Source organism: Chenopodium album, chromosome 24 (assembly GCF_948465745.1).
Source record: "Chenopodium album chromosome 24, dcCheAlbu1.1, whole genome shotgun sequence".
Classification (NCBI taxonomy): domain Eukaryota; kingdom Viridiplantae; phylum Streptophyta; class Magnoliopsida; order Caryophyllales; family Amaranthaceae; genus Chenopodium; species Chenopodium album.
In genome coordinates this window covers 5,954,167-6,026,066 of record NC_137857.1, presented here as the reverse complement: position 1 = coordinate 6,026,066, position 71,900 = coordinate 5,954,167, and the positions used below count along the sequence as shown (strand labels likewise).

The window sequence follows — 71,900 nt, the reverse complement described above, 5'->3', positions numbered from 1 at the left end:
GAGACGGTTGACAAAAGCATAGCCCCTGGCTAGGCATGTCGAGGGGGTTGATAGAAGCATGGTCCTCGTCTAGGCATGATGAGAATATGATAGAAGCTTGCCAAGGAGAAGATAGAAGCATAGCTCTCAGCTAGGCATGTTGAGGTGTTGATAGAGGCATAATCCTCGGCTAGGCATGTCAAGGGGTTGATGGAGGCATTGCCCTCGGCTAGGTATGCCGAGGCGGTTGATAGAGGCATAGCCTTTGGCTAAGCATGCCGATGGGGTATGCTGGCAGGCCGAGGGGGTAGCCTGGCAGGCCGAGGTGGTAGCCAAGCAGGCCGAGGGGGTATCCTGGCAGGCCGAGAGGGTAGCCTGGCAGGCCGAGGGGCTGAGGGGGTATCCTGGCAGGCCGAGGGGGTATCCTAGCTAGCAGGCCGAGGGGGTAGCCAGGCAAGCTGAGGGGGTATCCTGGCAGGCCGAGGGGTAAGCCAGGCAGGCCGAGGGGGTATCCTGGCAAGCCGAGGGGGAATGCTTGACTCTTGGCGCTGAGGCCAGGAGGAGGCTTGATGGAGCTGGGATACGTGAGGTTGAGGGTTAAGCTGTGGAGCGTTCCCCATCCTACTTTGCCCCCCGCCCGGGTTGATAAGTGCCCCTAGGCTTTCCTCAAGGTTTTTGTTGATGTGGGCTGCCAACTGATCCAAGTCTCGGCGGGTGACCACCTGAGGGCTATTCACCTCCCCAACGGGATCGCTACGAGCATGGGGCATCTCCTCGACTATATGAGCATGCCTAGACAAGAGAATCGGAGATTATCTAATAGCATCTTGATATGTACTGCGGGGACGCCTAGTGTTCACCATGACTTTTTGTTACTTATCCCCACAGACGACGCCACCTGTTTCTGGAAAACAGAGTTGCTCCTGGGAGTCTTAGAGTATTCCTCGGGGTTACAGTAATAATGTCAAGATGTCTTAAGGCAAAAGTCCTAATAGTGTCCGAATTTCCCTCCTCTATGCCTTGCTGTCCGAGAGCTAGGCCTGCAAAAGAGAGAGAAGGTTAACTGCCCCGGGGGTGTGACCCGGGAAAGCCCCTCCGATGCTTAAGTCAGCGATCGTACTTTAGAGAGAGAAAGTAGAGAGAGAAAGTAGAGAATTAGGAAAAAGTTCCCATTGCTAATGATTGGAGAGCTATTTATAGATGTACTTTCAGGTGACAGAAGTTGTACTTAGTTGGATAGATTAGGGGTAAATCCGTACTTGGTACTGACTAATGATGGGCTGGATAACGGAGGGGTATTTTCGTAATTCCAGGTCAATGGGCTTAGGACAATGGACTTAGCCCAAACAAAAATCAAGTGTTATACTGACAACACTTCAATCAAGTTATAATACGCTTGATATATATGCTTTATGATTTTAGATTTCTTTTACATACATTATTTTGGTGTACCTAACAATAAGTACACTAATGACAAACAAAGTTAAATGTACAAACTATAATACTTTGTACGCCGTATGTATATTATTAACAATTCATAAGTTAATTACCGTTAATACATGATGCAGTAAACCGTGTATGATGTAATCAAAAGTAGTTTTCCCTAATAATCCAATAGGGTAGGACATACATGTTATAAGCTCTGATCTATTTGGTTCACATAAATAACATGGTTGTTAGTTTTATCAACCATTGATTAGAAAATGAATACAGCAACCACATTAAAAGGTCGAGCTTGGATATAATTCTCCCTTACGTAATTGCTACCTTCCACACCAATAAAAAAAAGGGTTCAATTAAACTCAACAGCGTAACTCATTATTTACAATGAAGTCAAAGTACCACGTTTCTATGTTGGATTATTGCCATGTCAATGTTTGTTACAAAATATCTCAATTGCGGTTTCAAAAGAAAAAAAAAAAATCTCAATTGCACCCTTGTGATGAGTTGTGACCCTTCACCAATATGATTGTTATGGAGTATTAAATTTTTTTTTATAATTTGCTGCACTTTATTCACCAGAGTTTAGATCCGATTACATTCAGATCAGATTTACTTACAGTAACTATTTTATTACTACTCTCGGATTCTTTTTTATTCTTTTTATTTTCATTTTCTTGTAGTACAAAAAGAAATCTCAAATGTAAGAAACAAAAGGATCCAATGGATCATTGAAATTCAGCTCATTAACATCACCTTCAAGAATAACTATAGCCACCAACAATATTTCGCTCACTACTTGTATAAAGTTTTAATCAACAAACAATATATATGTTACTCGTGTGATATATATAAACAACTATTTGAATCAATTTTTTTTAAAAAAATTCTAATCAGTCAATCATTTTCAGTTTTTTATTTTTATTTTATTTTATTTTTTTATTTATATTATTATTATTTTATTTTTTTTAAAACATCATTTTCAGTTTTAATCAAGCAATTATACTAAATTCAAATCAACACTGAATAATAATTATTTGAGTTTGGAAAAAATTACATACCAAAGGTCCTGGTAACAATGTCTAAAAAAAAGCTTCCAAAACAATTATTGATATTAGTTGGTCATATACTCATATGATATATTACTAATTTACTATTTATCACTTTCATTTGGTATAGAACCATTGGGGCACAATTCCCACAAACTAACTAAAAAAAAAAAAAAAAAAAAAAAAAAAAAAAAAACTTAATATTTTAATGTGACATAACAAGATAATTTGTTAATTAGCTTCTCATTAAAGTTGCTATGATTTAGCGGTTTGACTTCATGATTTGTGGATGAAAAAAATGAATAAAAATTTACATCATTCTCTATTTTTGTTCTTATTTTACCAGGTTCGTACTAATTGGATTACTGGGCTTCAGGCCCAAATTCCTTTTAATGGGCCAAGTGATGTACGCCATTTTTAAAGTAAAAGGAAAATGAAAATGGTGACACGTGAAATGGTGTGAAAGATACACGTGTTACAAAACCATCATAAGAGTTAAACCTGTCAACCGCCTAAACCTTGCTCACAAAACCCTCAACACAAAATAGCTCAAAAACAAACTCAACAAAAAAAACATAATTGAATCTGAAATAGTGGTTCATTATTATCAAAATTAGGGAGTACAAAATCAAACAATTGATTAGAAATGGAAGGAAGGAAAGATTTGGGAGTGCAAACAAAAAGGCTGTTGAAGCGTATTACCAATAATAAGAACAAGATTAAGAAGAAAAACAGAATCAGTAGTATTAATTTCACCAATATTATTCCAGATTTTGCTAATTATCTTAAATCTGATTCTTATTTTTACTCCCATTTCATCTCCTCTTCTCACCCAACTCATAATTCAACTCCATTTGATGCTTTACTCTCTTTTAGAGGTAACTTCTTTCATCTTTATTACTTCTTATTTCTTGTCACTTTTTTTTTTTTTTTTTTTTTTTTTTTTGGGTAATATATACATGTTTTATTGATTATATGTGCATTACATTCTTATTACCTTTTAAATTCTTCTGTGTTCGTTAGCTTTTGTCTTTTTTAATTAGTGTGGTTGTTATGTTACACTTGATGATTACACGGAATAATCAAATTTGATTCATGTAGCCGACCCCACTTATGAGATTAAGGCTTTGATTGATAAATTGATTGCTGTTATGTTACAGTGTAAATGTGTAAGGGTATAAGCAATTAAGCAAATTGTGTATGCCTAGGCCAAATTTCACTTATTTTCTCGTGCTTTTGTCGACCATTGTGATGGGTTGTGGCTTTGTACTATGAATCTATGGTGTATTTTATTTTGTGACTGGCCATGCCGTGCTTGCCTTATGCCGCGTTTTTTCGTGCATCGGCCTGCCCCATGGTTTCTTTTATTAGGTAGGTAGGGTGATAATGATAGTACTACGATAATATGTTTAGCAACTCCGAAATTGTTGCCAAATGATCAATTTGTCCATGGAAAGGTTTGGTACAAGGTGTATTGGATAAATTTAGGTGGCCCATAAAGTTATGGACCTTATGGTGAAACAAAATTGTGGTGGCACTTACAATTTTGCTTCAATTGATGATGTTGGTGTAATAGTATTACATCGTTACATGAATCGGTGTATGCTATAGTTGTATCTAAAGATGACTTTGGGTCGTGCCTCGTGCCAAGCCTAATAGCATTGTCATGTGCCAATGTGCCATGCAAGCAATTTTTGTGCTTGGCCATTGGCCTCGTTTGGTGCCATCTTTAGTTATACCTCTCGAAAAGTAATTTGTCATTGCTCGAAGGAAGGGATGGTTCACATGATTGCTTGTAGTAAAACTCTTATTGCTATAGAAATTTTAGGTTCCCAAATAGCTTATGGTTGGTATTTTGGACCTTATGGTGAAACTAATACTCTCCAATCAAAAGTCTATTTGAGAAAACCTTTGGAATACAATAACCCAAATCTATCACATTTTGCATGTTATGGAGTTAAGATGAGTCACTTGGCCTTTTGCTGATCCACTATGAATAAGTAGTCAAATTTAAGAAAATTCATGATACTTTTGTTTAGTCCATTCTACTTCTTTATATAGAAGAGGTGTATATCGACATTGATCATGCCCTGGAGGTTCCGGTGGTGTTTGCCTTTTGTATTTTGTAAATTGTGTGCTGTATCATGCCCTGGAGGTTCCGGTGGTGTTTGCCTTTTGTATTTTGTAAATTGTATGCTGTGCCCAAATTTTATTAAAAATTACAAACATATAAATGTAGGATATTCATTGAATATAACTAAATGGGTTTAATGTAGGATATTTGTTCTGTGTCTTATCAAGCTTGGTTTCTCTTTGTAACTTCTTGTTGGGTATGGATCATTTTGACTTGTCATGCTAGCTCTAATCCTCCTCTTACTCAAAAGGATAACGAGTGTAATGGAATTTGTTAATGATGGAGTACATTGTAATGTTCTGCGACAGTCCTATTTGGATAAGATTTTTCATTAAATATTTAATTATAGAGTACAAGACGGCTGGTTTATGGAAACACTTTTCTGTTTGTGTGTGTGATTAGATACAGTCCGTACTGGTGAACCTATTTTGGCAAATAAAGGGCAAATGAAGGAGAAGCTAGAGGAATACCTTAAATCTGATACGTATCTGTACACTCCTTTGGAAGGCACTCGACAGTGTGATAATATTGCGGAGAAATCTGTCACTTCTTCCACAAGAGGTACAGTTCCTTTTGCTTTAACTGGAAATGTATGTTTTTTCAACGTTACTTGATGGTGGATTCTGAGTGTTTCAAAGTTTTCCCAGAACTTTTTATACGGAGTATGACATTGGATTGTACTGGACCTTAAAGAACAATTTTAAGGTGGGGATTTCCTACTCTGCTTTGTCTCATACCCATACTAAGAGTCTATGCTTCAATAAGGAAAAACAATAGTATGGCATTTTACCTTGAATCCAATTTTTGTCTTTTATTTTGTGTTTCACATTTGTGGCGACTTTTCTTATTAGTTTATGCTATTGTTTAGGCTTGGTCACTTAATTAAGACATGAATTTCAGCCAATCGAAATTACGTGGGCATGAATTTGTATGTGCAACATATTTTAGGCTACAGCCTTTCATTCACTTATTGAGTCCAAGTTGATTATGGAATTTTATGGAAGCCTAGGACAGCTACCTCGAGGCTTTTTACCTGATGCTTACTTGGTCTTAATCTAAATACAACACTTTAAGTAGGGTTAGAGACTAAAGATCAATAGCATACCTATAGTATCTCAAGATCATTTTTATGTTTGGTTGATTTTAATATCTGATTGCAATGCGTACATGTATTGCTTGGTCCACCAATGATCAGTTTGATTTACAACACTTTCAAGTAAATCATTTGTTATGTTTGGTTAGGGAATGTTTGCGTATTCAAACTAATTTTATTCTCTGCTTGTTATGATCTCCTGTTGCTTGCAGGGCAGGAATTGCAGTTTACAAGAGTAACTAGTACAGTGTTATCGGAAAAGATTGCCTGGCAGACAAAAGAAATAGCTGAAAATTCTGTGGTTGAAAAGCATAGGGATCATGGCTCAAACGGTATTCCTCAAGATGCAAGTATCTTATTCCCCAAAACTCCAGGACTTCAGGAAGTAAAGAAGCAAGTAGCTCGCAGGAGCAGTCGATTATCAACAATCTCAGGTTCTTTTCTTTACAGTATGCTCTGCTAAAAAGAATAAGCACCTTTCATGATGTTTTTCAAATATGTTTCGGCATTTCTAGATGCACAGAAAGTTATACCTGTTAAGCAAGTTAGTATATATATGCATGAAATTCAATTGGTGTGTTGTAAATAAAGTGTGTTCAGCTGTGCAAAATCTTCATTAATAAGGGCTAGCTTATGAATGGGCTCTGGCTTCTGTGTGCTATGTATATGTTCTATGTTCACGATAAATGTTTTTGGTTCTATGTACGGGAAGTTGGGGGTGGGATCCCTACTAAGCTTATAATAATTCACAAGCCTTGCACAGAAGTTTTAAATAGGAGGATGCAAGAATCACTTAATTCCATGTGATGAATTATGAAATGTCGAAGAAATGGGCAAGCTACATGTGTAGATTATGGCCCTAGGCTATGCTGTATGGTCGTATGGATCCCTCTAATTGATTCCATGGTCTTTACAAATGCATCGTGGCATTTGGAAGACGATCCGAGAAAAGAATTTTTTGTAGCAAGTAAACTTACAAGTCGCTCTGATTGATTAGTACTACTGGATAGGTTATATTTCCATTATTGAATTGTTTTGGAGATATTTGATGGAAATAGGAAAAGGTTGAATTGTGTATGACATTAAAATTTGGTGCCACTATTCACTCGTGGAAAAGGAATTTTCTGTGTATTGTGGCTATTTTCCAACACAAGTCTATATAGTTGGTGTAAATAATATATAGGTTTAGTTGTGATTAAAGATACAAGCTTAAATGACGAGAGAAAGTATATGGTTATAATCTCCGAGATTTGTGAATAGTAGTATAGTACGTTCCAGTAACAATTTCACCCCAACTATAAAAAAAATGTCTCTACATTTAACACTTATCTAGATCCCCTCCCCTTGATCAAGTTAAGGTAATCACAAGAAAAGTAGCCATTGAGCTATTTACTAATCTCGGAACAAGATTGGCTATTTACTAATCATGTTAGCCGACCCCACTTTTGGGATTAAGGCTTTGATTGATTGATTGATTGATTGATTGGAACAAGATTGGCCTGGCCTATAATTTTTCAATTCAAATGATGATGTGGTCTTTAATTTCCCAAGATGCATAACTAGTTTAATATTCACATTCCACCTGTACTTAATACAGTTTTCCTGCATGCAATGTAATACAGAATACTATAGAAATTTTTTTTGTTATCAACCTTTAGTTACCTACATAACGGTGATTTGTTTTACGTATCTGTGCTCCAGTTTTGAGACTGAAGATTGTATATGTTCTTTGTGCAGGTTAAAGTACTGGAATAGTAACGTAAACAAGTCTTCAATGACTACATCGCCATAAGCAGCTAGGGCATAGAAACTTAGACAGATTTCATTTTGTACATGTGCTTAATACTCATACTGTACACCCTACAAGTAAATACTTTGGTTAGCTCTTGACATCTCAGGACAGTTTGTAGTGAGTAAGATGTTGAATGTTCTGTCGATGAAGTCTAGAATCATCGAAAAGAAAATTGCTTCTCGCCGAAGAGCAATATAGCTCTTAACTTTTGAGCATTTTCAATTTATAAACTTTTCCCATGTTCATTATGTTCATTTGGCAGTGTTATATTCCAAATGCTGAAATGTTAGTGGAAATCACAGTTTCATGGACACTGATTTTGATTTACAACACCAACCAGTAACAAACTAACCAGTTACCATTCAGGTATTACTAGATAGAAATCAAAGAGGTAACACTCTTATACATTTGAGGGTTGAGTCGATGAGTGAACTAAGTTCAGCTTGTCGTGGACGAAGACTTGTATACAACAGCCGGTTGAGTTGAGTGGACGTAGCTGTGTTTGGCTGGTCATGGAAAAGCCAGTAGTTACACTCTTACAGTCTTACACAGGGACGTATAGATTGTTAATTGAGTATAAAAACCTAGCCTAAATTTCAATCATGAGCTTAAGTTTTTGGTTGAATTGGTCCTCTATAAGTTCAAATTTTTTTCACCCTACTTTCAAGTGGAATAATTAGCACATACAGTATAATTTTATTTTAAAACGAAAGGTTAGTGGGGGAATTTAAACTCCGCCAAAACAGCAATACTCCAGAAAATTTTTGTGTTCAAACAAACTCATCTAGTAACATTAAGCCTAATTTTCATATTGGTATAAAAAGAAGACAAAAACAAATTGCTTAAGATTCGTTTGGCATCACTGTGTTTTTCAGTTTTTTGTTTTTCAAAATCATATGACATATGTCACATAATGAATAAAAAATTAGTCAACTTTATTAAACTGATGATAATTTTGAAAACTAAGAACAGAAAAGTGAAAACATCTTTTTCTTGTTTCCGGTTGTTTGGTTTTTTTGTTTTCTAAAAAACTGAAAACTGAAACCAAAAAGTAATGCCAAACAAGCCCTTAATGTACGTGGATACTGTTAGTCGGCAATATTTCATTACACGGACTACATGTATTTTCCCGTCATTTTTAATCTCCCCAATAGTTTTCTTTAGTGTCAATAAATCCTAAATTAAAGATGGTGTTAAGAAGTCATCATCTAAACCATAGCAAAACGAGTGGATGGCATTATTAGTGATACTAATTGACACAAAATGTAAGCAAGAAAAGAAGTGTACTAGATGAAGGGAGAAAGAGGGACTACACTCTCAAGAAAGGAAATGCACCCATGTGGTGACCATGTGGAAGATAAATAAGTTACTTCTTTGCTAAAGCCAATTTAAACCAACAATTTTTGGGCTTGCTCTTTTATTTTTCTGGTTTTTTGGTCCCACTTCTTCCCTTTTTTTCATCTTGCTTCCACAATCCCGCCAATTTTCCGTTGTTGACAACCTTTTTTTATGGGTGTGATAGTTATAAAATTAGTATGTTGCTATCAATATGTGCAATTTGATGTTGTATATGTATGTAGTTGGGTACAATTCTTGGGTAGTTGGGTTTTATATTTGTGCAAATCAATGTGCAAATCAAAGGTTTTTTTTTTTTGGCTTTTTATGGGCGTATTTAGAAACAGCTAACTTTTGAATCATTGTCATATTGTTATATATCCTTATTGAATTACCAAATTGAAATGTATAATGTATCCAAACCTAAATGCACAATTTCGACCTAAGTGAGATTGATTCGAATCATTCCAACTTGAAATTTAATAAGAATATATTGATCTATGTTTCATAAAGAGCCAATTTATAGTGGGCCAGATTGACTTGACTCGAATGACTCATCACCCAAATATGACCTATTAATCACCTTTAATTTTAAATTGATCGGAAAAGTATTTTAGTTCAAAAGAGTGTTTGATGAATATATATGTCCTCAAATTTGAACAAACGTAGTGGTAAAGTTTCAAAAGCTATTTTGAATGTGTTGGCAATGACGTAAGTTAGTGTTTGATGAAAGGTATCATCTCACTCACATTTATAAATGATTATGAAACTTTTCTCGACCTCCCAAAATATCTAGTTGTTAACAATTTTACTATGTTTCATTTTTGTAAATCCCTTTTACTACTTTACAACTATTATCCCACAAAATTGACCTTTCCGCACAATCTCTTTCGCTTTATCCACGTTTTTTTCACACTCACACTCTTCTTAAAACTCTCTTTTGCTTAACCACGTGTTTCTTAAATTTACCCACCCACTCAACTATATTCTTAATATTGGTGCAAATACTCCGTTGTAAATGTTAAGATCGAATAAACAAAGGTAATAGTTAGAAAGATTGTACTATGATGATTTTTTTTTTTAAAAAAAAAAAGGTATTATGAAGCTTTCTACTCTATTACCTTACATAATTTCAATAGAAATTAAAATATTTAAATTTAAAATAATAAATAGCCTCACAGTCTCACACCTATATTATTAAAAATCAATGTATATTTAAGAAAACCTTAATATATTATACACCTAATATCCAGCCTTTATGTGCACTCACACACACATATTTATCAATGGTCAGTTATCTTTGAGTTAGCTTTTTGTATAGTACCTCAATTACATGTATACAACATGCATCTAATGTAGCAAAAAAGGGAGGAAAAATAGCATACTAAAAGTGGTTATTTAATGCATGGTAGTGACTTTTATGTGTGTCAATAATAAGACCAACAAGGTCTCTCTCACTTGTGTTCTCTATCAGTCGTCATAGTATGAGTTGTTGTGGTCAAATGATATTGATTTTCTTCTTCAACTTTCATCTTAACCACTTTCTTAATTTTTGATTATTGGCTTAATTATTGATTGATTAGATTCAATTTGCATCGTGCATTATCACTAATCTACGTAATATTTCTTAGCACTCACATGGTGTCTTTGCTATTATTGGATAAGAGATTTGAAGGACTTAGTTTAGTTGAGCAATTTGTACGGATAGTTGAGAAATTTTCCACAACTAATTGATTATTATATGCAACACAAGATCGATGATACTACCTCTGTTTTAATAAAATATAATATAGTATAGTCAAACTTTTTTTTTCTTTTTTGATGAGTAGTTTAGTCAAACTTGATACAATTGTCAATACATTGGTTTGATCTTAATATATGAAGTATATATATAAGTATATTAGTAGTATATCTCTTAAAAAAAAAAAAGAAAAAAAAAAGGGTAATATATCTTTTTCATAAAAATTGTTCTTGGTAAGAATATCGAAGTATTGTCTTTTGTATTGGCCTTGACATCATAAAAACCTGGCTTTGACAAAATTTCACCCTTTAATCATTTTTCTAATTTAATGTTTTTAAGGATAGATAGTCATCTAATTTGACTATTATGCATAGCAAGTAATGATTACTCTTTTGCATGTGATAAGTGTTCTTAATTCTTCTTACATATTATTCAAAAAAAAAATATTAAAAAATAAATAAATAAATAAATAAATAAATTCTTCTTACATATTGCATTAAACAACTTTCAATTATCCCCTCAAAAAAAAAAAACCAACTTTCAATTAAAAGTTTTGGTTGATTAAAAAAACTAAATCCGTACATAACATGCAACTTTTTATTTTTATTTATTTATTTTATTTATTTATTTATTTTTGACAAGAACTTGTTTTCTAAAATTACTGTAAAAATCATTTAAGCTTAATATACTCAAAGGTTAAAAAAAAAAAAAAAAAAGGTATGTGGTTATTTGGACTTATTCTATTATTGTAATGATTTTTTTTTTTTATCTTCTTATAAATAGCCAGGTTAAAGTCATTATAATATAACCTTTTTGCAGTTTTTTTTTATTATTTTAAGCTTTCAAAAATCTCAACCATCAGATACATAAAATACACAAGCAAACAAAAACATATACTCTCATACACACAATCCCTAAATTACACATTAGATTTTTTTTCGTTCCCAAACATTAAATTCTTTATAGACTCACACGTCAGACTATATAACCATCCCAAAAATAACTTTACCCACAAAATTTATTAGTTTACATACCAAATGAACATTCCACTTTAATTCTTATTATAAATGGGTTTGACAAAATTGTTACCAAGCATATAGGTATCAACCAAAATCAAGAAAAATGCCAATTCATGACATAAATGACGTTTATAATTGAATTAAAAAAATATAGAATGAAATTTTATTTGTTCTTGCAACAAGTAACAAAAGTTAGGATTGCACAACATTAGGGAAACCCCCCTTTATTCTTGATGACTAAATTTTGAAAAAAATTTGGCATGTCTTCCAGGGCTTGGGGTGGTGGGCCATAGCCCACCCATGTGCCTGCATGTGCTGTGTCTTTCTTATTCAAGGCCCACCATTTTCTCTTTCTTCCCTTTTTCTTCTTAACAAAATAAATGGTGTGTTTTCAACACCTTTCTTCTCCTTCTCATGTGTATCCTTTCTTCTTCTTTGTTTAATAATCAATTCTAGTGAAGAATTTTTATTCCAAGGTATGTATTTTCATCCATTTTATTTCTTCAACACCTTTTCCTCTTCTTTTTTCACCCCAAACATTTCATATATAAGAACAATAATAATGAAGAATTTTCGGTATGTATGATATGATATAATATGATATGTATATATTCAACTTGGTGCGTAGTTCTTACTTTTTTCATATGCTTGCTTCACATCATTATTTATGTGCATGTTCTCATCTTTGAGCTTCAACAACATTGCACATTTTTCAAAATTGAAACATTCAGTCATTTACAGTGAGTAGTTGTTAAACTGGTCGTACCTTATATTGAAAGAACCAAAGCAAAAAGTATATAGCCAATAAATTTTCACATGCATACATATGAAAGATTTAATATTGATTCCTCTTTCAAAAAAAAATTCAATGTTCTCTTTAATGTAATGGGTTGTTAACTTTTCTTCAATACATACATACTTGTACATAATTCTAGTCATGTATAAACACCATTGAACCATACTAACATGCACTTACAAGTTCCTTTTTAAGCAGAATGCATACTCATAAATCTCTCAAGAAAGAATTCTTCAAGAAATGGTTAACAAGCCTTCAAATATGCAGCTCCTCAAAAGAGAACAAGAACTTGTTGGAAAGGAAGAAAGCCATAAAACTATCAGCCGACCTAGCCATGGCTTCCACTCGAAATGGTAAACGATCTTGGAGTCGTGCCCTCATCATCAAGGCTTCTAAAGATAGAGATACCGGAAATTTAGCTAAGCAAATATTGGGTGACAAAACAACTCTCAAATGTTTTCCACAAGATGACCTCAATGCAACAACATTCTCAACAACAACAACAACAACAACAAAGCCTAAATCGCGAGCAATTTTTGTTCGAAGCAATAAGAAAAAGTCTACTACTTCAAGGAACATACACAAGTTTAGGAAATGTGATCCAAAGAAATGTGGTGTGTCAAATAGTAATAAGGTGAAAAAAGCTAGGGCAATGGCAAAGAGATTGGTTGAGAAAAGAACACAAATACTAAAAGGGTTAATTCCTGGAGGAGAATACATGGATGAATACTCTTTGGTCAAGGAAACACTTGACTATGTTGTCTCACTTCGAGCTCAAGTTGATGTTATGCAATATCTTGCTAATTCTCCTCAACTCTTTATTCATATTTAGTATTCATCAAAAAAAAATTATATATATAGCATAGATTTATATGTGTTTAGAGATTATATATTGAGTAATTTGGGGGTTAATTTTGTAGCTTATTGTTTGATTAGCCTACTATATATATGCTTAATTAAGGACTTAAAAGAATGAAAGATTTGTCTTGTATAAATGGTGAATCATATGGTAGTTCAATAGGAACTAATATAAAGGCTAGCTTTATTTATTGTCCAATTTTTCTTCTTCTAGCAATTTTATTTATACTTTCATGGACTCTACTAGTTGTAGGCATGAGTTTTATGCTTTTTATCAATATTTAACTCTCGTCAATGCATCAAATTTTTTTTCTTCTTTGGGATTGTCTTAAACATGTTTTGAAAACCCTTTACTAAATAATAGTTACCTAATAGTTATGCAATTGAATTCTTATCATCGAACATAATAACATTAAGGAAAACTTGCAATTTAAGAGGTAATGAAGGATATTACACATATAGTGATAGTGTAATTAACAAATTAAAGAAGGATCCAACACAATCGTTGGGTAGTACATGCACCCTTTTGAGAAGTGTTATATGACCAAATGGCTTATCCATTTTACATTTCATGCAAATTATGTATGGTTAGGATTTACATTTTAATTTGTAGATGATGGTTAGATGGTCTCAGGATCAAATGATCAAATCTTATTACAAGTATATCACTTTTTTTTTTTTTTTTGAAAGATACAAGTATATAACTTTTAGTTTTGTTGTCATTTTATTTTTTTTTACAAAATTCCTTAAAATATAGTAAACCTACCATGAAAATCAAGTGAAACATAAATACACATAACATGCAATGTTAAAACAAAATTACAAAGGTAATACATAGAGTTGTCTCATGTAAACACCACATTACAAAAATAAATTTATAAATACATCATCAAAGCAGACATATGTTAAGAACAATGTGTAATTGGAGTTTAAATTAGTACCCTATGTTGTAAATTAAGGGTATTTTCATAGGCTATAATAATAAGTAAACAATAAGATCGAAAAGATGATCTTATGTGTAACACCCCAATAATTCTCTCTTTAAACCTGTGAGGACCCTGAACAATATTCAAGAGAATTACTGACGTGCTACCGCCACGTGTTCAAACGTTAAGGCTTTATCAGAAAATAGCAGCGGAAAAACTAAATCAGTTATAAATAAGTTTCAAAACCAACGAATGAAACCAAATTAAGTCATACAACTTGGAACCATTAAGGCCCTTATTCAAAACCCAATAAAAGTAGTAAGTGATTAAATTCAGTGTTCAAATAAATTCAAACCCAAAAGATTTAGTGTCGAATAAAATCGAATTAAAATAAATTCAAACTTGCAAAAGAAATAAAATGCAAACAACCAACTCTTTACTCAAGATCCCACAACCCTGATGAATGCTGCATATGTAAGAACCTGTGGTAATTCTGCTCCCCAATATTACAAGTGTAAAAATTGGATCGTCACAGGGTCATTGAAAGGCGAAGGCCATGACCAAAGAAAGACACACAAAGCACGCAATCAGCAAAGCTGAGTACATACAAGCTGCAAAATAAATTAAGAAATCCATAACATGCTACTAATAATCAATCATCATGCATCAATAAATTATAGACTCAACACACGACTCAACTATTTATAAAACTAAGACTTCATTAATTAATAATAGGTAAATCATTATTTTTATTCATTGGATTACGCAATAGACAAGGTTGTCCAACCCATGCTCCATTTGGAACATCAATAAAAGAAAAACCCCATGCCTCCTTTCGGAAACATCAAGAAACATCCAACGACCACGGGCGCGACTCCGTGACCGTAGTTAGTATGAGATCTCACCTAACTCCTAGTTTTGAAAAATATTTGAAATAAGAGACTCGTAGATCAGACGGCCTCGAGAAAAGTACACGGCTAATACCCCATGTACCCCAACCCCTGATTGTCATTACTCCAGAAGTGCACCAATCTAGAGTTTTATTGCTCATCCATCTTGCACTTTACGTGATTTACAGGTTTAGACTTGGTGATGACTCATATGCATAACAATACAATCAATCCAATATCAATTCAATCAAGTAAAACAACTTTTCAATTTCAATTCTTGATTTATTAGTGGCAAGCAGCATTTATTATTTATTCCTTTACTACCTCGGTGTATAAACACCTTGAGTGCATAAGGCACCCCAAAACCTCAACCTCGTCTTAGAAGACTTAAATTCTTCCTTTACTCATCCTGTTTGCATAATCATGAATGAGTAATAAATTAATCATTACACCAATCATATACCTTTGCCTCTAAGCGCACCTTGCATAATTAGAGCACAAATAATACTTGCAATATGAAATAGTGCACGTCATACGAAATTCACAATGTATAACCAAACAATTTAACTCAGTCATCCCTATACATGATACTAAGTTCTCGATCCGTCGTCCTTAAACATGCACCTAAAAGAAAGGTTTCGTAACTTGTACGTACCTTGAGCAAACGAATTGGTATGCCACTTTACTAACTAGAAATCACCGTCAATAAACTCCTCTCCTAAGCCAAATAATAACATCTCAATCAATACCCAATCAATCAAATTTACAGCAATACTAACTTACTTTAAAACCTTCAAAATCCAAATCGAACAACACTTTAAAACCTTCCCTTTAGTTAAAATTAAAGGCTTATATATAGGTCTTTAAATTTTTCTTCATAAAAACCTTAAAATACACTCTTATACATGAAATTACAGCAAGTTCAAAGTCTAATAAAAATCTAAAAATTATATAAAAACCCCTAAAAATCTCCCTTTTAATAGGTAATCACACCCTTTTATTAAAATCACAATTATACTACTTTAAATAAAAATCCAGCATTTTAAACTAATCGAAAACCACTTCAAAACTTCATCAAAATACATCTTTATACTTAAGTTATCCATAGAAAAATTAAATTATCTCTTACCATTTAAACTCAAGGATAAAATAAAAAAAACTTCGTTAAAAATCAAAAACTGCTCGAAAATCATATTTAGAGGCTGGCCACGAGAGGGTGGTGCTCACTACCAAAGGTAGTGAGTCTTTCTTAAAACGTTGTTTCCACATGGAAAACACTACTTTTTTGTCAAAATCGGACGAGTTCAGAATCTGATCGGGATTAAAACGGGATTAATATTAACGAACGAAAATCTAAAAATTAAAACACGAATCTATATGCTCAAAATAATCTGGAATTAAGTTAAACTAATCAGTAGTTATAATCACCAAAATTTCAAAACATCATTACTATAAAAGCCCTAAATCAATTGTTCATAAAAACCTTAAAATCATGATTTTCAATAAATTGAAACCCTAGGTTTATAATTCATAAAATATGAAATTTATAACATAAATATAATCTGAAATTTATAATCTTTATACCATTAAAATATAATTTGATATCAAAAATATAATCTTTATACTAAAATCAAAACCTAAAACAATTAAATTAACATTAAGCAAAATAATGAAACAAAGGAGGATGAAAATAAGACTAACCTTTTTGTGTGGGAAATTTTTGGAGATTCATGAGGTATTTATAGGAGAGAATTATTGTAGGGTAAAAAGAAAGATTGGGCCTCATAAAAATAATGGGTCGATTAAGTAAACAAATGGGTTAGGCTTGTGTGATTGGACATAAATTGTAGAATAAAGGTGCATAAAATAATTTGTTCAAATAATTTTCGACCCAGATTAATAATTTGAAACTTTTGAAATTAAATTATGAAAAATAACAAATAAATATTATAAATAAAATAAATTTTCATTTATAAAATATTTAAAAATACGGGGGATTACATTATGACAATGAAAGAGTACGGTGTGTCGTGATGCAATTCACTGACTTGTAAACGAAATTCCGGCGCAACCGAGGTGCACAATTGTATTTGCCGGCACGTTCCCTAAGGTTAACACACCACTTCCACACAAAGGCACTTTTGGGTGGAAGGTTGGAGCCAAGTAACTTATGCCCAATATAGAGTAAGTGTTTAGCTAATTTTTTGTATGATGTATATTAACAATTAATAATAACCAAGCTAATCTTATAGGCAAGGATGGAGTTTCAAGAGGATGAATCTAGACATCAAAAGGGATGATTGAATCATAAAGAAGTTGATTAAATCACCATAAACAACCACTTTAATGGGAGGTTACAAGGGAATCCAAGAGATGAAAGAAGAATGCCAAAAGATGAATGAATGTAGACATCAAAAAGACCACTCCACAACCCACTTGTGGTCAATCGTTGTTGGCCACAAACCGCTTGTGGAGTAGGCTGATTTTCTTATAAAGAAGACATAAAAAACCTACTCCACAACCCAATTGTGGGCAAACGTTGTAAGCCACAACTTTCTTGTGGAGTGAACTGATTAACAATCAAAAAGTATGGTTTTTCTCTCTTTAATCCAACACCCTATAATAATTACCAATGTCACAAGAAAAGAAAATTTCAAAATCTATAAAACCTAGAATTCTCCCATTCTACCAAATGAATAGAAACATATCTATATGTAATTAATCAATTGTGGTGGAGTTGATTAATTAGTTGAGTAAATGATCATCCTAATAATCTCTTTTAATATAAATTTTGGCCTGGACCAATTATTAGACTCCTTTCTATCATTTTGAAAAACCTAGCTATACTAATATACTTACCTTAAATATCATATAAAAAAAATTGTATTCTATAAAGTATCTAATACTAATAGAGTATAAAACATGCATATTCCTGAACCTCAACATTTAACTTAAGTTTTTGGTTTTGATCGAGTTGGACTACTAATAAGGTATTAGAGCCAACGTGACACAAAAGGCCACAAGTTCAAAGTAAAATTTTTAATAATTACGAATTAAGTAGAAAATTGTGATTTTTCGAAGTGTACAAAAATATAACAAAATGGGTGTCTACTTATAGATAAAAATAAATTATGAACATTGATAATTTTTATTTTTGTTTTTAAATATGTTAAATTGGTCAAAATAGCTATTTTTAGATTTAATTAGTGGGTACACAAGTTACTGTAGTATTACAAAAATGCCATGGCCTTGGGCATTTTGATTTTCCTCATGGGCATTTATTTTTTTGCCCATGAGTGGGATACATGTTTTTGGATTTTTGCCTTGAAATTCTCCTCATGGGCATATTTTTGACCATGAGTGAGAGTGCTCTAAGGTTGCAAATTAGAATTTGAGATGGAAAACAATACAATGTTCTATGTATGTATCAATGTATTTGCCTCTTTTTTTTTTCTTCTCAAGATGCAGTGGGCTAAAATAATGGACCACAAATCTATGGGCCTTATAAATCAAGGAGTGCAACGATGCAAGTGATATCCTTAGACCTTACACATACATTAGTCGGCAGTCCATCTAAGTTCTAAGGCTACAAATTTATTCGTTATGCTGGGCAAATTTTAAGATGCACCATGGTGCACCTATTTCTAGGTACACCACACCTATACTTTTGAACAATCAGTAAAATAATCTGAACAATTGCATATTTTGAACATGTAGTAAAAAAAAAAACTGAACATCGCAAATTTTGAACATTTAGTTAAAAAATCTGAACAATTGCAATGCATCATGCCTATACTTTTGAACATTTAGTAAAAGAAATCTGAACAATCAAGAATTTTGAACATTCAGTTAAAAAATCTGAACATCACAATTTTGAACATTTAGTAAAAAAATATGAACAATCGCAATGCACCACGCCTATAATTTTGAACTTTTAGTAAAAAAAATATGAACAATAAAATTTTTTGAACATTTAGTAAAAAAATCTGAACAATCGCAAATTTTAAATTATTACGAGTCAGACAAATTTTGAACTGACTCGTAATAATTCAATAGTTTTGTAATATAAACTGAACATTTAATGTATACAAAATGAACATTTCTTAATAAAATATGAACATAAAAATTGCATGTTTATGTTCAATTTTTGTGACGTGTTCATATTCTAAATGTTCATTTTTTGTAAAATGATCAATTTTTTTTACTAAATGTTCAAAAGTATAGTCGTGGTGCACCTATTTCTAGGTGCACCACGGTGCACATAATACTAATTGCGTTTATGTGATGCTTCTTATATATTTGTACTTCGTAATTTTGTATTAAATTCAAGAAGTTCATTTGCAAATCAATAGTTAGATTATATTAGTCCTTAAATTTTATTTTACTTTATCCTTTACTGAATTTAGTGAGAGCCTTTCGAAAATAATTATAAGGAAATTTTAACAATGATTAACCATAATGTTACAATACAAATATAAGTTATATCAATAAGAGTTTAAGAAGCAAATACGTATAGTACATGTCGAAAAAAAATACGTATAATATATTGATATAGAAGACCTACAATATATATAATTTCGTAATTTACAATATTTGAAAACCATTCTCACATATATAATGACTCTTTTTGCATCAAAAAAAATATATATAATGACTCTTTACAATTTTACCCTTCCCTTCCTCCCCCCACCCCCAAACACAATGCACCACACTTGTTGAATCACTAGTCTTTAATTGATGGCTAAATTCATCCTTTTGTTGCTTGTTGGTTTGTTGCCCGACTTGCCTTAAATTTTGTATAAATAGTAACCGTGAAGAATCTTAGCAAACTAAGGTAATCATACAATAGTACGAGTAAATACTAACAAATTTCTAATTGAGTATACGCGTATTGACTACTCTATACAGAAACATCAATTATATAAAAAAAAACGATTTTTTTTTACAAGATGGAAAAGAATGATTAATTTATTAGAGGGTGCAAAAACGAAAAAAATAAAATAAAATAAAATAAAATAAAAAAATCCTTAAGCAACACTAGAGCTTCACATCCAACTAGTATAGCATACTTACGAGGCACTCCTAATACATTTGAAAATTTTCTATTTCGAAGAACATATACTCTCACAAATGGAAAATTTTTAGGTGGATAATCTCAAGAAGTGATAATATTTTATTAAATATTCATTAATATAAAATAGATAAAGGATTATGTAAATTTGTGATTTGTGAAGCCTTACAATACACAAGTAGCAAATAATCTTAATTAAATTAGATTTAACTAATCGGAGAAAATAATAATGTACAAGTTGATAATTGTGTTCTTCATGTGCTATTACAAGTGGTCCTACTTGTCACACACGCCCACAATTACTCTAAAAAAAGCACTAATTAAATTAATTAACAAAAGTTATAAACTTTAATTTGATCTTCACGAGTGTAATCATCACTCCATTAATTACACCTAAGTTTTTTGAGAAAGAATGTCATCAAAAGAACCTACCAAAAGCAGCTTCCATGATCCTTCTTAATTGGAATTAAGGGGTGTAATTAAAGGCTAATCCTAGGAAAAGTTAAGGCTGCCTTACTCTTAATTAAAGAAAAAAAATTAAGCTCATGATCAATATAACTAATCATAAGACTTTTAAAGGACGGTTGAGTTAATCACAATAATTCATGTCGACTAATTTTCTCTTTATCCAAATACATGCATGGCTAGCTATCATGTTTTCTAATTAAGTATCTTCCTTGTTACTTCGTATTAAGCTTCTTGTTTTTGGAACAAGATATTCATGATTGAGGATTTTCAGGGTGTTTTAGTGATGTGACTAGTTAGCTAGGTGTCGTTATAACGGATTCCTCTAAGATGGGTCCAAGCGTCCATACACCTGACTACCAATGCAACATAATTCCGAAATAGCCACACATGAACCAAACTCAGTTTAGAATTTTATACATCTATTAATACTTTAATAGTCTTGTTATGGTTCCAAACATGAATTATACTAGCTACCTCATTTTCATTTGATTTGCAACGATGCGACATTCACCAACATCTAGGTAAATTTATTATAAATAAAGAGAGAAAAATAAAGCATGTGATAAGGAGAGATAGAAAGAAGTGAAAATTAAAAAAAGGAAAGAAAATATTTGTTGCAAATAATTTGTAATTTTCATTCCATTAAAGGTAAATGTTGCAAATAAAAGGCATTGTGCTATAGTACAATCCCGTACTTCGTAGACTTTTAGCATCAAAGGTATATTGCTACATTTACATAGCAAATTAGGGTATGTTCTCATTGACTGAACTCAGCTAAACTGAACTGAACTGAACTGAAATGAATATTTTATAAGAGAAGGAAATTAGGAGCTGAGCTGAACTGAACTAAACTGAATTTCAACGTAAGAGAACAGGACCTTACAGATGTTTTAGGAAATTTGGTGGTGGGAAGGGACGCATTGAAACGACATAGGGCAAAATTCCAACGGATCATGGTAGGAAGGCAACTCTGGCAACCGATTCAACTTAGGTAGGATTTGGTGCTCATGTTCTAGGTCTAAATTGGCCTTTATCCTCTCTAATTGTTACTAGTAATTGTTTTACACTTATAGTTGTAGTATTGTACAATTGCTATATAAGCAATACTTTTTGGGATGAAAAACTAAATTTCCATGAAATTTTAAATAATGTAATTAATACTATTGTAAATATGGGGTTTACTTAAGATGGGATTGTTTCTTTATATCTAGTTATGATATAGTGATCAAACAATACATTGACTTTTTCTTGTAAGACTTTAGGTACTATTGATCTAAGACTATAACCAAAAGACTATAACTAGTTATTTGTACAATCACGTAGGTTCACAAGACACATAATATATCTTCCTAAAAAAAGACACATTATACTTATCATTTTAAATTAAAATACATGTCATAATCAATCTCTAATAAAAGCCATGCATTATAATTACCCATGTCAAATGACACAAAATCAATCTGCTAGATGTAAAATACCTCGATACACATAATATAAACTTTCTACAAACCAAATAAAAATTAAACTCACATGACACAACTTAAAAAAAACTACCTATGGACTGACTTCATTCTTTGATCCAAGTGATAACTACATACTTGAATGCATTACTTTATGATCAATCAATTGACCATATATATATAAGTTACATACATAGCAAATTGAGCCAAATTATACTTGTACATGATGATTGAATCAAGAAATATATTTGAAGAAATTGGCATACGTAAGCAAAAAGTGTTATTAAGAGCAACACACACCCACCTGGCCCTTGGCAACCGGGCTTGGGAAGGGGGCTGAACATGCCAAGTGGGTCCTTTTAAACCAACCATAATACCAAAATCCCAAAAAGACCCCTCCTCATTACACTTTCCAACTATACAAATCTCTAATCCCAATATTATTTTCTTTCCTTTTGAGGGAATTTTTGTGTTTTAATAATACTTATATATGTGCAATGACAAGAACACAATGCACGAACCATTGGTTTAGCCTTTCTCAGAGATCTCTCCCATACATGATACTAGTTTTTGATACATTCATCATCCCCATTTTCTAAGTGGTCACCTATAATTGAGAATTGTGCAATGTATGTTATCAATAAACCTAAGAAAGAAAGGATATATACATATATTATATACAGTATATTTTTTTTTTTTCTTTGAAAGATATACATATATTATGTCATCACTTCTTGAGAGTTTTTTTTTAGTACTATTCTTGTGGAAGTATATGATTATGGATTTGATGCTTACATGATCAATCCATTACATTATATTTGCTTAAAATATGAAATTTCTATTGTTTATTTATGAAGTTTTTATTGTTTGTTATAATTGATCATTGCTTATAGATTGTCTATGTTAAGCTGCTAAAGTATTCAGGGTGACACGTAAAATTGGTCACTTATGGATTATATTGAATTGACACAAAATTCTCTGGATAAGAGTAAGACAGACTAACTTACTTTATTTTTAACCAATTAACATAATATCTAAAAATTATTAAGGAGTCTGTTGTATACATCTAGAATGACACAACTCACCTTAGCATATATTGTGGCACATGGATCAACTGTGTATGGGTCTTGCTTCTAAAAGGTTAGAATGAGTTTAATACAACATACATTTTCCTTGACCGCTCAATTTAAGCGCGACTACTTGAGCACGAGACATGTGAGCATCACATAAAGTCTTACACAGCTTGGCCCATCTTTAATATGTAGGCAAGAGTCCGAGCATTAAATTGTGTTTATATTAACTAATTCAATTCGAGAGAACTGAGATGGTGCTAACCTTCATTTTTGTTAGCCTGGCTAATAGGTAAGGTCTTTTTCGCATGAAAGAATGCTATATTAATTACTTTTGAAACTTTGACACACAAAAGAAAAAGTGTTGAAGTTGATGTGTAAGATATTTTGTAATATCGTATATATACATAGCGAACAGGATAACGAATAAGATAAATACGGAATATATTTATACTTTTTTGGTACACTATGTGAAAAAGTGATTAGAAATAGACGGATTAAGCTTATTTCAAATTGTAACAACTAAACACTTTCATTCTTATAGGTAGTAAGATTATTTCAATTAATTTGTCCGTTTACGTAGTTTAATATTTTTTTAAAAAAATATGATCAAGTGGCATGTTACAAGTAAATGAAAATAGCATGGGAAAGTATCAATTTTTACTAAAGGTGTAGAGAATAGTTTGAACATTAAAATTTCTCCTATTTTCATTTGAATGATTGAATCTTTTATGTACAAAAATACAATACTCGAGTACTAAACATTTTTGTGCAACATAATCTTGGAAGAATCAAGCTAACTCATCTTTACATAATTACATATACAACAATTGTGATAAGAAGTGATTGGTTATTCTAACATGGAAATATCATATTCATGATTGGATGATTTTTTTAAAAAAGAAAGGGCATTATTAATGAGCCACAGCAAGTTAATGATAATACTACCCATTTATTTAAAAGAACAAGCTAAGTTTGAATTCTTTCTAGTTGGCACTCAACTAGACTTCTAACTCCTGGTTAGGAGTTGCACACCATGCTTGATTTATAGCTATGTTATATGAGTGGTTTTATTCCACTTTAATGCTAGTAATTATATAAACCTTTTGCATTCTTAGTATATATCAATGTAAATTTTAATATGGTTTTTAAAAAAAAAAAATGTAAATTTTTATATACTACCCAAATCTGTTAAGAGAAAACTAGCAATGACATCAAACATAATTTGGATTCAAGGATAATATGGTAGTCCAAATATAATGTAATAATGTTGGATATGCTCAATGAAATGTCGCCATAAATTCTACGGAGATGTTTTGGTAAATTTTGTATTTTTAGCAAAGGCAAGGCAAGGCAAGGATATATAAAGGGAGGGGGTAGACTTTTATATGTAGTTGGACAAATGATGATATCAAGAAAATTATTATAACGATATGTCATTGAGCACACTCAATCTAAAGTCAATGTTAGCCAATACTCTAGCTTTCTATATTCTATGGTGTTTTTCCAAATTTTGGCTCGGATTGAATTGAGTTAGCATATTAGACCCATATTGATCGATGTTAGACTTACCAACACTGTTAATTTTTGTAATTTAACCTACATTCTCCCTCCTATCCAAAAAACAAAAATGACTCGCTTTCAAGCCATCTCTCCTCCAATGCCCATCTTGCTAGATTCACTCACATGTAATCTTATTTAGCGCTAGGTGGTTAATTAATTATGTCATTTGACCTCACTCGATTAATCGGTAATTTCCCTTCCTCCTCATTCCCTATTCATTAAAAAGAGATTGAGAACAGAACTGCGGTGGTCCAAGTGATCCTAATGATATAGAAGACGAGGTCCTGCTCCCTTATGCACCAACTTTCCAAGCAAATAATGTAATAAAGCACCCAATTTAGCTACTTTCTAGATGTCTATAACAAAGAAATATACTGTATATTATATGGACCATATTGTTAGCTAAAATAAGGATATAATAACAACTAATGTAACGACATAATGTATTACATCAACTATGCAACCTTTATTCTAAGATATTATTTTATCGATGGTACTCATTCTAAGATACTCATCTGTTTTATTTTATTTTGTTGATTTTATTATAAGATTTTTAAAATAAATAGTAATTATTTTTTCTATATATATGGTCTTGTAAAGCTAACACAATTCCTCACTACAACGAACTCACACTACACACATCTAAGTTATTTTCGCAATAACAATAATAATAACAATGGATACAGATCATAGTCTCAGTATGTCAACACTTTCTGAAGCACATCCTGAGACTATGGACTTCCTTTCTAATGCTTGGTGCAACTTTGCTGTTCAAGCCTTACAACCCGAGTTATCATCGGATGCTGGATCCTCGATTCTTGTCCGAGATAACACCATGAAGTCATTTGATTTGGTAAGTCTCTACACTATATATGTCATATATATGCATCTATTCAAATTATACGTGTTATGTGATACTTGATACACAGACTGTTTAGACTCGTTCATCTTCGGCCTCAAGAGCCATATATATATGAAGCTTAGAAACTTAGACATGAATTATAATATTTTTTTTTTCTTTTTGGAATTGCAGAAGATGGAAAAGTGTAGTCCAAGAATGGAGGATGCAGATTATACGAACTCAGTACCTCAATGGAAATCAAATGATCTCAAGGTAATTAAATAATTGTTTTTATATAATGACACTAGAATACAAGTACGTTCCATAATTATTACTATGTACTTACTATTATTCCCATTCCTAAATAATTGTACCTTATGTATACGGATAAACAAAGAAATTGTTAGTTATTATGATGATATTTCAACCTCATATTGTATAAAATACAGTACATTATTGGTATTTTAAATTGACATTTAATGACATAATGAACTTTGAAGTCATAAATAATGTCGAATATGAAAAGTAGGTGTGTGATCCTATAATAGTCCGTATGCTTTTTTCTTATGAGTACATTAAAGATCAGATATGCATCCATGAAATTCTTCTTAGGAGTAAACATTATTTTTTTAGTTCTACTTACATACTATTCATTTAATTTAATTAACTAAAAAAACAATTTGACCGTCTATTGCTATCTATGTACAAATCAAAAATCATCATGAGTGATCTTGCTATATCTAATTGTTTCAGTGTATAGTATCCAAAGCTCAAATGTTCATTATTTTCCTTAGGACATGAGTAGAACAAAAAAATACAGAGGAATTGAAGTACATGTTTAATAATTTTATGGAAACCCAAATTTTCCAAAAAGGCTCTAATATGAGATGCATGTGGGGGCAAAATTTAAACTATCATGTCTCGAATCTCCTCTCTTCTAAACTTGTAGTTTTCAACAAATATATTGATATTTATAATTTTTGTTGTATTATACAAACGTGAAACATCATCATAATAATAATACTACCTCCGTTACATATTATTTGCAACGATTAGACATTTTTCCTCTCTACTTTATGTCAAATCGTTACAAATAATGTGTAACGGAGGTAGTAATAAAAAAATAAAGGTCAAATCACTGAATTAATTGGTATAAAAGGGAGGCTTAACTAACAAACTGATATCTAAATTAATGGGTATGTATAAAAAGGCAGGCTTAACAAACAAATTGCAAAAATAGTTGTAGCTTCTTATGGAGTACTCTTATTACTTAATATTTTCTATTTATATATAACATGAAAATCAGAGGTAATTAGGTATAATAAGACAAGTTCAGGTGATCAAACTTAAGGCCCGTTCTCTTCAGTTTATTTTCAGTTCAGTTCAGTTCAGCTCTAATAAGTTCAGTTCAGTTAAATTATTATCTTAATTTCCTTCTCTCATAAAATATTCAGTTCAATTCAATTCAGCTCTAATAAATTTAGTTCAGTTCAGTTCAGCTTAGCTCAGTCAATCAGAACAGGCCCTTACCCTTAAACTCTTGTGTAAACTATCCATTTGCTCCATGTTCCTGTTCTTTCTCCCTCTTGATGACATAACCTAAATATAGGAGTAAAGAGGCCAAGAGAGAAAAAAGATGAGGTTGTGTTACAATTATTTCATGCACAAAGTTTATGTTAAAGGATCCTTAAATTTTAACTAAATCGACTAAAAATTAGGCTAATATATTTCAGTCTTAAACAGTTCCTTATATATTTTCTTATTCCAATATGTTTTTTGGAAACTGTTTCTACTAATTTGATAAATATCCTTTTTTTTATATAAATGACGGCAATATTACAACAACAAAAACGGGATTTGGTCTTAAAAACCTTAGATAAATACTTAGGCAATAATTCGGGTCGGCCTCTGGGTCTCAATTGGGTAAAGCCTTACGGGTTGGGCCACTCATGAGGCTATGATTAACTATGTTAACAACTCATTGATACTGATCTGTTATGTTGTACCATTACTAATCTTTAAGATTTTCACATTAAAGCAACCAAATTATGAAAAAGGAAGTAAAAATTAAGTAATCCTAAAAAGCTATTTAGCAGCCACCATATGTAGTGATTACTGTCTCTGCTTTAGCTTCAAAAGTTGTTTAAAAAGACAAGTCTTTGCTGTAGTACAATTAGTACCTAATTAAGTTAATTATACTCTTTATATCCAACCACTTTTGATTATTTAAATTAACTTAATTATATGTTTTCTAACTGCTCTTTGATGTTTCTTTACATTTCAGTCTTGGATATGGATGCAACAAGCAATGCACCCAGAGTTGAACTACAATGGTTATAGGAAGAAATGGGTATATTTTCTAACTACAGTTTTTACAAATACTATTTTGAGGTTAAAAAAATAGAAAGAAAAGATAAGGTTTTTCACACACACATTTTTTTAGGGAAGATGAGAAAAACATTTACTCCTACGTCCGTCAAATTAAGCTTCAAAATATTTAACAAGTTCGATAAAAATAATTTTATAAACACAATTACAAAAAGACATTACAAATAAGTTCATTAGATTGGTAAGATGAATAAATTTAAATAAGCTATGTAAGTCAAATTCAGTTGACAAAGCACACCTAGTTATGATGAATTGAAACCATATAACAACAAATTTCATACGGAAGAATCAGTAGTCAATAATTTCCACCATTTATTAAAAAATTAAAAAATAAATTTTATAAATCACCATCATATCCTCTATCCTAAGTTATTTTTTATTTCCTCTATTTGCCTCTAAAAAAACCCAACAGTTTGAATGGAAGATGCCCTTTGGGAATAAGTCAATTAAGAAATGGGTAAAAGAGATGAAAGAAAAAAGGAAAGAAGGTAAGAGACTTCAGAGGGCAGAAGTGCATGCAGCTTTATCCATAGCTGGGCTTGCAACTGCGCTCGCAGCTATAGCCGAGGAGTCCTCCAAAGGACAACTCGAACACGAGTCGAGCCCAGCCAGGAAAGCGGCGCTAGCTTCAGCCGCAGCTGTAGTGGCTTCACAATGTGCCCAAGTAGCTGAATCAATGGGAGCCAAGAGGGAACAACTCAGCACTATAATTAGCTCAGCCATGAGTGGAACTAGCACAAGTGATATCTTCACTCTCACTGCTGCCGCTACTACATGTACGTTAATCATATGTGCTCCCTTTTTTTATTATTTACTTTGCATTTTTTATAATTCAAATCGAAATTTATAAAATTTGTTGACCGACATTTAAATTATTTAGTAGTTAAATAAAATTGTGTTTGTTATATTATAGCATTAAGAGGAGCAGCTACTCTGAAAGCAAGATCAGGATGCAAGAATAGGTTAAATGGAGAGCCAGTTTTGCCAATTGATGTGGATAGTTGTAAGCTTGATGAAGATCTTGATTATGTGAAATCCAGAGCTACTTTATCCAAGGGTGCTGAGCTAACTATCGAGACTGCTAATGGTACCAACATTTTACTTTCTCCCTTTTTTTTAACCCCGAAGAAAACAGTGTTTTAGTTTTATGTTTCTCAATAAATGCATCACTTTAAAAAAATAAAATCAATATCTTTATGCTAATTTTGATCATAAAACATGTACATTATTTCTAATAAAATATACATTGAGATTAATTGAATAACTATTAAAATAATACTACGTAAAATATAATTTTTAAATGAATGATGCTCTAGTTGTTACTTGTTAGAAACACCCCACCATAAGGTCCATAACTTAGGAATTGAGTGTAAGCTAAGGTTCTTAATTAATCTTAATAAACATATTGTTTTTATTGTAGTTTCCAAAAGTACTAAGTATTTACTAAATAAATCCAAATCAAACCTCTTTTTTTTGTATACCACTCAATTCAGTCTAATCAAAATTATTATACAGTGTTAATTATAAATCACAAAGAATATTCACATCAATCCAACATAATAAGAACTACTGAGAACAAAAAGCACGAAAGGGACCAGATATTGCTATCCTACAATTCCAATTTCCGACATTTAATCGGCATTATTAACCATAATTAGACGCATTTTTGTCTGTACACATTTTGTCTTTTAATAAAAAAAATAAAATCGGATAATATCATATCAAACAAAATCAAGCTAATATTTTTTTTTTTTTGAAACAAAAATCAAGCTAATATTATAAAAGTCACCACCAACAAAAAGTCGAATAGTATCTTGAACAAGTCACATATTTGAAAATAAAATTATACCTTGTAAAAAAATTATTTATCGGCAAATCTAATTTTGGTGATATGTACCCTATATTAGAATGAAATTGGAATAACAATAAGAGAGGGACCTTTTGGCACATATTAGTAGATTTTAGTACAATTAGGTACACTTTTTTGAAGCATATGTTTCCGACTAAAAGTTCTAACAGCTCGTTTGATAAATGACAATAAATACTTCGTATAATACAGAGTAACATAATTTATATATATTAACAGATCGAATAATTGAACACCTTACTTAAACATCACTAATAGATCAACAGTCCAACATGAATGAACCAGAGACTATATTTACACTTATTACTAAGAATTAACAAGTACTTTAGTTCAGAATTTCATAAGTTCTAAAATTCTCAATTGAGTTCTCTAATCTTCTATTATATGGGACGAATTAACAGGAAAGAGCATGGTGAGGATTGTCGCTATTAATCTAAGCAACGAGGCAAAGGTAAGAAACAGAACACTTCTCTTTGCTCTCAACTACTATCTCAGATTGGAGAGAAAACATTACAGAGCTTTTAAATCATGAAATAGCAGAGAACTGAATGCAGTTTTTGTTGTCACAGGTGATTCTGAGGATAATGAAACGCAACTTTTTGAATGTCATCACAAACAAGAAGGATTGTAAGCAACAACTTTTGATCACTAAACTGCACTTTAAGAAACTAGCTTCTTAATTCACACAACTAAATTAACACACTGTGGTAAAACATTTTTCAGGTCTAGTTCTTGATCTGCATGCTGAGCTTTACAAGGATGAAGGAGGAGAAGAATTTGATACTTGTTATCAAATCGTGCTAACAACAACAAGGGGGCCTATTAAGATAGACATGGCTGATGATTACCAGCGTTACAAGATGTGGGCGACAACCATCAATCGAATGTTGACAATGCCCCCAACACTTGCAAAATATGAACTTCAGTTCTGCAAATATTGAGATTTCATACTACATTTCTTTTTTATGCATTCCAGGTCTTTAGTCTATAACACGTTTCTGTAAAATTTATATGTACTCCAGTCTGTAGTCTGTAATATGCTTCTGTATAATTTTTATGTACTCCAGTCTGTAGTCTGTAGTATGTTTTTGTATAATAATTTAAAACTCTATATAAGAGTTTCTACCACAAAACAATGTCTTTTGTACTGCTATTTTCACTTCATTTCAACCAGTATCAATCATATAAAACTAAATCAGTTATACACTTACAATCTGTTAGGACTGTTACTACTGTACTATCTAGCACATTTACATAGTACTTTCGTCCTTCAGTAATAATAAATCCATCACATTTTTACCAAAAGTTGGGAGCTACACTTACAACCTTCCATAATATAAATTCTCTAAGCAAAGTTAGCATAGCTCTAAGCCAGAGAGCAATGTATAAAAAGGCTCGAGGCACAATGAGGAAAAGAAAGTCCTGCTGCGCCTAGGCCTCTTTGAAGTAAGGCGCAATTACAGAAAATTGTCTGTGTGCCTTAGAAGCACATCATGCGCCTTAAGTGCGCCTCTTTAAATGTGCCTCGCCTAGAGCAAAAAAGGCGCTGTACCCTAAGCGCCTATTTATGCACAATGATATTGAAACAGTTACAGATTTGAAGTTTTTATCAGTTTGCAAGTTAACCACATTAACTTCAAATCATGCTTATTTGATACTCTCACGCTTTTATCAATCTGAACTGGGAACAAAAATTTGTCATATTATAGTTAAAACTGCCAAACCATTCATGAACCTAATTCATATTATAAACAAAACTGTCAAACAATTCATGAACCTAATTCTTATTTCATCAACCTAGTTCTTAGTACTCTAAACAATTCTTACAATTGAATACTCAGAAAATCCAAAATATAAAACAAATCCTCCCCTAATATCCTTTAGGCTCCAGTTGTTTTAATGAAAAACAACTTTTTGGGAAATTGATTCTCCATGTAAAATATCTTTTAAGGAAAAACACTTGTAAAAATACTCTTCTCTTGTTTGTTTCCTTGCAAGAAAAATTATATTGGAAGAAAAAAGTTGGAGTGGATGGGAGAAGATGGATGGGAGGAGAGGTAAGAGATGTAAATAGTGGGGAGGAAAATGTGGTATACCTTCCTTTCTTAAGGAAAATAGTTTTTACTCTTGGGAGAACTACTTTTCACCTTTGGGAAAAATGTTTTCCATCACATTACTTAAATCTTTTTTTAAGGAAAAAGAAGACATCACTTTACTTAATCAAACAATAGAAAATGAGAAAATCATTTTTTAGGAAAATCTTTTCCGTCAAAACAAATGGAGCCTTAATTCCACCCTCCACAATCAATTTCATGCTAATTGCACAAACACAGTAACCAGACACTCCACTTATTTGCGTGTATCTGTCAAACAATATATGATAAAGATACAACATAGAAAATTCACCATAAGAATCTCCTGAAAACAGTTGGCCAGTAGGTCCAATACAGAGGCTTCAAAATCTAAAACTTCATTTTCACCATTCACCACAACCAGCCAATTTAGAGAGTTGTTTGTATGTATATAGCCTATCATGAACTGTATATTCGACAATTTATAGTAGCACTAGCTATGGGAAAATCACACTTCTTGATATTAGTTCATACATATGAGACAAATAAGTAAGAGTCTAAGATTACGAAGCTGCAGAAGATAATAACCATATATTATCACATTTGTTCGTATGTATATGACCTTTCTACAACTTTTTATTTGATAATTTATACGGAGTAACAGGCTAGTAGCACAAGGTACGGGAAAAACACGCTTCTTGATATTTTAGCTCACACATATGATACAATAACTAAAATTAGAAGCTGCAGAAGAAAATAACAAAGGTCGATCTTCAATACTGACCTCAAGCCAAACACGCATGTACGAGTGGTAATCAGTGCTTTGAATAGATTTCACATTGTACACAGATAGTTATACATATAGCTTTAGTAAATAATAATTTGGTTGTATATGATTGAAATTTATTGTTGGCAGAGTGTGACCTCATTTGTGATTACGGTTATGTATGGTGTACAACTGTACATTCTATAGAATAGATCTAGTCCACAAGTTCGCCAAAAAAAAAATAAGGAATATGTCAACAAGATCTCTTAAGTTGGGACATCCAACTGACCTAAGATAATTCAAGGTACCATACAATTTAGGAAGATTATTTGGCAAGTGAGAAGACACATGAAAATACAAGCAACAATAATTGTTAAAGTAAAGAAGTTCTTATAACCCTCTACGCTCTACTTTTGACTTTTCACATTGTGCCCTCAATTTTTCGAAAGTTACTCACTGTGACCTTATAGTACAGTTAGTGAATCAATAGTAACCTTGCTATTATCCTACCGTTAACGGTTTCCGTCATGTTGATCCAATAACGGTGAAGGGGGCCACTCCATTTTTTTCTCAATATGCATGCTAACAATGTTTAGTCAAAGGTTTTTGGGTCATTTTGACTCTTAAGAATCCATATTGAGCTCAAATTTGACAAAAAAAATAACGCAAGTGTCTTTATTTGCATATCAAGTAATGTCTCAATTTGCGTATCATTAATTTTCAATCGCAAACATTGCCCGAGTAAGGTTTTAGGCACCTTTTAGCCCTTTTGAGTACAAATTGAGCTTGACCTCGAAATCAGCAAAAAAATAATGTAATAACCTTGTTTTACGTGTCATTTGCATTACTACTTGACACGCAAAATGCCGCATTTACATTATATTTTTCCCAATTTCGAGCTTAATTTGGAATTATAAAGCGCAAAAATAAACCCCAACACCTTACACGAGATCCCAAAAGTTCGTAATATCTACTATTTATACACAAATTAAGGAAATTAAAAAGAGAGACGATGTGATGAGAGTGTATAAGAAAAAGTGAGATACTATGTGTTCAAATTTAAAGGAAGGAAGAGAAAGTGTGATAAGATGTAAATATTGTGGGGTGTGAGAGGTAAAATACTTCCTCCGTTAACACTTATTTGCAACAAAAGGGGGTCAGCGCGGATTCCTAGGCAAAACTTCTTAAACATGATTATTGAAAGTTATGGGTACGTAATTAGCTATTAATCAAATAATAAAATAATAAAAAAGAAAACAATTACAATCAAAAAGAACATCTCAAAACAACCGCCACACCACACGCCACCCAGAACCCACGATCACGAAATAGCCACCCACAGACCACTAACACGGCAACACCTACCCATGAACCACAACTACCACCAAATCTACCAAACCCGCCCACAAGCCACCAATGCCCACCTACATCCACCTACGATCTGAGATGAGGAATGCCGATGAAGAAGATGATGAGAGATGAGAGACGAAGGAAGAAGATGAAAGATGAGAGGAGGAGATGATGATGAACTAAGAGATGAAGATGGAGGGAGATGGTGGGGAGATAAAATTAGGGATTAATCTGATTTTTTGAGGGGAAAACCTAGGAAGATTAAGTTAGATTGGGGTTATAATAATTTGTAATTATGTGTAATATTATGTGTTAAAAACTTTTAAATGAGGGTATGTTGGTCATTTTACCAAAAAAAAGTTACTATATTAGGAAAGAAATAGTTTTGTTGCAAATAATAGGTAGCACCCTTTATTGGTAAATGTTGCAAATAACTGTTACGCAGGTAGTAGTTTAAAGGGCTTGTCAAAAAAGAACGAAAATGAAATGTTTTTAAGAATTTTTTTTTAAAAAAAAATGGAGGTAGTAATATATATATATAGACATGGGATGTTTATATTTACTACCTCCGGTTCGCATTACTCACAACAAAGGAATATTTTAACTCTTACAAATAATACCCCTTTGTTACAAGTAATGCAAACCAAAGGTAGTATTTTAAAACTACATTAATTTAATAATAACATATTGTTTTTAGACTAGCTTTATTTAAAGTTATGAGCTTTGCTCTGACCTGGCAACAAGTAATACACTAATAAAAATACGAACTACTATGTAAGAAATCAATAGGCCATTAGTTTTTAACTAAACTGTGAGTTAGCATCTTAGCAAAAACTCGTATTTGAAGTTTTGAATTCAAGTCAAATTTAAGATTTATGAAATCAGTTCAAAAATGCTCATAAGAAACAATGTCCACTATAGAATCATTTTCACTTCAATGCTACCATACTTTCAATATAAGCTGAAGATACATCAGCAATCAACTTGAGTAGGCTATCTACCTATCTCAAATCCTACCTTTTACGAAAACGATCAAAGTTATACGGACTATATCCACACAAATGTTCAGGTAATATGGTTTAGGCAACCAAATCAGTCCTCATATGTTCTTTCATGGATATGATACAAAGTCAATGACGCTGATGCCTTTTACTTTTTATTTATTCCTAATCCCTATGCTATATGGCTACTACCAGCACTTAAGCCACTACTTCCATCAGGCATCAACTTGGTGACTAACGCAAATACACAGTTGTCACACTCCTCTAAATGGTACCGAAAAATGATTGCCAAATAGGCAAATAGCCATTGATAATGTTACATTATATACCCAAATTAAATTAAGAAAATGCCCCCAATCAATATATCAATCCAGCCAACGACATTTCATTGTCATCAGACTCATCACAAAACCAACTAGACCTTTAATAACAAGTGGAAACCACGGATCTTAAAAGAACATGATCTGACCTTGCAACAGCTTGGTATGAAAACTTTCAGGGTAGACTTTGGGTTTCTTTTATTCAGGAATTGAAGTTGGGCTCCTCAAACCCATCTTAGACAAAAGTCACAAAACATAAATACCTTAGATTTTAAAAACCAAGCTTCCTAAGATGTCATCATCAAAAATAATGTTCTTAGCCTCTTAAGAGAAAATCTTTCAGCATCAATGACACAGCATATAATTTGTCTCGGGATTAAATTAAGCACCAAGTCTCCCATTTCAGTTCGATCACTTGTTTACTTCAATCAATCAATCTCACCTTTCCCTTTTGAACATTCCCTTATCTCTTAAACCAGGAGAAATTGTTCACTGTTCTTTTGGTTTCACTAGAAAAACTCCAAACCTCTTGATCTCAATAAGAGATAAGTTTATGCAACCATCAACAATGAAGTGTTATTTAGCTTTTTATTATTATTATTTAGTTACAAATGCAAGGTACTCGGAAGGTCACTACAAGACTCTTAGAAACTGCTAAGCTTAATGGAAGCTTTAACAGTTTAACCCTTCTTAAGTAGGCTTTCACCTTTCTCGATCCAAAAATCAAGCTCCTTAACTTGCAATAAATTTTACAGTTTAACCTTTAAGCACACAAATTACTGAATTCAGATTATGAAGAATAGTCAAACCAGAAAAACTAGATTACACACTCATAAAATGGCATACCACAATATCAATATTATAGTTATATGATATGTGATGAATGACAGATCAAGCTCTAAACAAGAGGTTACTTTCCTCTTTAAAAGTAGCAACAATGAGTAAACGATGAATTAAATATCCAACTTTCCAAAGATTTACTCACCCAGCCCTGATTAATGTCATAAATTTACAATTAAATTAAAGAACAACTTATAATAAAGCTTCGAATAAAAAATGAACTGCCAAGAAGGATTAAAAGCCCTCAATGAAGAGATAGAATACAACTGAGAGAAATAATAACTTAAAACCCTTGAAACTGAGCAGACACCGACGGGAAACCAAGAGTGATGGTGACAACTTGCCAGCTACCAGAGGCAGTTGATAAAGCCACACTGGTGGCGCCATTCCTAAGAGGAGGTCAATGTTTAAGGCAAGGAGGGCTAGGACAGAGAACAGAGAGAGGGGTGGGAACGGACAGGATTAGTGTAATACATAATAAAGTGAAAAAAAATGGGAATTTAGTACAGTTAAATCCGAATTAAAGCTGGTAGATAAATACATTTATTTTGATGTAAATTTGTCTCAAAGCAAGTTGACAGTTTGAACTCGTTTTTTAAATTCAGCCTAAATACTTTCATTATCTCCAATAAAAGATGAAGTCTTCTCTTTTAGCTTGATTTAGTATCCTAGAGTCATAGATTCCACATATTTCACAACTAGGTTAAACATAAACAGTATTTTGGTTCTTCAATGCACTTTGGAGAAAAGAAAGGCCCTCATATCTACCATGAACTGGAACCATCTTTTTCCCAAAAAAGAAAGCTTATCCTTGACAATTCTATCCTTACTGCCCTAGCTTCTCTTGTCTTAGCTACATTTAAACACCCTGGTCGATTTAAAAAGAAAAAACATTGACAATAATTGTCGGGTTCTGGTGGTCTAAGTTGATGTAAATCTAAGTAGACCCAACAAAAGTAATAATGATAATACTCAATTTTTAGTTAGTCGCAGTTCTGTGTGTGGTTTAACTCCCTAAACCTATGGTAGCAAAAGTTCATCAAAAAAAATTAGTTCAATCAAGCTGTAAAATATAACCCTACTATAATCTATAATATTCTACTAGGAAAAAAATATGAAAACACCTAGATAAAATAAATCCTAAATGAATTAAAATAACCCCATAAAACCCAATACAAACTTGGATTGTAATACAATCCAAACCCAAACAATAGAAAGTCCAACAAGATATTACTAATGAATATATCCTTTGCTCCCCAATCATCCTTCCCTTCTTTTAAAAAATTTGGACCTCAAATTTTGCCAATTCTCAAGATCAAAAGCCTATGGGAATCAGCTTCTACTTATTCTTAGTGATATAATATACTCACATCAGCATGTCTTATAGAACCCAAAACTTGGATTCCATGAAGTATAAAAAGAAAAATTAAAAAATTCCCAATAAATTGGCAAAATAAAATAATAAATACATCTGTAAGGTCTACCCTTCCCTTTTCTTTTACTATTTCTTGATAAAACAAATAGTATTTTAAATAGTATTTCTCAAAAAAAAAAAAAAAAAAAAAAAACTGCAAGGAAATTATAAAAATTTTTAACTGACTTCATCTAATAAAAGCCAGGAATAATAACCAAACCACACTACAAATTGATCAATTTAAAATTTAAATCACGCTAACTTTATATCTTTACTAGACTGTAATGTAAAGTAACAAATTAAGAAAAGTGAGCCTAATCAGCCAATTGATCTGCAATAAATATACTTTATGAATTCTGCAAATAATAATGATCCAAGAATTACTATACAGCAATCAAAGATTTACAGAGACTGCATATACTTTATAGCAATAAAAAAATATAAAAAAATTAAAAACTAAAGCTATACAGTTAAACCACATAATTACTACCTGTCCTTTCAGATATACACAAGAAAAATGAATTGTGAAAAAGACATCGGCATAAGAAGGTAACCTGGCTTTGATGTTTATAAGTTGTAAGAGTTTGGTAAACCAAACCAAAGAATGACTCTTCTTGGCCTGTTCGCAAATCTAGCCTGCCATGCTGGTTCATCACTTTCATAGGTGAAACCACTCTTCATATACAGCTTTTTGGCCGATTCATTGTCAACCGCAACATGAACATATAAGTCAGTTATGCCTGAGAGAATAAATCAAAACAGTATGTTAATTGAGATGAAAACACGTGCTGCACTTCTTCAAAATTAGAAGTACAGTTTCAATTTTAAATCACTTGGCTACCACTCTACTAGCTTTCCAGCCCTACCCCTTCCTCTAGGACCTCTACCATGTCTTTTAAGTTTTAACTTCCAGCCTCCTTGAAAACTAAAAACAAAAGGAGGAACAAAAGGACAAAGCTTCAGATATCAGGAGATGAGGATCAAAGGAAAGGATGGCAAGCTAATGTAAGAGAAGAGAGTAGGAGCTGGGGCTGTAAATTTAAATTTGTGATGGGGTGCATAGGAAAAAAAATGCCCAGCCGTCCCAGTTCCCAAGGTGTCCCCATTTTCACATGCGTCATACCCATTTAATACACCACCCGTACCTGTCTCTGAAGGGAAAGCATACCCATGCTCATAAGCCTAACTTAGTCAAAAATTATACATCAACAAGCTATATATCAATAAAATAGAGAACCTTACACCTATATATCAATAAACTTAGTTACATACTATTTATCAAACTATCAATCAATACCCGTGCTTCATACACCTATTGGATGGCATACCCATGCTTCATAGACCTAACTTAATCACATAACATAAATCAAAAGGCTAGACCTCTTCTGGTTTATCTAGGATTAAGAAAAGAATGCTAGAAACTGAAATAGTGATTACTGTAGCAGTGTAGCCAGCAGAAGAGAGTATTAATATTAACTTTGTTAGGCGCTATTACAAATTTCCAAGTAAACCACTACATAGAATCCAAAACCATTATGTTCAAGTCTCTACCAGCATTTTTAGAAAAGGTAGTCTGAAATAATACATGAATTAGAAAGTATCTGTCAGATACTTCCATAACAGGAGAAAAAAATCCTTTTATGTCTTCTGAGTTCTAAGCAGTAGCACAATGCTCCACCCTACCCAATGACTCAATGTCTATTACCCAGCAAGCCCAAGAAAACTTGATCCTGTGAAGCCAATGCTCCACCCTTAAGGTCTTAAGCCATTTATAAAAAAGTAACAAGGATACTATCCCAGTCACTGCATGGAGGAGATAGCCTCCAAGTCTCATATCATATGAACAAAGAGCTGTATGGTACAGTAATAACTTAAACAGAATACTGCCATGTAGTAAGTGCAAGAGATTCCAAACATAAAAGCTCCATCACACCCAGATAACCCAAAAGTAAAATTCTTCAGCTGCACTGCTGCAGATAGGCCAGACACAAAACAGAAATAAATCAACAGGTAATAAAGGTTTTCTTTTCTCATCCCTCTCTTTTTCCCTTGATTCTTTTTGGTGATTTGAGGTAGCCATGTAAGGAAGCAAAGTGGTATCTCAGCAACTAATATCAATTAAACAAACAATAATATATGACCTTTTTGCCAAACACCCATTAAGTCTAAAACTTGAGCCATCAGTTACAGAGACAGTACCCCATTCTTCAGCAGCACACTTTGCTTTAGAGACGAGAGCATAACCCAATCCATTCCTGTGCAGTTCCTTGGCTACACAAACATTGCTCAAATAAGCCCTCAAAAAATCAGCTCCAATACCCTGGCAAGTGCAAAGTTGGATTAGGTTTCACAAAGTTTGCTATCAAATAACTCAATAAAAAACATACACACCAATTGACATTAGGATCCACTTGGCACTTTGGCTGTTTGGCAGCCACAGTTGTATATATGAGTCAATGTGACCATGCCACAGAAAAGAGACCAATTAGAAATTTTAATTTCGAAATGTTCCAATTACAATGAGCTTTAACCATGTTATGAGTCATGTCAAAATTTTCCATTGTTATTTGATGAAAAAATATAGTTTCAAAATTCCCCAAATCCAAAATGTATGAAACAAAAAAATTCTCATATCAAAAATTGAATAACATCCACAAGTGTAAAGAAATCAGGAAGCAAAATTTAGGCTCTATCCTTTTTCACCTTAAACAAAAATTTCATGAAGAATAAGTTCATATACAATTGGGAAAGCTAAGATAAGGGCTACAAAATCCAGTCACAACTAAAATTAAGTAAAGGTGAGGTAAAAAAGTTCAGACTTCAGATATGGGATGATCAGGAAGAACCTTAAATTGCCTTTATTTGACAACTTTTTGTCCAAAACTGCCATATAAAATTTTTGTCCACAACAACCTCAAAAGGAGTTCTCATTGTTGATTACTACCTAAAAAAAATTTTCAGACGTTGACTTTAATTTTTCAGGTCACTTAAAGACATGTGCAGGGCAAATGTTTCATTTATTTATGCTTTTGTTAATATTTTTTCCCCAGTCCCCCCCCCCCCCTTTTCTCTCTCTTCCACAAATCAGATTCTCCATCCCTCTCAAATCTCAACTCATGAATTTAATTGAATTTCCACTAAAAACCCACACTACCTCAATTAATTTTTTTTGAATTTTTTTTTTTTTAGTCAATCACATGCATACATCATCCCCCTAAAACCTCAATTGTTGTAACTCATTTTCGTTGTTGTTACCCACACTACCTCAATTATTTAGGTTTGAATTGTTACTTAAATTTAGTAAAGACGACGGACGAAGTGTTCGAATGTGGTGGAGACACTCACACGTACCACAACCATGGTGGAGGAGACAGAATTATAACATGGGTTTGACGGGGACAAATCAGGAGATATGTGAAATTGTTTTTTGCACTACACTCTGAATGTCGAACCCATCATTTATTGCTCACTAGTGTAATTTCATGGTGCTTGCTAAGCTCTGAATTTTAGAGGTATGATAGTACAGAAAAGAAAGTGAAAGAGATGGGTAAAATAAGAAGAGTGAGAAACTGGGGAAAAATCAACAACATCAAAAAAAAAAAACATGTGCCCTGCACATGACTTTAAGTATTTGAAAATTAAGGTCAACGTCTGAAAAATAAAAATTAGGTAGTGGTCAACAATGAATTCTCCTTTTGAAGGTAGTTGTGGACCAAAAAAAAATTATGAGGCAGTTATGGACAAAAGTTGACCAATAAAGGTAGTTTTGGACAAAAAATCCAAAAACATAAGAAAAAATTTAGTCTTGTGAAAACTTGTTGCAATTGTCTCAATGAATAGCCTATTAATATTCAGTTGTTATAGTTTTTACTTATTGATAATTAAATATTATTGGCATGCAGGCCAGGGAAAAACGTTTCACTTAAAAAAAACGAAGGGAGAATTTATGCACATTTTTAAAAATCCTATTTGATCTACACACAAAAGGGAAACAATTAAGATTTTTTTCATAACATTATATAAATGTATATAAACCTAGATATTATATAAACTGTGTTCATTTCATATAGTAAATTGATACATTTAATAGCAGTAACTTAGGCACAAGATAAAAAATTTACAATACAAAGTTTTGATCATCAAATGAGATGAGGCTTAATTACAATACAAGTACTAGTAATTCATTTTGGGTGATTTATTTCTAAGTATGCATCTATAATGAAAGCTAATTCTCATAACTTGATTTGATAATAGTTGCATAGTTCAAAACCTAGCATAATAGCTATTTGAAAGTCAAAATTACATAATTCCAAATTTTAGATCTCAATGTGTTCCATATACAACTCCGCCAGTGGGTTTCCCGCTGCCAGTCCCAAGCCTGGATAAAGGAGGAGGGTTACGGTAGGCCAGTGACAGCCAGTATAAAACTTCGTCACATCCCATGACATGAGCCAAACAGATATTTTCGTGGGGGCGTTCCCTACTCAGCGACGCGCTGCACTTCCTAGACCCGGGTGTAGTGATAAGTATGCAAGGGTTGCTAGGTCGTCGCCCAGAAGCGACGCGCCACATTGCCCGAGTGTGGTGTCAAATGAGCAAGGGCGTGCCATTGGGGCGTTCCCTACTGAGCGACGCGCTGCACTTCCCAGACCCGGGTGCAGTGATAAGTATGTAAGGGTTGCTAGGTCGTCGCCCAGAAGCGACGCGCCATATTGCCCAATTGTGGTGTCAAATAATCAAGGACTTGGAGTTGGGATCAGGAGGGAGCGTGGGAGAAAAGAATTTAGTTTGCGGATTGGTTCTTGGAATGTGGGGTCTCTTACGGGAAAATCAGCAGAATTGGTAGAAGTAATGAAAAGACGACGCGTGAACATCATGTGCCTCCAAGAGACAAGATGGACAGGAGAAGGAGCTCGAGGCTTGGTTTTGGGGTATAAGGTATGGTATGTTGGGCAAGAAACGAGCCACAGAACAAGGAATGGTGGAGCTAGGAACGGAGTTGGTGTGGTTCTCGATGAGAGGTTGGCAAAAGAGGTGATCGAGGTCTATCGGAAGAACGATAGGTTGATAAGGCTGAAGTTGCTATGTGGCAAGGAGATTGTGAATGTTATCAGTGCTTATGCTCCCCAAGTGGGTTTAGATGCAGAAGAGAAACGACAATTTTGGGAGGACCTAGACGAGGTGGTGCAGGGTGTCCACCACTCAGAGAAGTTATATATTGGAGGGGATCTAAATGGGCACGTTGGGGCGAGCCGAGATGGCTATGAGAGTGTCCATGGAGGCTTTGGGTATGGGCAGAGGGACGCCGGTGGTGAAGCTATTATGGATTTTGCCCAATCATATGATTTAATTTTGGCTAATACTTGGTTTAAGAAGAGGGATTCACACTTGATAACTTTTCGGAATGGAGCAAATGCAACTCAAATAGACTTCCTGCTCACAAGGAGCATAGATAGACAAAGTTGCATAAACTGTAAGGTTATCCCAGGGGAGAGTGTGGTCACCCAACACCGGCTATTGGTAATGACTATTCGTCTGAAAGAGAAGGCGAAGAAAAAAGTTAGACAAGAAGAACCAAGGATAAGATGGTGGACCCTAAGGGATGCAAAAGCTAAGGTTTTTACAGAAAAGGTAATTGAAGAAGCGGATTGGGATGGAGAGGTGGATCCGGACATGACCTGGTTACGAATGAAGAACTGTTTCCTAAGAGTGGCCAAAGAGGTCTTAGGGGAAGTAAGGGGAAGAACTTCGGTACAGAGAGATACTTCGTGGTGGAATGAAGAGGTGAAAGCAGTAATTAAGCAAAAAAGGGAATGCTATCAAGCCTTAGGAAAATGTAGGAGTGATGAAACCTTTGCAGCGTATAAGGAGGCTAAGAGTAAGGCAAAGGCAGCTGTTCGCCAAGCAAAAGAAAAGGCATATCAGGAGGTTTATGAAAAGCTTGATTCCAAGGAGGGAGAAAGGATCATTTATAAGATGGCAAAGAGAAGACAAGAGGCAAGGAAGGATATTGGCATGGTGAAGTGTGTCAAAGATAAGAACCAAATGGTCCTAGTGCAAGAGGAGGGCATCAAGGACAGGTGGAAGGGGTACTTCGATGAATTATTTAATGGAAGTAATGGAGTTGTGATAGGAGATACCTCTATGAGTGATGAAGAAATCAACATGGAGTATGTGCGAAGGATTAGGAGAGTAGAGGTGGAGATTGCACTGAGGAAGATGAAACCTAAGAAGGCGGTTGGCCCTGATGGGGTACCGATAGAGGTGTGGAGGTGTTTGGGTAAGATTGGTATTGATTGGTTAACAAACCTTTTCAACAAGATATGGACGGCTACAAGGATCCCACAAGATTGGAGGAAGAGCACCTTGGTCCCGGTTTATAAAAACAAAGGAGACGCTCAAGATTGTTCTAACTATCGAGGAATTAAGCTTATGAGCCATACTATGAAGTTGTGGGAAAGGGTGATTGAACAAAGGTTGAGGGCATGCACAAGCATTTCAGATAACCAATTTGGTTTTATGCCTGGGAGATCTACTATGGAGGCAATCCATTTGATAAGACAAATGATGGAGTTTTATAGGGTAAAGAAGAAAGATCTTCATATGGTCTTTATTGATTTAGAGAAGGCATATGACAAGGTGCCAAGAGAGATACTTTGGTGGGCAATGTTGAAGAAAGGTATCCCACGAAGGTATGTAGACCTAGTTAAGGATATGTATCGGGATGTGTCAACAAATGTGAGGACATGCGGAGGGTTGACAAAAGATTTCCCTATTACAATCGGATTGCATCAAGGGTCTGCATTAAGCCCTTTTCTTTTTGCAACGGTTCTAGACGAATTAACTAGACCAATTCAAGATGAGGTTCCATGGTGTATGCTGTTCGCAGATGATATCGTTTTGGTGGATGAGACTAAGGATGGGGTTAATGTCAAGTTGGAGCAATGGAGGCAAAGGTTGGAATCTAGAGGGTTTAAGCTAAGTCGGAGTAAGACTGAATATTTGGTATGTCGTTTTGGCACTCAGAGGGGGACAAGCAATGAAGTGGTGAGTTTGGATGGAAAGGATTTGACCATGAGTGAATGTTTTAAGTACCTAGGGTCGATCATCCAGAAGAATGGTGACATTGATCAAGACGTGACCCACAGGATTAAGTCAGGGTGGCTTAAATGGAGAGCGGCCACGGGAGTGCTATGCGACCGCAGCATTCCCTTAAAGTTGAAGGGAAAATTCTACAGGACTGCCATAAGACCAGTGTTGCTCTATGGTACAGAATGTTGGGCTTCTAAGAAAGAGCATATTAAAAAGATGGAGGTTACGGAAATGCGCATGTTAAGGTGGATGTGTGGAAACACTTTAAGAGATAGAATCAGAAATGAGGTTATTCGCAAGAAAGTAGGTGTGGCGGGCATTGTAGATAAATTAAGGGAAAATCGTCTGCGTTGGTTTGGACATGTAAGACGGAGACCCGAGGGTGCACCGGTGCGAAGAGTGGAAGAGTGGGACCATGGAGGGATTAAACGAGGAAGAGGGAGACCAAAGATGACTTGGTTGGAAGGAGTGAGGAAGGATATGAAGTGCATGGATTTACGTGAGGATGAAGTTTTGGATCGTAAGGGATGGAGGAGAAAGATTTATGTTGATGACTACACGGAATAATCAAATTTGGTTCATGTTAGCCGACCCCACTTTTGGGATTAAGGCTTTGATTGATTGATTGATTGATTGATTGATTGATTGAATGTGTTCCATATACAATTCAATTTGTATTTTTAGAACTGAATAAAACACATTTTAATCTCCTTTTTGATGCCAAATATTCTTTCCCTTCAGCAAATCTGAACAAGATTAGTTCTTTCATTGCCATAGAATTTCATGTATCCAAAATGTGAAAAGACTTACATAAAAATAAAAATTTGCTTTCCCTTTAGCAAAACAAGATTCAATTTCTTTCATGTACTAGCCAGAGTCAAACAATTCCCAAAAATCAGCTTCTAAAATGAAAGAAGATTTACACTTTTACAGAAATCCAACCCCATAGAATAGAACACCACAAATTCAGCACACTTGAGGATAGCTTACCTGTAACCAACAAATGGATGTAAAAAACAACTAACCATAAAAAATAAGAAAATCACTTTCATCTTAGTAAATCACTGCTTTCTCAAAAGAAAATGTTGGAAACAGCAAGTCATACACAAGCATTGCTTATTCAGTTAAGCAGGAGATATATCTATCAGAATACAAAAGAGAATTACAAATTTAAGATACCTGTGGCTTCATCCCTGTCATCTCATCAGGTAGCCTCAAACATTGATTAAGATCAAGCGTCCCAACCACAATTCGAGATCCTCCATCATCAGAGAACTATTATCATTGACCACAAAATCAGATGAGAAATACATTTTTACATGTTATCCAAGAGAGAAAAGTAAGAAAGGGAAAACCATAAGCTAAACACTGCATGGCATGTGTGATCATAAGTGATAACCAACTGAAACTAATGGACCCAATATGATGTCTCATTTCACAATCTGAAGTATTTTTTTTCCATCCTTAAAGTTAGTAAAAAAAATTATTATTAGCTGTCCTAAAATATGGTTAATATTGCATTGGAATCAGGCATATTATATATATATAGGTTAAAATTTGAAAGACAAAGCGATACATACAAGTTCCCTTATTCCTTTGAATTTTCAACGTCTTACTAATTATAGGACAAGGGTGTAGCAAATAATAATTGTATTGGGTAATCTCTATATTACTGTAAGGGTAAGGCTACTAGCATCAATTCACCAAATGAGTAATGATGATGTCCAGGAATACGCAAATCCATGTTTGGTGAAGATGGAAAACATATAGGCATATAGCACATCACCCGGAGTAGTTCAAACCATATCATCCGCTCAACATGTTAATTGAATTAAATCCCCCAAGAACTAGCAGGAATTTACAGACAACAATGTTGTTAGATATGTGATCCAGATCGTTGGATTGTGCGACCTACCATCCAATTTTAAACAAACAATCGTACCGGATGCAAAATCGCAAAGCAAGCGGTATTGTTGTAGGATCAGTCAAGATCGGGTAGGATTGTCCAATCAGATAGGATACTATTTTTTTCACTTGGATTATTATTGGGTTGTAAGGATCATGTACAATCGGTCAAAATAGTATAGAATCAGTGAGGATTGTTTGATCCTACATTTTTACATATTAAATGAGCCCAAGCAATCTACCTTTTCTTTAAGCCTAGAAATTACTACCCAACTACTTAAACTATAATTTTAACATTTTTATTGCTTTTTTAAAAAAATTGTATCTAGTTATGTAGCAACCTTTTTATGACTCCATTTATCAATTGCGTAGGATCATACGATTCTACAAACCAATTTAGTGATTTGATCTTACTCCCCTCACCAATCCAATATGGGATCCCGATCCAGACAAGCAGATTTCATGCCATTCACAATTAGAAGGAAACAACATTGATCCTCCCCCCTACTCAATCATAAACTAAAACTAGAGAAGTATCCAAGGCCATCAATAAGCATCAGTCACCCCTGCAAGACGACTAAAGGCTTCAATTAACATATGAGGCAAAAGGATAGGTTTCGTATTTTTACAAAATCCAAAGAAGTCGAGACTCATATGAAATGGTGGCAAAGCAAACAATTCAAGCTCAAAAACAATCCTATGATCCTAAAGCAATTTAAGTTGACAAGCTCCAAACTCAACAACTCAATTCATAAAATGTAAGTCCTAACCACAGTGTCCACAATGCACACATGGAGATATTTCAACTAGACTAGGTAACTATCAGAGCTACAACATGAACACCGGCAATAAATTTCAAGGCATCTGTAATGATCAGTGCTTAACATGCATTTAGGAGGTAACATAACCTAATTTGTCAAAATTGAGATGATAGCTTAGCACTGGACTCTAAGGTACACTAGACATACCAGCTTTTGGTTCAATAGAAGTATCTGATAAAAAATTCCAAGATAGCAATGGAGACTATTAAACCTATCAGCTAGTAAGTCATGATTAAAATAAAAAAATAAAAAATAAAAATTGGTTCTCCAATTTGGTATTCAGGGTAACCAAGATGAGGTACACCTAGTATGTACCTTGAAGAAGTAATGAGCAACACATTGTTGCTTTGGATTAATAGGGAGAGTTCTAGGGTTTTTCATCCTGGAATATAGCTGTAGAAGAGCTAGGTCTTAGGGTAGTTGCCAGGTTCAACTTATTACTTGATATAGATAAAAAAATGTAATATCTGTGATGGAAGATTAGATCCAATAGAATATGAGAGGTGGTAATTGTGGACTTCTACAGTAGATTCTTGAGTGCTCTCCTATAATCATTTTCTCAAATTGCAATTATTTCACTTGCTAATAAACTAAAATGGAAGAAGCTAAGAAGAATGAGTATCAGGAGCCAACCATTTTATTACAATGTTATAACTTGTCCAAAGTGCCAACAAAATTGATACAAGTTACAAAAGGTTTGTAAGCCAATCACACCCCTCTTCTTGCACTTAATATTTCTATTTTAGCTAATTTATACATTATATATGCCTCCAAATAAGATGCTGGAACTTTTTAGTCACAAATGTTAAGACTGAGAGATACTGAAATTCCTCCTATGGCCTTTCTCAGTTTCTCGTACTTTATTTCATTCCTAACAAATAAAAATTAAATAAAATATACATGCACTAGGAAGTAGGACTATAGGAACCAAATATGTGTGTGGAGGGTCTAATTTCTTGACTATGACAATAATTCATATTATGCTAAGAAAAACTGCTACTATACAAAAAGAGAGGTAAGGCAAGTTCTGAAACAATTTTTGTGCAGAGACATAGTTCATTAATGTCTGTATACATAAAAAGTAATTAAAGTCAATTATATCAATCGAAAAATTGAAGTGAACATTAACTGTCATTTAAAATGTATCAATTGATTTACTGCCAGCCTTAAAAAAAATTATTACATTTCACAATGGACACTGGAAGTTCCATTGAGCCAGAAAAGAAAATCGTTACAGAGTAATATAATTAATTGAAACAGAAATCCAATCAGAGAAAAAGCTTACTGCTTACATACCTTACACAAAGTGCAAAGATCTCCGGACAAGGCCGATAGATGAGACAAAGGAAGAGTGGCATTTATGCAAGAAACCTTTCTGAATCCCTCCCTCTTGCCTGCAACACGTTCTTTTAATGCTTCGAACTCTCGCTCAGCCAGGTACCTCTTATGATCCTAAAGAACTTGACAAAGGAAACATCATATGAGCAATACATATTATCATTGACAAGAGAAAATGCAGGATCAGAATTAAATAACATAAATTCCGCGCAAAGTAGCATTAATATGAAGCTTGCTCAAAACCCATTGTCTAATTATAATTCCTATCAAGTAGCATTTTTACAACTTCAAGCTAATTTTACAGCTTCAACAAACAAATTTTATTTATTACAGAATTGCACAATTCAAACAAAACCTAAAACACAAAATTACAAACTCAACACCAAAACTTCAATTCAATTTCGAAAGTAAACACATCAAATTCTAATGAAATTCAAAGCCATAGTCTAACGCACCAAACAATTGACCAAAATTTGTAACCTAACACTAAATTCCACTTCCAAATTCAGTAGATTAGCTACAAAAACATGGAATACAGGACAATTGATCAATTTATATTACTTAACAATAAATTACAGTTCCAAATGCAGTAAATTAACGACGAAAACTCAATTGCAAATTACGCTAACCTCGACGCCAAAAGAATCCTCCTTATACTCGTTAAAAGTTCGAATGCGGAGACAAGCGGCAGCCCAAAGAGCATCCTCGGAGACGGCTTCTTCGACAAGGAGAGCAGATTGATCGATGATCAGCGGCTGTTGAGGAGCGTCGCAAATTTCTGACGACGAAACAGCAAGCTTGGAGAAGCGTCGAGAAGAGGAGAGAGAAAATGTGAGGTTGGATGAAGGTAGTGGTGGTGATGAGGTGAAGGAATTGAGGAGAGGAGAGAGAAAGTTGAGGGAAGAGGAAGAGAGTGGAAGTGTCGCCATTTTCATCCCTCTTTCTACGACCGAGCTTTTTGTCCTGTTGATTTAGATTGGGTTGGTGCACATGTTTATGAGTACCTCGTTTATAAGTACTCTCGGGCTTGTTCTCTAGAGCTAGGGCATGTTCACATATACTAAATTGAACTAAAATGATTGGAGCTGAACTGAATTGATTGGAGGTAAACTGAAATGGATTGAACTGAGTTGCAATGAATATTTTAAGAGAGAGGGAAATTAGGAGCTGAATTGAACTTATTAGAACTGAACTGAACTAATTGGAACTGAACTAAACTAAGAAATTAAGTAAATATGAACAAACCCCTACACTCTCTGCTCTACTGAAATCTGTTCTTTTGAGTCATGCTTTGATGACTGAATCTGCTCTGCTCTGCTCCACCTGGCTAAATGCTCAAAAGAACAAAGCCTAATTGGTATATCATGGAGTATTTTATCAAGCAAAGCTTAGTGAAATTGGTGGTTCACCTTTGTATCTTTGAGGTCACGAGTTCAAACCCTATTAACTATAAAAATTGGTGTTACATTTTTCCAATTACAGATGTAGTTTTGTAAGTTTTACATTTCTTTACGCAACTTAGAATACAGGTCTAATCATCCAATTCTTCTTTGAAAGATGCATACTTTGGTCACATTGATTAACCCACCAAGAGCATCAAAATTTTGCTTTATTAAAAAGATAAGATGAGCTTCCAAACCCTCTATAATTAGTTTTGGTTCAGGTCGTTCAGATTTGATACCCTAAAAAACATTAATTGATCATATCCTAACGTCGGGATCTCAAGGTTAATTTGCAACTAAAAAACAACCAAACCATCAATACTCAAATTATAAGGTCAAGTATTGTCCATTGGCCATTTTGGTACAAAGCTTAATCAAATTTGAACCTTAAAAATCACATGCTACGAAATGACATATTCTATATAATGTTAGTGAACTTAACACACAACAAATTAAATTGCAACTTTAAACAACATAAATTAACATACATTACACTAATAGATATTGTCAACTCAGGGGCGTGGGCTCCTTGGGGGAAGGGGGGGGGGGAAAGGTGCCTATGGCGCTCCCACAATGGAAGTTGAGGAGAACGAAGTTATTCTTATATAGTGGTTGATACCTCAATCTAGTATAGACCTTTTGGGTGGGACTTTTATCAGAGAAGACAATATATACTAGTGGGTTCATGTAAACCTGGGATGTTACAAAGATACACATGTAATTAAATTTGTAGGATGTTTGAATTAACTATGTTCAACTCTATTTATTTGGCGTTAACACAAGTGAATAGAATTTGCTTCCTCCTTCCTCCAACCCATCTTTAAGCTACTTTGACATTACTAGCACCACCGATTTCGACGGCATGACAAAATACATAATAAACACAGGGAGAAATAAAGGTATAGTTAACCTCTAAGTTTTCCTTCCTTCATTGATTTCTCCATTGAAGTTGAGATTGGTTTGGATTAAATAAACTTTTTTGCATGTTAATTAGATAGTTCGACATTGTTGGTAAATAGTTTGATTTATGCTTTTAAATGATGGTTTTTGAATTTGATAAATGGTTATTTTGGTTGGTGTGGCTAATCTTCTGATGTAATTTGCCAAAATTGCCTGAATAAGAGCCAACAACTAACACTAACAAATATTGGAAAAGCATTCAATTACATACAAATGAATTACAAATTTGGTGGTCGAAGGTCGAAGTTCATAGATCTTCTGCTTAGTTTTCATCTTGATAAAGTTTGATATGTAGACGTTAACGTCTTTTAACTCCTCACCTTGGTTTCCCTTTCACCCAAGGTTTATTGCCAGATGGATATGTAGTAATATATTAATGTTTGACACGGTATCCAACACAAGTTATTTATACAAGTTGCCACTTGTTTAACATTACATGATTCTCATGTGAGAAACTTGTATTTTATCCACTAACTTGGATATTTAGCTAGGCTTATTTTTTACCTTATTTGAATTGAAATTATTTTAATTAAACTTAAATTATTTCGTTGAATTGGAATTAATATTGATTGATTTTCTATTATATATATGTATATGTATATGTATATGTGTGTGTGTATATACATATATATATATATATTTTAAAAGGTATTGATTTTCATTGAAATGAAGTTTTTTTTTACTAAACTGAAATAATTTATAATACATATGCAATATTTTTTTTTTTTAAAGTGAAGTGAACCAATCATATTTTATTTACATATTTTGGCCAGATTATAGTGACGAGTACCCTAAATGTAAGAAAAAAAAACTCAATTTTAAAATTGTTTATTTTTAAATAACTTAGAATTTTTGTATTTTTTTTAAAGATTAAGAATCTGTAAATAAAAATTAAGAAGAGATGTATTAAATGTATAATTAATTTTTTTTTTTGAAGGAAAATTTATAATTTCATTTTTAAGTTCTTTCATAAAACAAATAAAATATTTAAGGTTAGTTTTCCTCAAAAAAAAAAAAAAACAAATAAAATATAATGCTTGCAAAAAAAAAAAAAACAAATAAAATATTTAAGGTTCGTTTTCCTCAAAAAAAAAAAAAAAAAAAAAAAAAAAAAAAAAAAAAATCATTTTAGGTTAGCTTCCTTAATCTTTGCCTTCGTTTTTTCTCAAAAAAATAATATCTTTGCCTTCGTTTAACCTACTTGAGCAGCCGCTAGGCAATACACACAACATACAGAAGAACGTTTCTTCTTCAGTGTGCTGTTGATTCTACCATTCACTCCAAGCTTTCTCCCCTCCATTGAAGCAACTTTTGAGGTAAGGTTTTTTTCTTCTTTATAATAATTGAATATCAATTTTACATTCTAGTACTGTTAATCGTTTATTTAATTAAATTTAAGGTGGATTGATTATTGAATCATTGGTTGTAATTACAGAAAGATTATAGCTTGAATTTCATCGCTATTCATATTATAATGCGAGAATAATTTAATTTGATAACTGAGTCAAATTTGGTTGCAATTATCTGTTTACATAATCCTTTAATACAATTTGAGCTATGAAAATGGAAATTTTCTTCTGAAATCTGATAAAAAAAGTTTAAAAGTGTTACATGGTTATAGTCTGAGTGATAAAACTATATTTTTTGTTCAATTTTTTGTCCCTCTTAAACCCTATATATTCAGGGTTTTAGGTAAAGTTTTAATTTCTGTGTTTGCAAGTAGATTATTTGTTCAAGTAAGGCTTTACTTTGTACTAATCCATTTTAATCTTGCCTATTTTTAATCTCATGGTTTTATTTGTGGGGTAATTGGATTTCAGAGCTCTTGATTTGTCAATAGTAGTGTGGAGGGTAAGGAGTAACCTTGAATTGAAATAGATTTTTCGATTTGCATGTATGTTCTGTTTAATTTTCTATTCTATAGTGAAAAGCCTTGAATGAAATGGATTTTCGATTTACATGCGTGTTCTGTTTAATTTTCTATTCTAAAGTCAAAAACCGGGAATGATCGGATTTTCGAGTTTCATGTGTGTTCTGTTTAATTTTCAATTTTGTAGTGAAAAACCTTGAATGAAATCTGATTTTCGATTTACATTTGTGTTTTGTTTAATTTTCTATTCTGTAGTGAAAAACTGGGAATGGTCGGATTTTCGAGTTTCATGTGTCTTCTGTTTAATGTTCTATTCTATAGTGAAAAACCTTGAATGAAATCGGATTTATGATTTACATGTGTCAATGTGTGTTCTACTAATCTGTTTGATTTTCTATTCTATAGTGAAAAACTAAGAATGATCGGTTTTTCGAGTTTCACGTGTGGTCTATTTAATTTTCTATTAAAAAGGTGAAAAACCTGGAATGTTTGGGTTTTTTCGTATTTCATGTTGTGTTCTGTTTATATTCTATTCTGTAGTGAGCATTTTGAAATTTTCAACCATCATTTGATTTTTTTTTTTTCTTCTCCTCAGGGTGATTAGAAGCTTGTAAAAATGGTGCAGTATAATCTCAAGAAAATTACTGTTGTTCCCAATGGGAAAGAAATGATAGATATTGTTCTTTCTAGAACTCAACGACAAACCCCAACAGTTGTTCACAAAGGTTATGCAATTAATCGTCTGAGGCAGTTTTACATGCGGAAAGTGAAATACACACAACAGAATTTCCAGGAAAAATTGTCTGCTATTATTGATGAGTTTCCTAGGCTGGACGATATCCATCCTTTTTATGGTGATCTCCTCCATGTTCTTTACAACAAGGATCATTACAAGCTTGCTCTTGGGCAAGTGAATACTGCTAGAAATCTGATTTCAAAGATCTCCAAGGATTATGTTAAGCTGTTGAAGTATGGTGATTCACTGTACAGATGTAAGTGCCTTAAAGTTGCTGCTCTTGGTCGAATGTGCACTGTGATGAAACGAATCAGCCAGAGTTTGGCTTATCTTGAGCAAGTTAGGCAGCACATGGCAAGGTTGCCTTCCATTGACCCAAACACAAGAACAATTCTAATTTGTGGTTACCCCAATGTGGGGAAGAGTTCATTCATGAACAAGATTACTAGGGCTGATGTAGATGTGCAGCCGTACGCATTTACAACAAAGTCACTCTTTGTGGGTCATACAGATTACAAGTATTTGAGGTATCAAGTGATTGATACCCCTGGGATTCTGGACCGGCCATTTGAAGATAGGAATATCATTGAGATGTGCAGTATCACTGCTCTTGCACATCTGCGAGCTGCGGTGCTCTTCTTTTTGGACATCTCCGGATCATGTGGATATACTATTGCACAGCAAGCTGCCCTCTTCCACAGTATCAAATCTCTTTTCATGAATAAGCCATTGATCATAGTGTGCAACAAGACAGATTTGCAGTCATTTGATAATATTCCTGAGGAAGACAAGAAGCTGGTCATGGAAATGAAAGCTGAGGCTCTAAAGACAGTGGTAGGCCAGGGAGGTGAGGCTACTGAAGAGGGTGTTCTTCTAACCATGAGTACGCTGACTGAAGAAGGGGTTATTGCAGTGAAGAATGCGGCCTGTGACAGGCTGTTGGATCAGAGAGTTGAACTGAAGATGAAGTCTAAGAAGATAAATGACTGCTTGAACCGTTTCCATGTGGCGGTTCCAAAGCCTCGAGACCAGAAGGAAAGACCACCTTGCATACCTCTTGGGGTTCTCGAAGCCAAGGCTAAGGAAGCAGCGGAAAAGGCAGAGAAAGAACAAAGGATAACTGAAAGGCAGTTGGAGGATGAGAATGGTGGTGCTGGTGTGTACTCTGCTAGCTTGAAGAAACATTATATCTTGGCAGATGATGAATGGAAAGAAGATATTATGCCAGAATTTCTTGATGGGCACAATGTTTATGATTTTGTTGATCCTGATATCCTGCATAGACTTGAAGAGTTGGAGAGAGAAGAAGGGATTCGTCTTGCTGATGAGGCTGAGGAAGACTTTGAGATGGATGGTGAAGAATTGACGGCAGAAGAGAAAGAGGCACTGGCAGAAATCAGGAGAAAGAAAAGCTTGCTCATTCAAGAACACAGGTTGAAAAAGAGCACTGCTGGGAGCAGACCTATTGTGCCGAGGAAGTTTGATAAGGATAGGAAGTTTACAACCCAGAGAATGGGTAGGCAATTATCAAAACTGGGCATCGACCCTTCTGCTGCAATCGACAGAGCTCGTAGCAAGTCAAGGGGTCGGAAGAGGCAGAGGTCACCAGATATGGGAGAAGGAGATGCCATGGATATGGATGCTGAGCAATCCTACAAGAAGCTGCGTTCTGCGTCTCAGTCCAGGTCTAGGTCGAGATCACGACCACCAATTGGCGAACTTGTACCAGGAGAAGGATTCAAGGACTCAATCCAGAAGGGCAAAGCTATTAATCTTGCCAAAAAATCTGCCAAGAAAAGGAACAAAGACGCTCGTAAGGGAGAAGGAGACAGAGTCATTCCTAATCTCAAGCCTAAACATCTTTTCTCTGGGAAGCGCTCCATTGGTAAAACTGATCGCCGTTAGGACTTTTCTGCCTCTTACAAAGTTGTTCCAAATTTTGTTTATTACTTGGTTTTCTGTTTTTGTGCTTGACTATTTTCGTTTGATTTGATTTCAATATGTATGACTATTTTTTGCTGCTGTTTGATCATACCCATTTTAATCTGCTCCTGTTCATTCAATCTCCAATTCTTTTGGGGTTTTGTAGCTTCAATTTTTCTCTTCATTCTATTGGACGAGGTCTGAGCTCCCTCTCTTGCTTTACAATTTATAATTTAAAGCTTCAGTTGTTTTCAACCTTAATTGTAATTGCTGGTTAGGTTTAGATATGCTCATAATGTGCAAATTGAGTATGGTCTATACACTTTAAGCTGGCTTAAGCTTCTGTGGTTTGTGAATAATGGAAGAGTTGACAGATGGGATGATCCTCGTCTGCCAACTATCCAAGGGATAGTGTGTAGAGGTCTTTTGAGATTGAGGCACTGACCCAATTCATGCAGTTAGAGAGAAAGGGTTACATCAGATGCGATGTTCCATTTGTGAAACATTCAATGCCAGTTGTTCTTTTCGCAATTCCTGGTGGGAGGCAGCGTAATGTTGTGCAGCACCTCCTTCAGACTTGGGTATGCAGAAAATTCCTCTTAAGTTTATCTAAGAGTACCTCTTAATTGGTTGTGCTTGCAGGACTAAGTAGCAAGCTGCAGAATTCTTGAGGGTGTCTAATATCAGGAACATTTGTGTTATTTCCTAACTGATATTATAGACCTGCCACATAGATATGATTTTGCCAGTAGCCTTTTAGTTTGTTGGTAGTCAAGATTATAGAAATATTTGACTGTGATTAGCCTATTTTACGCATAACTCGTTAATCATGTGAGATGTGTGTATGTGACTCGTGGATTTACACAAATTTCACATCTTAACTATGAGTATCATACTTTGATGATGTCTGATATTGTCTGTTTCGTGCTATGGCCAACTCATTGAACCCTCTGCTGCTGATTAGCATTTTCAGTTGGTTAACTTGGTTCCTTTTGTGACTCTAGATGGGAGGCTGTGTAAGGTAAGGTTGTGCTGTACCTCTGAAAGTTGGATGTGCAGTGAAGCTCTCTAGTCTGTCTACTTAGATTTTTCAGAAATTTTGCTAACAGTTATATTATTTCAGACATTAAAATAGAATTTTCATTAGCTAATGGCTATCTAATTTCAGACCTTCAAATAGAATTGTCATTAGCTAACAGCTATCTTATTTCATACATTCAAATAGAATGGATATTGAAATTGTCCCTTGGAAAACAGAACACTAACAAAATTCAAACATAATTTTAGCTCTACTGTCCATCTTAATTGGTAATTGTAAGCTAATACTTCGTATAACAGTACTGACATTTTTTTTTTCTTGCAACTAAAACAATGCAGGATGTAGTAAATTCTTTATCTATTAATGATAACTATCTACCACACTGATTTTTTTATTTTATTTTATTTTTATTCCAGAGTTCTTAGGTACTTCAAAATTTTTACCTCTCTTGATTCGAAATGTGACCAATTATTTAGGGATAGAGGATTAAGTCAAAGAAATAACATTGAACATATGGAGAAAAGCCTCAAGAGTTGAGGCCGGGCCGTTTTCACTAGTTTTCTCTAACCTGTAAAAATTTACAATTCTACAACTTGTTACTCCTTTCTTGAAAGAACAACTTGTTATTACTTACTACAGTACGTAACTACTGAGGTATGCTACATTTTTTTTGTTTTTTGAGAGAAAAGACATAGCTAACTTTGTGCATGTATTTTACTTTCCAAATAAAAGTCGTTTTTTCAACTAAATCAAAACATTTCAAAAGTTATGTAGACAAAGATTGACATATTACGAGAAAGTGAGAAACCAACCCCTTGACATCCCATATACCACTACTTCTACTCTACTAGATCGTGCTTTATTTATTCTAAAATACTTTAACTATTCTTTATTCTTTTATATTCTACTCATTTTATATTTTAGGTCGTTCTTTTATGTTATACTCCGTACTTATTTTGATTTATTTTATTAATGACATTTATTTTTTACCATCTTACCTCTTCTACTTCATAATTACATATTTTTAACACTTATTTTATTTACATTTATCACAAAAACCTACTTTCTTACACTTTCTCTTTATCTTACTCCCTCCGTGTTTTTTTAAGTGATACATATTCCATTTCCGGCCGTGTTTTTTTAAGTGATACATTTCCTTTTTTGGCAAAACAATACATTAAAATATTATATCTCTCTCCTCTCATGGTCCCCACCCAAACCCACTACTATTTTTTTATTATATCTTTCCTCTCACATATATTACTTTTCAATAAACTATTAACCCCACTATCTTTCTTTAACAATTTTTTAATACTCCACTACCCCACTTACCTCTTATTTTATTTAAGTCAATTAAATTGCCTAAAATTATGTGCCGGTCAATATGTATCACTTAAAAAAACACGGAGGGAGTATAATCATTCACGTTTTTCAATTTTTAAAATTGTGTACCTATAGTACTTTATAAGTGAGAAGAACTTAAAAGAACAGAGGGTCAGGTAGTAACATAGGGTTCATTTCAACCAGGGGCGAAGCCAGGATTTTAAAGCTATAGGGGCCAACTAACACTTTAATAAAATAAAATTAATGTGAAAATAGTTTGATACTTTAACTGTAAGAAGATAAAAAAAATCATTGAATCTTTTTTAATCCATGCATTCTACTAAAATTTATATTTGTTAGATGAGATATCCTACCTATCACAATTATCAAAATAATAACATACATATCAATTTACTAGTTTTATTAAGACAGTTAAGCTTCATAATATATTTCATTACCATTAGTATATCTAATTAAGTCTCTGTAAACATTACAAAAAAATTATATACGAATTATTTAAATTGAGATGAATCTAATTAGATCATCTTTAATTATACATTATCTTATTTATAAATAGCAAACGACAAACAAAGTAGCTTAGGTGAATAAGGTGAAAAAATTCAATGGGTTATTTAAAAAAGTTAAGTAATGAGTAGGATTTTTTTTTTTAAAAAAAATAAAAATAAAATTGATTTATAAATAGTAATGAGTAGGCTACTACTAGTATTTAATCCTTAAACCTTAGCAATTAACATTGTAAAAGAATTTTACAAATAATTATAAAAAATTGAGAAAAAAGTAATAAAATTACTGATTAAGTAGTGAAACAAATTAACAACGTCGAAGTCCATCAATAATTGGGGTTTAAAAAAAAAAAGTACTAGTCTTTGTCTCTAATGGGACTTGATCCTAGGATCTAAAACCCTGAATAATGGGAGTCATACAACTGCGACAAGCGTTGAATACAGCTAAATGTATAACTAGAATAGTATTATTCTAATAATTTGTAGGGGCCAGCAGTTAAAATAATAGGCCACGAAATTGGGCCATGGGGGCCGGGCCCCACCCGGCACCCGACCACCATGTAGCTTCGCCCTTGATTTCAACCAACTCATAAACATGCTGTAACCTGAGACAGTTCAGATAATTAATCTTGACAAATACAAAAAAAAAAAAATCTTAGTCAATACCAAAATATACCTCATACCCTCAAATTAAATTGAATTTGATCAAACTAGTAATCACTATAATTTTTTTATAAAAGTACCATTTTGACCGTCACAAAGGCTTTAATTTAGGAAGTTCAATAAATAAAATATTTTATAAATAAAATTTGTTACTTCTCCAATTAAAATGAGGTACTTATATGTATAATTAAGTGCATTTTTTAATTTTTATCTTGTGGTATAATTTGAACTAGTAACATTACCGGGCATACAAACTAATTATCTCTGAACTGGATGAAGTAATAGTACTTCACTATTTTAATTGCAGAGTTGACAAACTTTTGCCATGTCATGTTTGGGTTCGTGACTGAGGATATATCGGTAGGGGATAATCTAAACACTAACCAACAATTAAACGTGTAGAGTCAAGTTGACCTATTGAATTAAATATGTCGGAAATACTTGCACTAACTCACTTTATCTGTGGTCGATTCATGTCGTGTTGTATAAAAATAGCTGGCCTCTAGCTCTCCATGAATGATTCGTTATTTTTCCTTAGGTGGATTAAGTTGTGTTAGTTTTTGTGTTGGAAGTCTTAACAGTAACTCAATCTATTTAATTAAGCATGTTATATCGTGTAGATCTATCTAAATACTCGTAGTGAACTCAACACACTCTATTACTCGTGTTTAATTCGTATCGTATCGTACTAACTTTTTTCAACTCTAATTTTTTTTGCCTGGTCGGGACCTTGATCTTATTTTTATGTACACTATAGATGGGAATCAATGAATCATGCATCATGTCTGAAAACACTATTAATATAAGTAGAGTACCCTGTAGCACAGAGTTGACAAGCCTACATGCCAAGTTATTCTCTACGAGTAGTATGTAACGTGAGTTAGAAGGCAAAAGATGTGATACAGAGATTAGAGATACACCATTTTATCATTTATCAGATCAGACCTACCTCTTGTTTCAGTCACATTATAGACTTTGCCTTTAATTTCCTTCTGTCCTCTTTCTTCTCTGGACACATCACTCTCCCTATTATCCTATTGACATCTCATTCATTCTTCTGTTGCAATTTTGTTAATGCTAGTATGCTACGAGTACTACATTTTTTATTTTTATTTTTTATTATTATCATACAAGTATTACTCCCTCCGTTATTAAAAACTTGCTCCATTTCTCCATGCGCGGAGTTTTAAGAGAAATTGGAGAAAGTAATAAAATATGGAGGTAGTGGGGTTGGTGAAAGATTAAAAAAATGTAAAAACCAAAAGTAGTGGAGAGAATTGGAGAGAGAGAAAATATGTTGGGTCTACTAGGTGAGAGAAATTAATTGAATATTGTAAAAGCTTTCCAAATAAGGAAATGAAGTAAGTATTTAAAAACGATCGCAAATGAAAAGTGGAGCAAGTATTTAAAAACGGAGGGAGTATCTTATTTAATGTAATCCAATGTCTAATTCACTTTAATACTACTTCGTGTAATATAATATGGGGTACAAATAGATTCAAATTGAATGTTTTATGAACTTATATCAATATGGGTACATATGTAATTTGGTTACAAATTTTTAAATACTTTAATGACTGAATTTAAATGTCAATAAGAGATTATCCGCGTGAAGAAGATAAATTTACATTACACTATGTCAATGCTACTAGATATGGCTAGTCAACGATGATTATAAAGGAGAGGTTGATAAATATAGAGGATAAACAAGGTTAGGGTTTAGTATAATTGCTATCAAACATCTTAGTAGGGTTTAGTGTAATTGGCTAACTGCTATCAAAAAGCTACTTCCAGCCATTAGCCATATTAAAACACTTTTAATTCTACGACTTACGAGTATTTAATTTTATCGAACACACTCACACATACATAGATAAGCTCTCATAAGTTGTTAACCTACAAGGTATTAGGATAATAGACGAATCTATAATTAAATGAACCACAATACTACTACAATAGATTACTCCACATAAATTAGGCATGCATCATTAATTTATAGTAACCATAAAATTGGAAGATGAAAATTTAACTCTTACATAAAATAGGTACTGTAATAAGCAATTAATGTTTTTATTTACTGTATTAGAGTTAGTTCAAAAGACAGTAAATTTACATCAATTTGGCTTTCAATTACTACGGTTAACTATTTCTATTTACTGTTTCAGCTTTCGTCAGTACAATTGCAAAAACCCCTTTTACACCTATTTGGAATATATGTCAGCAAATTTTAGCTCACAATTATTTATTTGATTATTTCCCTTCATATCTTATTTTCTCCCTATATATATACGAGTATTTATGTATCAGTCTCTTCAATATTACATCAACTAAGTTATTCTATCATTTCACAACATTATGATAGAAGTTTCTCTTCATTTTCATATGCCTATTAAGGGTAATAATAGTTCTTTTGAACTACTACTCTTATCATGTTTCCTCCTTGCTGCCACCAAAATAGAGAGAGCAACGTTGTTTATGTTCTTACTGGTGAAGATTGAATAAGCCATCTAAAGGCGCTATCGCTACTGAGCTTTCTTCTATACATCTCCTTTCTTTGTTTCTCGTTTTTTACTTATTTTGGTGTCGTGATCTCTTTTCTCTCAGTATTTTCTTTTTGTTCTGCACATACATTTTATAGGGTAAACACCTACCCTTTGGCTGTCATGTGTTTTTCTTGGCCTTGCAAGGCTTTCTCCATGTTTTTTCTTCTTCGTAACCACCTTTCTTTCTTCTCTTTTTGCTTGTCTTTCTCTTCATCTTAATCAAATCTCCCACACTAATCTTGGCCGTCTGTCCCTTCTGAGCTTAGTTCCTTCAATTCTTGAGATGTCATTTTAAGATCACATGTGATTTTGAAGAGGAGTTGAGGTTGTAATAGGCAGATATATATTTTCTTTAACTTTTCTCCTCTCTCGTTCGAAAGATAGCATGTACTGTCTATTTAGGTCTTTTTTATGTACTGTACTCTATGTAATATTCCTATCATCCTATGCATGGAATTAATAAATAAGAAAAATGCCAACTTGAATTAATGAAATTTATATTTTAATTTTATATTATTGGCTGAATCTTGTTAAATCAAGCACCATTGTTATTTTCAATTGTACGTGAAGTTTATATCTTGTATCGTGTTAATAAATTCTTTCAGACTTGTTAACGAAATTAAGTTTTAACTATCTAATTATCAACTAACTTATCCAAATTTAGCAAAAAAAAATAAAGCATAAGTTAAAGAGCTAATTTATACATCTAATTTTGGCATATGGTGTAATTTTAGTGGGGTGTATGGAGTACTGAGTGGTTTAGAGTATAAAGGAATGAGAATGTATGTTTTCCTGGTTAGGAAAATCACTTCAAATGTAGTTTAAAATCTGACTGTCATATCACACCAGAAGAAAGATTTATTATGGAATTTTAATTCATTTATTATGTACTCGTACAGTCGTACTTACTAATTTAATCTTTTTTTTTGGAAGTCATAAGTAATTCTGAGAAAATTTGATAGCTTAGTGTCAAATCACTTTATAATGTCACGACTCATAAGCTCATGAAAGACGGTCACAATTAGTTTAATTGGTAATCTTTGTAAAAATAATGGAGGAAGTATGTTTCTAGTCGTAATTAAAAGATGAGTCGGTTTTTTTTTTTTTTTTTTTAGTTTGAGTTGATTTGGGTCATATATTCAAACATATGCTTTAGGTTTAGTTCAATTTAATTCAAGTCACATTCATAGTCTATTGTCAATGAACTATTTCAGATAACTTAATCAATAATCTAATTAAATATATTTAGAGAATTCACAAATAACTTACGAATTTAAATCACACAATTTAAATTGGGTAACAACAAACGGGGCGACACAAGTCATTTATCTCAGACTCTTAGGTGTGAATGTGTGATACAAATTGCTCAATGAAAGTATTATTTCCCTAATGCATGTGCAGATTTTGACTTTTAATAAGTAGCAAAATTAACTGATTTGCACCATTATAGCAATAAATTTGACTGGCAGAAAATGGCTCAACTCCAAAGCCTTAACCCTTTAAACCGATAAGGTAACATCAAAATCCTATACAGCTATATTGAAAGAGATTGTCAGAACTCAGAAATAGGTTCAATCTTTTGTAAACTTAAAAAACTGAAAGTTTTCACTTGGGATATTTCCATTTTTTAACACATTTCCTAAAATATTTAATACAAGTAATATTTAAAGCTGAAAAACCACAATATTTCTACTTTTGAGGGATTTTTGGCATATCAAATATCAACTCTAATAATTTGAAGTAATTCTGCCTTGTACACAACAAAATTGTCTTTTTTTTTTATATATTGCTCAATATGTCTTTTACAAGTTTTACACAAGGAGTATTCAATACAAGTAGTATTTACAACATATGAATATATATGATCTTTTATATTTTCCCTTCTATTTTTCTAGAATTTTGGGGATTACAATATCAATTTCTATACAACTAATACAAGAAACCTGGAAAAAAAGAAAGAGCACAAGACATGCTATTGTAAGGAAATAAGAAAAAAATAAAGGGTTAGAGCTGACCATGGGCCGTGCCAGGCTAGGATGAGCGGGCCGTGCTATGTTGATTGGCTCTAAATATATTGATGCTGATGTAAAAAACCAGCAAAAAGAAGGATGAATCAATTACTAGCAGCAGCATATTGGTTGAGAGAACAAAACCAAGATTTCCGGCCTTCGGCATGAGATGATGATCGCCGTAACCTCACTCTTCCGCACCTACCCAACTGGTTCCTTAAACCCTGGTTCACGGACCCTCCAATTATAGAGGGACTAGTCTCTGATCCTCCCATACAGCAACCAGAGTTGAGTTTCATTGATGGAAATCTTTGACAGCTCAAAGAACGGAATGAGGAACTTAGAGGGGAGACCCGGTTGGAGGTGGAAGAGACAGGAGGTGGCATGCAAAGAGGCGTTGTCAGAGAGGCACGCTCATTTTTCTCACATGAGCACCCACAAAAAGACAATGACAAGCTCGTCCTCCCAATCTCCTTGGGTATGGATCTTGTCCCGGGTAGTTTGACAAATGAGACAATCCCATGCCGGCATAGAGGACATGGGATTGAGCCTGGAGGACCTTTGGCAACAGTTGAGGAGCAGTTCATGGTGCAAAGGTATAATGCACAACGAGCGCAAAACTCATGACCACAACCTGTAGAGAACATATATTACATTGATGTTCACAGGTTCTTTCCAGGACAAAAACTAATGCAAATTCGATTTAAAAAAATGCAGATATAAGATTATAAAATGAAAATTTGTATAACTCCCACAGAAAAATTAAAAGAGAAAAGATAGTCCACGAGCAGAAAATAAAACATGGATTGTCTAAATTCACAATTGCTCTAAGAGCATGTACAAGGTGGAGACTTTCACCAAAGTGTCAACCAAAGTTGTGGCTAATGTAGCTCATGAATTCTCATATCACTAGTCTAGCTTTCTAAGATGCAAAATCATTTAATAAAATTTAACTATCCAGTAATTCAAATACTTTGCTCTCACCAAATAATATGGATAATTCATTAAATCATTGTACTTAAGCCAGGTTAAGATGAAGATGAAGGTAAAGGCTTTTTTTTTTTTTTAAACTGAAGTTAGAATGGTAGAATGCCGGTCAAAGATTCAAAGAGCTGTAAACTAATGATAATGAGAATAAAAATGGTAAAAAACTTTTGGAAACAACAAAGGCAAATTAAACTTGATGCTATACCTTCGGAAGCTACAGTGCACCTCCCTTCAAGACAGACCACACAAGGATCTTGGCATGCCGGTACCATGTCTGGATTTCGCCAACCACAATCTCTGTGAACCACAAAGAGAAAGAAAGGGAATGAGTTAGCCCTCAGATAGACTATCTTTTAAGGAAGAGGTAAACAAACTGTCCAAGTTCAGGGTTGATAAATCCAGCACTAGCCTGAAATCATGGTCATGTAGATCCGAAAAGTTGAAATACGTAGTAGTTAAAAGAGCTCTTACTTAGAATCTTTATGGATTTCAATGCAGATAGAATTTGAAACTCTCTTGATTTACTTTTGGTTCCATTACCTTTTCAGTAGTTATAACATATTACTCCGTATAAAATTTGTTTTCCTATTTACTTCTGCTTCCATTTTCTTTATTATTGATGTTGCTTTTCACAGTTAATGCATACTAAGATCTAGTTTCAAATGTGAAAACAATATTTGACACTAAAATTGCACCCCAGTCTATCAAATTCCACTAACTACAATCAGCAGAAGTTATCAAAGACACAGAAGAGTTTAAGGGAGAGAGCGGGGGTGATTAGGATTAAGGATGGTTATGAGAAAAGTTAATAAGTTTCAAGTTGGTTAATAGCAACAGACAGTGTGGTATCTAATAATTACCCTGTTAGCTCAACAGACAGTGAGGAACAGTCAATTAATTTTATCCCTCTACAGCTCTGCTGGTTATAATTACATAAAGCAAGTCACGCCAACAATTCAAACAGGCCAAAAACAGGAATGGTTCATTGGAAATACTCAAATACAGCATTAGCGTACACAAGGGATATGCATGTCATGTACGGAGTAAGAAAGAGGCAATGTAATACTTATTAAGACAATAAATTGGGAATGTTCACTAATGAAGGAAGTTTTACAAATTCAACTTGCACGATATTGAGATAATCTCCAACCTATGGAGAGAAATATTCAAGTAGCCTACACATTGATAAAGAGTACTAAATTACTAACTTAACAAAATCCTCTTATTAAAATGATATTCAATGAGTTCCCCCAGACCATATCTTTTGTGTATGTAATGAACAGCTGATGCTGAAAAGTCCATAAGCGGTCAACAACTGTTATTAATTCCATCTAAACTATTATTTTATCAAAATTGACTAGCGTATTTCACAAAAATGACTCAAATATCCTTAGAAGCAAGTCACATGCTAGCCCCTCTATGCCCTAAACTTATAAACATCTGGAAACAGCCATAATAGTCTAACTAATGCCTGAATCAGGATAGGGGGGTTTAAATTTGTGATGCAGGTTGTTTCCTGCGCAGCCCTCTTGTACAAGGCAAGACCAAGATAATGTAAATACAAAGCTAACAGTCAAAAAATATGATCTTGTACCACAAGGATTTTCTAGAATCCCACCAGACCGAAAGAGTTACCAAATCACACACCTAAAAGTTAGAAATGCATCCCCAAGCCAAAATAGAAGTTTGCTTACCTTGCAATTTTGATAATGCTCATCAGGGGAAGAGACAGAAAAGGAGAAGGAATAGATGGTAATAGGATGTCTTGAGGTGTTGAAAGAATTTCTAGAATTGAATCTCTATGCCATGAACGAGCGACCATCAATGGAATCCATCTACAACATGCAGAAAAATGGAATATTTTACAAAAAAATTAGTTTATTGGGTAAAAGTATTAAAAGTATTTAACATACGATATGTGATCTCCAAAATGTAGCTTCAAGATAGAGCTACCAAATTTATATATAAGAGCCTACAATAAGCTGGAAATTGTTCCTCTAGGGAAAATTTTATATTCCAATTATTTTTCATAGTCACTGAATTCAAAGAGCATAAGACTATTTCTGATACAAACCATTAGACCAACAAATAAAGACAACAGACAAAGATAAGATGGAAGCCTCATTCCATTAGCATTCTTTAGACCTTGATTCAAGTGTACAGCATTAAAACAGAGAGTTGTTAAGATCAAAAGTACACACAGTTATGCAATCCAATGAAGGTGCTCATGGAGATAAAGCAACATAAGAGATTGTAGTCCCCTTAAAGAAATAGAGCAATCAAATCTATGGCCAGAATTACCCCATATGAGACACAGAACCATTAACTAAGGGAAACATGGTTCATTGAGTATTATCCAAAAACATGAGTGATCAGACAGCTATTAGTCCTTTTCAAGCAAATTTTAGATAACCAGATGACATTGATCGCTTACAAGACATTCAACGAAACAATTTTTGCATTACTAATAAAGCCATAATGGTATAGTGTATATACAAAATAACTTTAGTGACAGTAGGTAGTCACTAGTCAGTGACTCTGAAGTCACAACTTTAAGACACTTGGCTTTCCATTCTGATATATTTAAAACTTTGAGTGCCCTTGGTATAACCTTAGACTTTGATTGTCCTTGATATATTCAAATCTTTTTCTCTTTGTATCACAAGTATTAGCCACGTTAATCATCATAACAGAGTAATGACACTAGCCTCGAAAGAGAGGGAGGGGGGATCAACCAACACAAGTTTTCATTATAGATTTATAACAGATAGATAATGGAGTTTCAGGTTTCTTCATAATTCATGTATAATTAGCTATAATTTACTACCAATAACTGTTATTTGAAGAAAAAGAGGTGGCTTTGAGGCACATTTAAGAAAAAAAAAACACAAGACCAATGAGAACATTGATGGCAAGGAAAACACATACCCTTTTGCATTTTCAGCTGTCAGACTGGCACCTCTCGCAATCAAAAGCTGAAACACGGAAATTTAATTCGGAAGATCAGTCAGATTACAGTGGCCAAGATCAAAATAAAACTATACCTAGCACACAAACCCAAAGGGCCAAAGGTAAATGTGTCGTTCTCCTAAATTTTCCAATTTTCTTACAAAAAATGAATATCAAGCCATAAATAGTTGTTCATTTTGTATCTCTCTCCCATTTTATCTCATTCGATTCAAAGGCTTCAATTATTTTTGTCACACATATTTATCATCTTTCTCCACTCTTTCTATTGATACACCCCGTGTGATGCACATGTCATAAATTAGACAATTCAATTAGAATAAAGGACCCTACTTGACAACACTGTTGATTTCCACCACAAGCTGCATAATGTAGAGGAGTGCTTCCCGCACCTGCAAAATGAATTGAACCCAACTTGTTGAGAACATGACTACTGTGAAAAGCATATGCAGGATAAACTCTGATGCTATGCATACACAATTAAGACATCAGATTGTACAATTAAGAACTAAATAACTTTTGCTATTTCATTTTACATAAGATCTGCAGGACTGACAGAAATTTCATATCGTTGCACTTTAAGTAACCTGTCACAGAATACATGTATTTATAGGTGGAAGGCCACAACTAAGGACTACTCTACGTAAAGTAAAATTATAGTTGTGGCACTTGTACAAAGAAACAAAGGCATGATTTGATAGAATGAAAGAAGTCTCAATCATGTATCCCAGAACCCAAGGCCCTTGCTGTAATGGATTCAAGCTCACAAATCGAGATTTATCAAAGAAATAAGAAGAGTTAGAAAGAAAGATTGAGTCTTTGATTAAGATTAAGCCTAAATATTTTTTACAATGGTAGAGTTACGCTACCAGTCTCCAAATAGTGACTTGAGGCCACAACTTTCCTAGGAATCCACCCACAATCTGCTGGCCTCCTCCTTCCTAATCTCTCTCTATTTATAATAAATCTGAAGACTATTAACATAATAATACTAGACTAGCCATAATGCCCCTCTTAAGGTCAATTTATTACACCTGCCTCACTCCAGCAATCACATCAATCTTAAGATCCAATTCAGCAAACAAATTGAAGACTTTGGCTTGTGTAGCAAATTGCATAAAAATTTTAACAATAGCTGATGAAAAAGAAAGCAGTTCTGATAGCTTTACCTATGAGATCAATTGTAGTCCCATCTTCCACAGTTATTTCACTAACAGAAGCTCCAAGATCCAAAAGCAGATGGACAGTTTCAAAATGCCCATTCAATGCAGCCATATGAAGTGCTGTGATCCCTCCATCCGCAGGTTTGTTGATTACTTGGCGGAGGGCACTGTTCCAGGAAAACAGAACACCGAAATCAATAAAGCATATTCAAGTTTGGAAAAGTAACAAGAAGTTGAAGGCAATATGAACCACAATACCTTGCATTAAACTCTGAGCTTCCATATTCATTTTTTGTTTTCTTTTGTAACAGATTCCAAGTGACAGAAATGCTAGGGATATAATCAGCAAGAAGGAGTCTAATACACCGAGTATGCCCATTCAAAGCAGCTAGATGAAGAGCAGTACCCCCATTAAGATAATCTGCTCTGTGAATCTACATTTCAAATAACTACAGAGTATTAATTAACTTGCATACAACCACTCATAAAAGTAGTTCATTCTGCTTTAACTCTCAAATCCTAAAGCAGAAGAGGAGTGAACATACATTGGCTTTGAAAAGAACCAGAGTCTGTACAACCTCCCAGTGACCATGCTGACATGCTTGCATCAGAGCAGTCTGTACATCAAACCATATTTTCTTTTCAGCACAGAAGATTGAATAGCTAATCTAATATGACTAACTGTGCATTGTAAAAACTATATACTGCCATTTATAATCAACCCATACTAATGGAATTGTGGAAGAGCCTAAAATAGGGCAAACTAATCAAGCTTTGACAAAACGAAGAATGATACTTAGGGTTCTTTCCTACAGAACTAGCATGTAGAATCCTCACAAGCAAGTTGAAATGATATTCCATACAATCTATCGGCTACTGAGATTTACAACTGATTAAAGACTGACAATAATCATAGATAATGCAGTTACCTGGCCACGATAATTCCTAAGATTGATATCAACACCAGTCTCGAGCAGAAGAGTAACAATCTAAGCATCAAATCAACCATAGTCTCAAATACTGAAACACATAAAAATAAAAATAAAAAAATAAAAAAAAACACAAGAATTTTACAAACCCTCAGAGGCAATCATTTACCTCATGGTGGCCCTGAGCTGCAGAGTAATGCAAGGGGGAGTTCCTAACACCAAAAGTCGAGTACCTCACAAGACGAGGATTGTACTCCAATAACGCCTTAGCTTCCTGTAAATCACCATCTCTAGCAGCCGAAACAAGGCGTTCTCCTGAAGCAGAGCAGCCTAAAGAATTCCCAACTATGCTTAAGAACTTCATTGCCTGAAGAAGGAGAGGATTATAAACTATATTACTCCCCAAACCACCAACTCCTCCTCCTCCTCCTTCACCTTAGGTTGCTAAGAACAAGAAGTATTATTCTTATTCTTGTTCTCCATCATTAAAATATCCCAGAATCTCAGAACTTGGATAACATAAACAAATTAAGTAATTCTGCCTCCTTATTTTCTACAAGCAACTAACAACTCACCAACGAACTGTTTTTTTTTTTTTACATCAAGGTACGAGATTGTTTGGTGTAACGACCAAAAATTACTGCTGATCTCTCTTCAATCTGAATCCCTATATTACAAAATGTATAGATGCATCACAATTCACAACCAAAAATAACAGGCAACTCAAAATTCTTACCCAAATACAGACAATTTCTTTGACAATCAAACAAACCAAATCATTAAAATAAAATAACCCATTAAACAAATATGAAGTATAACATGTGGTTTCATTTCATGAAGTAAAAGACTACATACCCATTTCAGAATTCTCCTTCAAATCGTCAGAATTGAGTAATACCCACCAAAATTCATCATATAGGGATCAAAATCTTAGAACCCTAATATTCATTCTTCTTCAAATTATCAAAAACTGAGCAATACCCACCAAAATTCTTCTTATAGGGATCAAATTCTTAGAACCCTAATACCCAACAACCCAATTATCATAATTCACCCAATTTCCAACCAGAAATGATCACCTCAACTGTCACCTCAAACACCCACAAAAAAAATGGTATATTGATCAATAAACTATATACCCATTTATAAATTCTTTAAGAAAAAAAAGAAAAGAACAAATTTTGCAAAATGGGTTATTGTTTTCTTGAAGAAAGAGCCCGGAAAAGGGGGGAAATTCAACACTCAACAAAGATAGGACGTCCACCTAAAATGCAATGGAAATAAGGTGTAATTGTCCGTTAAAAATTAAAAAAGAAACACTAAACAAAATTGAAGCAAAATGATGCCTTTTGTCTACTAATTATTAAAACAAAACATTCACACGATTAATCAAATCAATTATTATTATTATGCAAAAGGGGCAAAACATGTTAAATATATTTGGACAAGAAAAAAGGAATGTTCATAGGAAATTGAGGAGAGAGAATGAACAAAGATGTGGGATTTTTTTTTTTTTTTTTTTTTACTGAAATACAAGTAATAATCAATCCAACAAACGCCTGCACCGAAAAGCGTGTGTTGATGGTTGATGGTTGATGATTGATGATTGGATTTTTGGGATTTGTTAAAAAAAAAAAAAAAAAAAACCCTAAATTTCATACATTGTGTTTTAGGTCAACGTTGGTAGTTTGGATGTTGCTTTCTTCTTCGTGTCCTTCAGCTTACTGCCTTACTTTGAGCAATTGGATAATGAAACAGCTTTTGGTGTCAAAATAGAAAATTAGACAAGTTATAGGCGAGATATGATCTTGTACTTACCACATAAAAACATTTCACTGGAGGAAATAAGATACGGAGTAGTCGATAATATCTTGTTTATTTTATTTTTTTTTGAAAATAGTAGTCGATAGTTTTAAATAAGACTTGATATAAATTGAGGTCGTATAAGTTTCAAATTTATACCTACATAGTTTATACAAATTAAATAATTCATTAAAAGGGTAAATCTTTATAACAAAATTATTACTTCATATATTTTATACAAATTAAATAATTAATAATTAAAAGGGTAAATTTTTATAACAAAATTATTACTTCATATATAAGTACCCACATTAAAGTCA

At 33.4% G+C, this 71,900-nt stretch overlaps 5 protein-coding genes and 1 pseudogene across 12 annotated transcripts; 4 read left to right on the top strand and 2 right to left on the bottom strand.

Annotated features, from left to right (window-relative positions):
- Window positions 1-3,006: 3,006 nt before the first annotated feature.
- On the top strand, window positions 3,007-7,712 carry LOC145612531 (uncharacterized). Of its 2 annotated transcripts, none has more exons than XM_081667884.1 (4): window positions 3,007-3,346; window positions 5,011-5,163; window positions 5,908-6,129; window positions 7,433-7,712. In XM_081667884.1, the coding sequence occupies exons 1-4, from the start codon at window positions 3,115-3,117 to the stop codon at window positions 7,435-7,437; spliced, it is 612 nt and encodes a 203-aa protein (XP_081524010.1). In that variant the 5' UTR covers window positions 3,007-3,114; the 3' UTR covers window positions 7,438-7,712. The 2 variants fall into 2 exon arrangements, with proteins under 2 accessions (XP_081524010.1, XP_081524009.1); XM_081667883.1 differs by having other exon boundaries at window positions 5,005-5,163; window positions 7,433-7,710.
- Window positions 7,713-11,912: 4,200 nt separating this feature from the next.
- LOC145611768 (transcription factor IBH1-like 1) lies at window positions 11,913-13,435 on the top strand. Of its 3 annotated transcripts, none has more exons than XM_081667133.1 (2): window positions 11,913-12,058; window positions 12,577-13,435. In XM_081667133.1, the coding sequence occupies exon 2, from the start codon at window positions 12,578-12,580 to the stop codon at window positions 13,208-13,210; it is 633 nt and encodes a 210-aa protein (XP_081523259.1). In that variant the 5' UTR covers window positions 11,913-12,058; window position 12,577; the 3' UTR covers window positions 13,211-13,435. The 3 variants fall into 3 exon arrangements, with proteins under 3 accessions (XP_081523259.1, XP_081523260.1, XP_081523261.1); XM_081667134.1 differs by having other exon boundaries at window positions 11,955-12,058; window positions 12,574-13,435; XM_081667135.1 differs by lacking the exon at window positions 11,913-12,058 and adding an exon at window positions 12,130-12,158 and having other exon boundaries at window positions 12,646-13,435.
- An 11,877-nt stretch (window positions 13,436-25,312) lies between these two features.
- LOC145612319 (VAN3-binding protein-like) lies at window positions 25,313-30,916 on the top strand. The gene is made up of 8 exons (XM_081667686.1): window positions 25,313-25,537; window positions 25,718-25,798; window positions 27,810-27,875; window positions 28,326-28,689; window positions 28,827-29,000; window positions 30,182-30,231; window positions 30,350-30,407; window positions 30,504-30,916. The coding sequence occupies exons 1-8, from the start codon at window positions 25,361-25,363 to the stop codon at window positions 30,719-30,721; spliced, it is 1,188 nt and encodes a 395-aa protein (XP_081523812.1). The 5' UTR covers window positions 25,313-25,360; the 3' UTR covers window positions 30,722-30,916.
- Window positions 30,917-36,127: 5,211 nt separating this feature from the next.
- Window positions 36,128-49,682, bottom strand: LOC145611723 (GCN5-related N-acetyltransferase 7, chloroplastic-like). 3 transcript variants are annotated; one of them, XM_081667081.1, is made up of 6 exons: window positions 49,329-49,682; window positions 48,658-48,813; window positions 45,815-45,910; window positions 39,743-39,863; window positions 38,098-38,283; window positions 36,128-36,551 (listed from the first exon to the last, which is right to left on the bottom strand). In XM_081667081.1, exons 1-5 carry the CDS (start codon window positions 49,632-49,634, stop codon window positions 38,111-38,113), a joined length of 852 nt encoding a protein of 283 aa, XP_081523207.1. In that variant the 5' UTR covers window positions 49,635-49,682; the 3' UTR covers window positions 36,128-36,551; window positions 38,098-38,110. The 3 variants fall into 3 exon arrangements, with proteins under 3 accessions (XP_081523207.1, XP_081523208.1, XP_081523206.1); XM_081667082.1 differs by having other exon boundaries at window positions 36,128-36,518; XM_081667080.1 differs by lacking the exon at window positions 36,128-36,551 and having other exon boundaries at window positions 37,945-38,283.
- Window positions 49,683-52,264: 2,582 nt separating this feature from the next.
- On the top strand, window positions 52,265-55,765 carry LOC145611431 (nucleolar GTP-binding protein 1 pseudogene; annotated as a pseudogene). Its single transcript, XR_014106380.1, has 2 exons — window positions 52,265-52,417; window positions 53,567-55,765. The product of XR_014106380.1 is annotated as a nucleolar GTP-binding protein 1 pseudogene (transcript).
- A 7,708-nt stretch (window positions 55,766-63,473) lies between these two features.
- On the bottom strand, window positions 63,474-71,515 carry LOC145611730 (E3 ubiquitin-protein ligase XBAT32-like). Of its 2 annotated transcripts, XM_081667089.1 has the most exons (12): window positions 70,633-71,515; window positions 70,353-70,444; window positions 69,947-70,144; window positions 69,778-69,837; window positions 69,394-69,465; window positions 69,107-69,282; window positions 68,855-69,015; window positions 68,019-68,077; window positions 67,647-67,693; window positions 66,413-66,553; window positions 64,924-65,015; window positions 63,474-64,365 (listed from the first exon to the last, which is right to left on the bottom strand). In XM_081667089.1, exons 3-12 carry the CDS (start codon window positions 70,139-70,141, stop codon window positions 63,836-63,838), a joined length of 1,533 nt encoding a protein of 510 aa, XP_081523215.1. In that variant the 5' UTR covers window positions 70,142-70,144; window positions 70,353-70,444; window positions 70,633-71,515; the 3' UTR covers window positions 63,474-63,835. The 2 variants fall into 2 exon arrangements, with proteins under 2 accessions (XP_081523215.1, XP_081523214.1); XM_081667088.1 differs by having other exon boundaries at window positions 69,947-70,444.
- Window positions 71,516-71,900: the final 385 nt, after the last annotated feature.

Excerpts from the sequence above, each read along its gene's own strand:
- LOC145612319 (XM_081667686.1), top strand. The coding sequence starts at position 25,361 with ATGGATACAGATCATAGTCTCAGTATGTCAACACTTTCTGAAGCACAT. Across the intron at positions 27,876-28,325 it reads ATGGTTATAGGAAGAAATGG|TTTGAATGGAAGATGCCCTT; the intron begins GTATATTTTCTA and ends AAAACCCAACAG. Across the intron at positions 30,232-30,349 it reads ATCTAAGCAACGAGGCAAAG|GTGATTCTGAGGATAATGAA; the intron begins GTAAGAAACAGA and ends TTGTTGTCACAG.
- LOC145611723 (XM_081667081.1), bottom strand. The coding sequence starts at position 49,634 with ATGAAAATGGCGACACTTCCACTCTCTTCCTCTTCCCTCAACTTTCTC. Across the intron at positions 48,814-49,328 it reads AGGATTCTTTTGGCGTCGAG|GATCATAAGAGGTACCTGGC; the intron begins GTTAGCGTAATT and ends CAAGTTCTTTAG. Across the intron at positions 39,864-45,814 it reads TGACAGGGATGAAGCCACAG|GGTATTGGAGCTGATTTTTT; the intron begins GTATCTTAAATT and ends TGCACTTGCCAG.
- LOC145612531 (XM_081667883.1), top strand. The coding sequence starts at position 3,115 with ATGGAAGGAAGGAAAGATTTGGGAGTGCAAACAAAAAGGCTGTTGAAG. Across the intron at positions 3,347-5,004 it reads TGCTTTACTCTCTTTTAGAG|ATACAGTCCGTACTGGTGAA; the intron begins GTAACTTCTTTC and ends GTGTGTGATTAG. Across the intron at positions 5,164-5,907 it reads TGTCACTTCTTCCACAAGAG|GGCAGGAATTGCAGTTTACA; the intron begins GTACAGTTCCTT and ends TGTTGCTTGCAG.
- LOC145611730 (XM_081667088.1), bottom strand. The coding sequence starts at position 70,141 with ATGAAGTTCTTAAGCATAGTTGGGAATTCTTTAGGCTGCTCTGCTTCA. Across the intron at positions 69,466-69,777 it reads TTAGGAATTATCGTGGCCAG|ACTGCTCTGATGCAAGCATG; the intron begins GTAACTGCATTA and ends TTTGATGTACAG. Across the intron at positions 64,366-64,923 it reads GTGCACTGTAGCTTCCGAAG|GTTGTGGTCATGAGTTTTGC; the intron begins GTATAGCATCAA and ends TGTTCTCTACAG.
- LOC145611768 (XM_081667133.1), top strand. The coding sequence starts at position 12,578 with ATGCATACTCATAAATCTCTCAAGAAAGAATTCTTCAAGAAATGGTTA.